The sequence below is a fragment of the Bos indicus x Bos taurus genome, chromosome X (assembly GCF_003369695.1).
Source record: "Bos indicus x Bos taurus breed Angus x Brahman F1 hybrid chromosome X, Bos_hybrid_MaternalHap_v2.0, whole genome shotgun sequence".
Taxonomy (NCBI): Eukaryota; Metazoa; Chordata; class Mammalia; order Artiodactyla; family Bovidae; genus Bos; species Bos indicus x Bos taurus.
In genome coordinates this window covers 17,126,542-17,198,630 of record NC_040105.1, presented here as the reverse complement: position 1 = coordinate 17,198,630, position 72,089 = coordinate 17,126,542, and the positions used below count along the sequence as shown (strand labels likewise).

General features: G+C 41.7%; 1 pseudogene across 1 annotated transcript; it reads left to right on the top strand.

The window, feature by feature from the left end:
- Nucleotides 1-44,567: 44,567 nt before the first annotated feature.
- Nucleotides 44,568-57,226, top strand: LOC113886739 (annotated as a pseudogene). Its single transcript, XR_003509539.1, has 2 exons — nucleotides 44,568-44,883; nucleotides 55,529-57,226. The product of XR_003509539.1 is annotated as an ARL14 effector protein-like pseudogene (transcript).
- The last annotated feature ends 14,863 nt before the right edge of the window (nucleotides 57,227-72,089 follow it).

The window sequence follows — 72,089 nt, the reverse complement described above, 5'->3', positions numbered from 1 at the left end:
GTCTGAGCATTTGGAGGCTGCTATTTGCAGCCAGTTGACAATTCCCAAGGTGTGGTACGTAGCCCTCCAGGATGGTCCCCAGTGATCCTCTGATATTTTGTAATCCTTTTCCCTGAAGTGATGGCTGAATTTAGTGACTTGGTTCTAATGAACAGAATAAGGCCCAAGTGATGGTGACTGGAGACTTGGTCATAAAGGGCAATGTGGCCTTTCTTTTGCATCATGATCATCTGTTCTAGAGCAGGCCGGCTGCCCTGTGTGAGCAGCCCTATGAGGAAGCCAACATGAGAAAGAATTGGCAACTCTGGCCAACAACCTCGTGAGTATTTTTGGAAGGGGGTCTTCTTGCCTCATCAAGCTTTGAATGACTGTAGTCCTAGCTGACACCTCGATTGCAACCTTGTGAGAGACCTTGAGCCAGAACCACCCAGCCATGCTGCTTCCTGACTTTTCCCTCAGAGAAACTGTGAGATAAGAAATGATCATTGTTTTAAGATGCTAACGTCTGGGGTAATTTGCTATGCAGCAATGGCTAGCTAGCACAGAAGGGTTTTATGCTTCTTCTAGATTTATGCCTTTATTTATTCGGCAGGTATTTATTGAGAAACTTCCACATGCCAGGCATTGTGTTTATTGGATTCTCCAGACAAGAGTCTTGGAGCGGGTTGCCATTCCCTTCACAAACGCAATGTGTATGCAGAGGTTAATCATCTACTGAACATAAGAAACATATTTAAGGGACCCCTGGTTTCTGGGCACTATATACATAGCATACAGAAAAAAATTTTACCCTTGGAAAACTGTGGTGGTTATCTTTGGAAATACCATCTACCATCTAGGGTTACTACTGTATATTTGCTATTGATATATTAATGGCCCAACAAATATTTATAGACTGAATACTTCTCTGTGAATTGTGCTCACATGTTGAAACTAGAGATGACACTACAAACCTCTGTCCCTACTATGTCCCCTGAAAATTTGTGTATTGAAATCTAACTCCCAAGGTGATGGTAGTAGAAGGTGGGACCTTTGGGAGGTGATTAGGTCATTAGGGTAAAGCTCTAAGGAATGAGTCTCTTATAGAAGAGACCCAAGAGAGCTCCTTTACTTCTGTGAGGACCATTAGGCCAGTATAATCTTTCTAGCATGCCATATATGTATATACATATCAAATGCCATTCATTTCAGCAATGAAAAATTATCTCTAACATATTTATTAACATCCTCTGGCTGTAGATTTAGATAATGACATTTGTAGTGCTTCAACTTCTCTGGAATGTGGGTTCAAATGCTAACTAACCACCTCTAAGGATTAATCTAAGGATTGATTAATCTAAGGATTAGCTTTAAGGAGTAAAGTTCATTCATACATGTTTACACGTTTACACCACACTGTTTATACCTTACAGACAATATGTGGACATGGATTGTCTAAACCCTAACGTTCTGAGTACAAGCTGCCCCAGTCCTTGTCTTCCAGTGCTCCAGGGGCAGGCTCTGTCCCTGGATGCTGGGTGGGTGGATCAGTCCAATTCTGATTGGGAAGCTCCCTTGTTGGCATATGAAACTGAAAAAAAATGAAAGTCACACAGTTGTGTCCCGACTCTTTGCAATTCCATGGACTGCAGCCTGTCCTCGTCTATCCATGAAATTCTCCAGGCAAGAGTATTGGAGTGGGTTGCCATTTGTTTCTCCCAGGGATCTTCCCAAGCCGGGGATCCAACCCAGGTCTCCTGCATTGCAGGCAGATTCTTTACCAACTCAGCCACTATGTTCTCCAGTATCAGCTCTATCAAGGGTGAAGTTAACATTTTTCTCTCTACCTGCCAACTTCCTTTGTTTTATCTTTGTAAGTTATTCCATTTCAGGTTGGCCAGAGTTATCTATTGGGTACTTTCAAACACCCCAGCTGCAAACTGGCATGCTCCTGGCCCTTCTGAGAGGTCTTCCAAGAATCCTCTTGACAGACCTTTGAACTCTTGCCTGTTGACCTTCTCCCACTTACACCATGCTTCAAAGCAGCCTTTGACTCCACATCTCTGTATCCCCAGCATCTAACACACAACCTGGTACACGGTAGGTGCTCAGTGAATGTTTGTTTAATGATGAGTCATTGATAGCAGGACATGCTTTTTGAGGGGCTTTTTAGGAGTGTTGGTCAATAGCTCATTAAAAACCTGCTTGAAATGACTGAGATAAGCAACCTTAGATGACTGGAGCAAACACAAAGAATTTCCTAGAAACAATGTCTCTTTTTTCTTTTAACATATGCTCCTGTTTTTGTCTTTTCCATTACTCATTGAAAATAGCAACTACCCTTTGCTGTCCACTTGAAACTATCACAACATTGTTAACTGGCTATCAGTCAGTTCAGTTCAGTTGCTCAGTCATGTACGACTCTTTACGACGCCATGAATCACAGCACGCCAGGCCTCCGTGTCCATCACCAACTCCCGGAGTTCACTCAAACTCATGTCCATCGAGTCGGTGATGCCATCCAACCATCTCACCCTCTGTTGTCCCCTTCTCCTCCCACCTTCAATCTTTCCCAGCATCAGGGGCTTTTCCAATGAGTCAGTTCATTGCATCACATGGCCAAAGTTTTGGAGCTTCAGCATCAGTCCTTCCAATAAATATTCAGGACTGATCTCCTTAGGATGGACTGGTTGGAACTCCTCGCTGTCTTAGGGACTCTCAAGAGTCTTCTCCAACACCACAGTTCAAAAGCATCCATTCTTTGGCACTCAGCTTTCTTTGTGGAGAAAAGAACATGACTACTGGTAAAACCATAGCTTTGACTAGACAGACCTTTGTCGGCAAAGTAATGTCTCTGCTCTTTAGGTTGCTCTCACCTAGACAGCTTTTGGTCTAGGCTTTTCTTCCAAGGAGCAAGCATCTTTTAATTTCATGGTGGCAGTCACCATCTGCAGTGAATTTGGAGCCCCCCAAAATAAAGTCTCTCAACAGTTTCCATTGTTTCCCCCATCTATTTGCCATGAAGTGATGGGACTGGATGCCATCATCTTAGTTTTCTGAATGTTGAGTTTTAAGCCAACTTTTTCACTCTCCTCTTTCACTTTCACCAAGAGGCTCTTCAGTTCTTCTTTGCTTTCTGATGTAAGGTTGGTGTCACGTGCATATCTCAGTCAAATGCTCCAAGTGAGTTTTTATACTTTTGTTTTCATTTGGGTTCCCTCAGAAGCAGAAATTGAAACACTGTTGTTGGGGGAGTAGGGGTGGGAATCACACCAGCCCTGGACTGATTTCCTTTGGAGATTTTTCGGGATGGGGAACACATGTATACCTGTGGCGGATTCATTTTGATATTTGGCAAAACTAATACAATTATGTAAAGTTTAAAAATAAAATAAAATTAGAAAAAAAAGAGAAATGATTATACTTCCAGCTTATTTAAGGCCCAGTTATTCTGGATTTTGATAACTCAAAACCAAACTTCAGTTCAGTTCAGTTCAGTCGCTCAGTCGTGTCCAACTCTTTGCGACCCCATGAACCACAGCACGCCAGGCCTCCCTGTCCATCACCAACACCCGGAGTCCACCCAAACCAAACTTAATCCCAACCAATCCAGAATCCTACCAAGAGTGGCAAGATCCTGGGGATGAGTTCAACTCAATGGCTACAGCAAACACTTAGAGGTGAGCCTGGGAAGCTAAGGTCTTTCCAAACCAAAGAGGCAGGGATGAAGTCAACGAAGATTCAGGGCCTGCAATGAGCCCAAATGGAGCCAACAGAATGTAGGAGAGAAATCTAGAAGTCCCTTTTATACCTAGACTGTGGTGCTTAAACGTAGAGAACACAGAAAAGAGATTAGAAGTTAGGATGGCTAAGACTTTGTGATCAATTAGGCTCAGGGGTAAGGAGAGGGAAGAGTGAAGGAAAGATGGTCCCAGGTCTGTGGGTTGGGAAATTGGATAGATGGTGCTGCCATTTTGAGCAAGGGCACTCAGGGGAGAGAGAGATTTAGAAAGACGATCAGATTTGGAGAGGTGAGTTTTGGACCCATTGGGGTTAAGGTGCTCATGGGAAATCCAAGTGGAGATATTTATAAGCTGTTGGATGTGGACTCAACATCCAACTTTACAAAGGAGAGCAGGGCTAGAAATATTCATCTGGACCACTCAGTCTACAGTTGGGCTTCATGTCAAGGATATGTTGAGGTCAATGAGGAAATGGTGTGGGATGAGAAGAAACAGTTGGCTTCTTACCAGCATCTAAACATAGGGAAAAAAGGCCAAGCAGCCTATGAAGAAGAATGAGAGGAAGTGGCAAGAGAAGAGGGCAGAAAAGGAGTGGGGTGGTGTATTCCAGTATCCAAGTGAAGGAGGAGTTTCAAGAGGGGTCATCAGCAATGTGAAACAACAGAGAGAAATGTCTAATAAATGCTGTCAGTGCCGAGCCTGAATTTCCTCAGCTCTTACCAGTGTATACAGCCAGATTTCCAACTGCCAGAACCTGCATCTCTTTGATTCTGGACTTCCTCTGGTTTCCAGAACCTGATCCGTCCATCGACATGGAGGGCTGGAAATACCAGGGAATTAAGGCATACCACTTCCCCTCAAATAGCCATCAGCTGATGGTTGCTGGAAGCTGGTGTACAACTATTTCAGCTACCTTGCCCCTTGAGCAATGTAACTCTGAGATTCAGATTCTACACCACTTCCCAGAGTTCCCTGGAACAGGATTCAGTTCTGGTTGCACACCACACTGACTTGTTTAATAACACACTCTGTGTTGACTTTCTTCCCTTGCCTTCTCACTTCTTCAGTCCTTTACTTCACTCCCAGTATTTCCTGGGATCTCCTTGCAAACAAACCACATGCACTCGAATTCTTGCCTCAGGTTCTACTTTTAGGGGAACTCAGATTATCTAGAAAGATAAGGCCTGGGAAACATCCATGGGAATGGGTTTCTGATAGCTAGCTCAGTTGGTGACTTGAGTGAGAAAGTTGGGAATGGAAGGAGAGAGGCTTCATTTCAGGGAGATAAATGAGTAAGAGAGGAATGATGGAGAAGATACTTCAGAAGCAAAGTTATCAGGACTTACCCGGTGGTCCAGTGGTTAAGACTCTGCCTTCCAATGCAGGGAGGCTTTGGTTCAATTCCTGTCTGGGTAACTAAGGTCCTAAATACTGCAGAGTGTGGCCAAAAATTAAAAAAAAAAAAGCCAAGTTACCAACTGAGGAGACAGAATGGTGACCTCACATTTCGGGTCAATAGGATTTAATTCCTCTCCCACGATGCCCTGTCTTGGAGAAATGTGGTATTGCCTCTGGTGGAAGTTAATGGGTCTGCTCCCTCACCTGATGTGGGCAGGTTACCTAGGCTAGACCATGGGACGCCCTCTCCCAAGTGTTTGAATCCTGAGTGATATAAGAATATGAAGACTGGTGAAAGGTCATTTATCACAGCACTCTGCTGCTAAACAGAATATTCCAAACATTTTTGTTTCAAAAAACCTTGCAACAAATTAACCTTTGCTCCAGGTTGCCAGTGGCAGTTTCTGTGCCAAGAATCCTGATTAATAAAAAATGGCTAGAACAAAGGATTTCACAGAATGAGAGTGCTTTGTTTCTACTCAGAAACTTTGCTTTTCTGAAAAATCTCTTTAATAATCTAAAGCTTGTTTTGTTGCACTTTTTGCATCTTTCCCTCCCCCACCCCAGTTTTATTGAGCTATAATTGACCTGTAACCTTGTATGTGTTTAGGGCAGCAGTCCCCAACCTTTTTGGCACCAGGGACTGGTTCCATGGAAAAAAAATTTTCCATGGACCAGAGTGGGGCTGGGGGGATGGTTTCAGGATGATTCAAATACATACATTTATTGTGCACTTTATTTCTATTATTATTACATCAGTTCCACCTCATACCTTCAGGCATTAGATGCTGCAGATTGGGGACCCCGGATTAAGGTGTACAATGTGATTTTGTACATGTAGATATTGTAAAATGATTACCACAGTAAGGTTAGTTAACACACCTATCCCCTTACATAGTTAACTTTTGTGTGCGTATGTTTGTTTGTGGTGAGAAACATTTAAGCTTTACTCTTGTAGCAACTTTCTAGTATAGAATATAGTATTGTTAACTACAGTCAGCATGCTGTATGTCTCCCTATTTCTCCTCCTGCCACCCCTCTCCTAAAAGCTCCTGGCAACCACCATTCTGCTCTCTGTTTCTCTGCAGTCAGCTTTTTTGTTAGATTCTAATGTAAGATGACACAGTATTTGTCTTTATCTGACTTATTTCACTTAGCGTAGTGCTGTCAAGGTTGTCACAAATGGCAGGATTTCCTACTCTTTTATGGCTATGTATTGCATATACCTGGAGACGGCAATGGCAACCCACTCCAGTACTCTTGCCTGGAAAATCCCATGGATGGAGGAGCCTAGTGGGCTGCAGTCCATGGGGTCGCTAAGAGTCGGACACGACTAAGCGACTTCACTTTCACTTTTCACTTTCATGCATTGGAGAAGGAAATGGCAACCCACTCCAGTGTTCTTGCCTGGAGAATCCCAGGGACAGAGGAGCCTAGTGGGCTGCCATCTACGGGGTCACACAGAGTTGGACACGACTGAAGTGACTTAGCAGCATTGTGTATACCACATCTTCTGTCTCCACTTATCTGTGGATGGACACTTAGGTTATTTCCATCTCTGTTTGTTGTGAATTACAATGCTGCAGTGAACATGGGGGTGAACATATATCTTCAAGAGAGTGATTTAATTTCCTTTGGATGTATAAATCCAGAAGTGGGATTGCTGGATCATTCAGGTTAGTCACTCAGTTGTATCCAACTCTTTGTGACCCCATGGACTGCAGCATGCCAGGCTTCCCTGTCCATCACCAACTCCCGGAGTTTACTCAAACTCATGTCCATCGAGTCAGTGATGCCATCCAACCATCTCATCCTCTGTCGTCCCCTTCTCCTCCTGCCTTCGATCTTTCCCAGAATCAGGGTCTTTTCCAATGAATTAGTTCTTTGCATCAGGTGGCCAAAGTATTGGAGTTTCAGCTTCAGCATCAGTCCTTCCAATGATATTCAGGACTGATTTCCTTTAGGATTGACTGGTTTGATCTCATAGGGTAGTTCTATTTTTAATTTTTTTGAGGAACCTGCATATTGTTTCCCATAGTGACTGAACCAATTTATATCTCTACCAACAGTGCACAAAGGTTACGTTCTCTCTACATCCTTCCCAACACTGTTTTCTCATGTCTTTTTGATAATAACAATCCTGTGTGAGATGATACCACATTGTGGTTTTGATTTGCATTTCCATGATGTTTAGTACATACTTTTCGTGTACCTGAGAGGCCATTTGTATATACTCTTTGGAATAAAGTCTATTCAGGACCTTGGCCCATTTTAAAATTAGATTATTTTGGTTTTATGCTATTGAATTGTATGAGGTCCTTACATATTTTGGATATTAACCTTTTATGAGATATATGGCTTGCAAATGTTCTCTCCATCCCACAGTTTGCCTTTTCCTTTTGTTGATTGTTTCCTCTGCTATAGAGAAGCTTTGTACTTCGATGTATTTTTTTTTTTTAATTTGATGTTTCTTTTTGCTTTTGTTGCTTATGCTTTTAGTGTTATATCCAAAAAGTTATTACCAAGACACATGTCAAGGAGATTTCCCCTGTTTTCTTCTAGGAGTTTTATGGTTTTGAAGAGGAAAAGTTAAACTTTTACATAACCTCCTTCTGCTTCTGCTTCTATAACTTGGCTTACCCCTTGCAAAGTCTAGATCATGTAGGTCACGTAGTCTCAGAAAGTGGGGACTTGAAATACTAGGAACTAGAGTTTATCCTACTCACCCTTGTCCTGCTTTTTGCAATTGCTCAGCCCCTGGAAACCCGCTTAATCATGCCTGTCCAGGCCAGGCATCCCCCTCCCCATCGTGACTGCTATTCCTGAGAGTGAAACCCCTTAGTTCAAACCAGCCTATTAACAGCTAGTGTTGCCCACTACAGTCTGTCTATAAAAACTCTGTAACCTCTTTGTTCGGGGTGTTAACTCCTCTGGGCCCGCCGGCATAACAAACCTGAGTTCTCCAACTCTCTGAGTGTGGTGCTTGGTTTCTCGAGTACTGGTTTCTGCAACAGTTGCAAGTCTTTTTTTTTTTTTTCAAGTCTTATATTTAAGTTTTTAATCCATTTTAAGTTAATTTTTGTAAGCGGTATAAAATATGGGTACAGTTTCATTTTTTGGCATGTCAATGTCCAGTTTTCACATTTATTGAAGAACTACTCAGATTTTTTTTTTCTCATAACCCGTGTTTAATTTGGAAAGTTGAGAAAGTATTCTGAAGAAGGGGAACAAACACCTTATAATCCCATTGCTCAAAGGCAAATACTATTGATTTAGTTGAGATGGTACCATGTATGCAATTTAGTATATAGTTTATGGAATATGGCATATTTCTTTTTTAAAAGTTAACATACATCATTTCTTTATTTCAATAACAACTTCTCAAATACAATTTTAATGAGTCAGAATGTTGTCTTATGGATATAACATACATTTCTAAAATTTTTCCACCATCATTTAACATTGTATCTCTCTCTCAAAACTGTTATCATAAAAAATAATTTCGGGAGCAACTTCTTTCATAAATCTTGGCCTGGCAGTTCTGATTCTGTCTTCAGGCTTGATTCCCAGAAGTGGAGTTATTGTTTCAAAAGGAATGAACATTTTAAAAGCTCCAGAGAGCTTGTGCCAGAATCATGTCCAGAAAATAAGGTACAAATTTATATTTCCCCCAGTGCTCTTCATGGGATTTTTTTTTAATGGTTAATGTGACAGAAGCCAGCTATTTCATTTCTTTTTCCTTTGATTTGGATTGATTCAGTTTCCTTCCTTCTGAATTATCTATCTTTGTGCTAATATTTTTCTCAAGGATTTATATGAACTCTTTATTATAACTATTAACCTGTTTCATTTCTGAAAACATGTTCCTGTTTCATTGTTTACCTTTTCAGCTGATTATGATGACTTTAGCCATTCAACCATTTACATTTTATACAGTTAAGTCCAGGAAACATTTTCCTTATGAAAATATCTTTGAGTTTTTCACTGTTTTAAGCTTGTAAAGTCTTCCCTCATCCCAATTTTTAATAAACATTCATTTCGGAAAGTGTGTCTTGAATTTTCTGTTAAGTAATATTTCCCACATGCTGTCTTTTGCCCACTTTAAAATAAATTAGTTTATTTTTTATTGAAGGATAACTGCTTTACAGAATTTTGCTGTTTTCTGTCAAACCTCAACATGAATCAGCCATAGGTATACATATATCCCCTCCGTTTTGAACCTCCCTCCCATCTCTCTCTGCATCCCAACCCTCTAGGTTGATACAGAGCCCCTGTTTGAGTTTCCTGAGCCATACAGCAAATCCCCTTGTTGTTGTTGTTGTTGTTGTTGTTGTTGTTGTTTTCTTAAACAGGGATTAGAGTACCCCTCAAGGCCTAGACAGTAAAGAGTCCGTTTACAAAGTGAGACAGCCAGATTCTCTCCTGGGGATGCATCTCCCAGAGAAGGGAATGGCTACCCACTGCAGTATTCTTGCCTGGAGAATTCCACAGACAGAGGTGCCTGGAGGGCTACAGTCCATGGGGTCGCAAATACTCTGAGCACGACTGAGTGGGTTCGGGACTCTATTTCACTCGACAGTAGAGTGAACCTTCTCTGTGTGAAACGCAGCACCCATATATCATTATCTTTAGCCGTCAAGAAAAGCCTTATTCAAAAGAAATCAGACCCAGAGTGTCAAGGAGGAGAAAACATGGAGTCAGGGGCCTGGGAACAAGGGACGGGAAGCTGGCTTCATGGGAACTGGGGCAGGGAGACGCGTGAATCTCAGGGGCGGGGACTCGGTGTTCATTTGCATAACCAGAACGCACTGCACGCAAGAGTTTCCATTTACTATTTCAATTTATTGTAAATTTCTTTTAAACGTAGTATTTTGAAGAACGACCTTTCACCCACTTTCGTGAAAAGATCTGCAAACACTTGACCCAGACTTACTCTTGTCGTGCCTCACCCTCACTGAAGTAGGAGTGAGCATTCCCTCATCCGTATGTGCACAGGCACCGTGGAGATACGCAAAGCCAACACTCCCGATTTTTGGAGGTCTTGTGAGAGAAACAAGGCGTACATTGTTGTATACAAAAACAAACCTTGAGAAGTGAAAGTTCTGAGGCAGAGTTTATTCCTGGGGTTTCTATACTTAGCGGTTTTCTGTGTTTATCATTTGAAATCATGAGGTTAGGTTTTCGTCTGCTCAGGTGATTCTCACAGCTGTGTCCGGATCGCGAGGTTAGGTTTTCCCTGCTCAGATGACGCTCTCAGCTATGTCTGACTATTTTGTAATCTCATGGACTGTGGCACTTCAGGTTTCCCCGTCTATCATCCATTCTCAGAACTTACTCATCCTCATGCCCTTCAAATCAATGGTGCTATCTAATTCTCTCACTTTCTGTCGTCTCCTTCCTCCTCCCACCTTTAGTCCTTCCCAGCATCAGGGTCTTTTCCAGTTAGTCTGTTCTTTGCACCAGGTGGCCAAAGTATTGGAGTGTCAATGTCAGCATCACTTCCTCCAATGAATATTCACGACTGATTTCCTTTAGGGTGCACTGGTTGGATCCATTTGCCGTCCAAGGGACTCTCAAGAGTCTTCTCCAGGACCACAGTCCAAACCCTGTGACTTTGGACTGTGATTTTTTCAATGCTTCGGCCTTCAGCTTTCTTTATAGTCCAACTCTCACATCCGTACATGACTACTGGAAAAACCATAGCTATGACTGGACGGACCTTTGGTGGCAAAGGAATATCTCTGCTTTTTAATGTGCTGTCTTAGTTGGTCCTAGCTTTTCTGCCAAGTAGAAAGCCTCTTTTAATTTCATGGCTGAGGTCACCGTCCTCTGTGATCACTGTACTTAGTTTTAATATAAGTTTAATATTACATCTGTTACAAGTGAGTCAGCAAGGAAATTACCTCGAGTGAACAAACTTCTAAACAAACATAAATGACATATGAGCCTTTAGATAAACTCTGCTAAGAATAATGATGCTTTAGGAATGTTTGTCTAAAATAGTCTCTCCAGATTGGGGTAACCTGAACTTCTAAGGGTTGTTTGTGCTAAACTAAGTGTTGGAAGTCTATTACATAGCTAAGTCATTTTCCAAATAACATTAGATTTTGAAACATTCACTACTGAACACTAATTTCCTCCTACAGAGAAACTAAAGAGATTTGGGATTAAAAATGAATGATATTTGGTGCCATCCTATAATGTTCTAAGAAAACAAAGGTTTTAGACATTATCACTGGTATTTATGCTCACCAATCCATAAAATGTTAATAGAAAAGTCAGTTTTTGGTTGCTAAGGGAAGTAGAATGGCACCACACTCCAGTATTCTTGCCTGGAAAATCCCACGGACGGAAGAACCTGGTAGGCTGCAGTCCATGGGGTCACTAAGAGTCAGACATGACTGAGCGACTTTACTTTCACTTTTCACTTTCACGCATTGGAGAAGGAAATGGCAACCCACTCCAGTGTTCTTGCCTGGAGAATCCAAGGGATAGGGGAGCCTGGTGGGCTGCCGTCTATGGTGTCCAACAGAGTCGGACACGACTGAAGCGACTTAGCCGCAGCAGCAGCAAGGGAAGTAGGGAGTGTGTTTTCGGTAAAGAAGGTATGAGGAACGGAATTGCATTTTGTGAAGGGAAAAGGAAGTAAGCCTGACTTGTAGGTGGCATTTTTAGGATGGAAGAACACAGTAATGGGTACAGAAAGCAATGAGGTTTGTGAAAAGGGAACCATGAGCAAAGAGTTTTGTATATGGTTAGGACTAAGTTTAAAATAAAGTTAATTAAGTTTACCTTTTAAGTAAAGTAAGCTGGTGCGAAAACTTGAATTTAGCTTTTCTCTCTGTTAAGGGGACACCTTTTCTTCAGATACTGAACTGCCTTTGATAAAAGATTTAAGTCTCTTTGTCTCTTAAATGGTCAGGTCTGAAATCTTTTAGTGTTAATTTGGCTAAGAAAATACCATTGTTTCACAATGACCTATAAGCCTATCTGACTGAGTGTTCTAAACCTTTTTGATATTTGTTGACAAAACTTCCTAAATCATTCTAATGAAGAAGATTTCTAGCTAACTTTGGGATGCTTCACAGGGCTCCTGAAACATCCCAAAGAGAGACATTACACTAATTAGGTTCATTTTGTATACAGAATTAGATGGGAAGTATTGTCAAGTGAGTAAAAAGTCTCGGATTATATTGTATGGTAAATGTTCAGTTCAGTTCAGTCGCTCAGACATGTCCGACTCTTTGTGACCCCATGGACTGCAGCATGCCAGGCCTCCCTGTCCATCACCAACTCCCAGAGTTTACTCAAACTCATGTCCATTGAGTCGGTGATGACATCCAACCATCTCATCCTCCGCCGTCCCCTTCTCCCGCCTTCAAACTTTCCCAGTATCAGGGTCTTTTCCAATGAGTCAGTTTTTGCATCAGGTGGCCAAAGTATTGGAGCTTCAGCTTCTGCATCAGTCCTTCCAATGAATATTCAGAACTGATTTCCTTAGGACGGACTGGTTGGATCTCCTGGCTGTCCAAGGGACACTCAAGAGTCTTCTCCAACACCACAGTTCAAAAGCATCCATTCTTTGGGCTTTTTAACATGCTGTCTAGGTTGGTCATGATAAATGTTATTAATATACATATCCTAGAAACTGTAAGGAGTTCTTAAAATTTTGTTATGTTTGGGTTAAATGTTATCAGTCATAATTCTAGTTACTATCTCAAAATATTGTCATAGCACTAACCAAGTTTCACCTCTTCAAGAAGATTTATAAAAAGGACTTTTGGATAAATACCAGTTTCTGAACTGGGTAAGGATTCTAATAGAAAACCTCATGACTTCACAAAGATTAACAAAAGACTGAATGAACTGGTGAATATGCTTATAACTTTTATGGTTTCTATCTGAAAAATTACTGATTTGAATCTGTGTTTTCCAGGTGTAAGGAAAAAAAAAAAAACAACCTTCCTCTCACACTAATTTGGACAGTAGTTTGGTAAAAATATATTTTAGAAACAAATTGAAACTTTTATCTTTTCTCTCTATCTGAACCCTCCAGAGATTGGGAGCTCTTAGTTTCCAGTAACTGTATCAGATAAAAGTTCAGTCTGAGACTCTATAAAAGTCTCAGCAAAGCAAAAAAGTCTATGATCAATTATGGTTACATAAGTCATCAGGCCAAGTTTATTGAGACCAGACCTATATTACAAACCAGTCTTAGTTTGGTTATATTTGGTAAAAATGACAGTGATTTTAGGGAGAAAAAGATGTTTCAATGAATGTTAAATTTCAGCTTGTTAATGGAGGCCTGTATCTACTAAGACTCATTTCCTGTATATTTCTTTGATGTTAGGGTATATTAATGTAAAATTTAGTTGAATTATTAAAGGACACTCTAGGGTTGTTTCTGAAGCTTATCTCAGTAATCTGTCTTTTGGATGAAGATCAGATGCCTCACACATGACCTGCAATCAAGACTGGAAGAAGATATAATTTAAGGAACTGTCTCCAACCTGGAAGGACCTTTCTATCAGGTACTCTTCACTAGCTCATGCCCAATGAAACTAACCGGAAATTGACTTTTGGTTTAACTCCCACTTCCAAAGGTCCCTAAGGTGGGCTGGTCTACAGAGGGGCCTGCTGACCTCAAACTCACCTTAAAATAAAGCTCAGAGGAAACTATAATACATGAGGATGAGGAGAAGACAACATCAGAAGTAGACTGCTTGCCCAAGATGCTGATCTGACTTTTACAATCATTTATAATGTTTTCTTGATCCTTGGACCTAAGACTATCAATCACATGTTTTCTATCATGGACACGCTTCTATGCCAGTTTAAAACTCAATCCAATTGTTGGGTTGTGGCCAAATACCTGTGCCTAGTACTTCTGGGTTACCTTGGTGGATTTCTGTTCTCTAGGGCTCTGATTGGATACCCCCTAGGAAATTTATTTTAGATGAGTGTTCAGTCTTGTTCTATCTATTCATGATATTACTGGATGAGATCTTCTCACATGGCCAATTAATGATACCTGCTCTGATGCTGTCCATAGATTTAAGTTTTCTCTTAGGGTCTTTCAAACTCAAGCAGAGTGACAAGCTAAGTCTCAATAGAAAAAATTAACCTCTCATCTATCAAAAGGAAAACTCTCACAATTATAGGGTGGATCTACGTGGTTAACACCAAGCTACGGCCATTTACGTTTAAAGGCTCCTCTAGGTTGGGAATGGTTAAATCATACTAAAAATGACCAACCTGGTTAATTATGAGACAAGGCTGGGTGCTTTATGAACTATGCCTATTATTACTCTTAGAGAGAGTGATTGGTTGTGGAACTCAGTGGATTTGTGGCACTAATTTATGGCCTGACATCTACAGGGATGGATACAAAGGTGTAGCCTGGGATTCCCATGAATTTAAGGTCATACATGTTAACAAATTAGAGGTAACCCCAACAAATCTACCATTGGTATGATCCCAGTGGGTCAAAGACCTGTATTCTACTGGCATGACCATTGTGTGTTGTGTGTGTGCCCCTTCAATGGGGTTGGAGGATGTAATTGACCATATCGAAGCCTTAACAACTTTCATAAGCTTTAAATGTTAGTAACCGGGCTATTAGCCTATTGAATTCTGAGATCTCTATAAGAAAGGCGGTGCTACACAACTGCAAGGCCCTTGACACCTTACAGAATTTGGGGAAGATACCTGTGGTATAATTCAAAGTGAATGCTATATTTTCATACTTGATAAATACTTTAATGTAACACATTTGATGAACCATATGAAAAATCAGATTTCTGCGTTAAGTGACCCATTCCTTAGTCTTGATGCTCTTTAAAGAAAAAAAAAAAACTGGTTTGGTGTGGGAGGCTCATGGCTAAAATATTTACTTTTAATTCCACTAATGTTATTCACTATACCATTTGCATTTTGCTTGTTTCACAAGATTATTATTTCTTATATTACCAAGTGTATGACTGAGCCTCCAACGAAAATGATGACTAGACATGAAGCAGTTGATCAAATGTATAGCTCGATAAATGATCAATGATTGTAATAGTGTACCTCTAGGTATGAAAAGATGCAACGATAGGGAATACTATCCTGGACCATAACTAGAAGACAGGTGTCCAGAGATCTTTGACTATTAAGACCTAGTTCAGTTGAGTGTCTTATCAACAAAAACCTTTAGAACTGGAAATGAGCCTTCCCAGCAACATGGGACAAAATGGTCATGAAATGCCCCCGCAAAGTATGGTTGGATTTATGACCACAAGGGGGCTGTGTCAACTACAAATTGGCACTTACCAAGAGCACTGCCAATGACTGAACAACAAAGGCATTTGCCATCTGCATCTACAGAGACTGAACCCCATGCTGCTATACCTGTTGACCTTCAACAATCCCTGAGGGAGTTCAGGGTGGAGTGAGGCACTCTGTGCTCCAGGGAATCTGGTGAGACAGGTCTTCAGATAGTTGGATGTTTTTAGGAACAGATTTTATGATCTCAATCCTTGCATCTCCTCATATCTAGAGAAGCACTAAATCCCTTCATGGTGACCTCAGATCCTTATGACTCACAAAAATCTTTTGTAAAATGAGCACTTCATAGCATAGAACTCCCTTCATCAAAACCTTATATATTGACTTTTCCCCACTGCCCCTTTGGAGCAGTCTCTGAGAGCTATCTGAGATGCTGCCTCCTGGGCTGCAGTCCTCATTTTGCCCCAAATAAAATTTCACTCACAACTCTCAAGTTGTACATCTATTTTTCATTGAAAATAGCTATTTTAAGTCCTAATACATGATGTTGTCAAAGTGCTGCACTCAATATGTCAGCAAATTTGGAAAACTCTGCAGTGGCCACAGGACTGGAAAAAGTCAGTTTTCATTCCAATCCCAAAGAAAGGCAATGTCAAAGCATGTTCAAACTACTGCCCGTTGCACTCATCTCAAACGCTAGCAAAGTAAGGCTCAAAATCCTCCAAGCCAGGTTTCAACAGTATATGATGTACAGAGTACAACAACTTTCAGATGTTCAAGCTGGATTTCGAAAAGGCAGAGGAACCAGAGATCAAGTTGCCAACATCTGTTGGATCAGAGAAAAAGCAAGAGAGTTCCAGAAAAACATTTACTTATGCTTTATTGACTACACCAAAGCTTTTGACTGTGTGGATCACAACAAACTGTGGAAAATTATTAAAGAGATGGGAATACCAGACCACCTGACCTGCCTCGTGAGAAATCTGTATGTAGGTTAAGAAGCAACAGTTAGAACTGGACATGGAAAAACAGACTGGTTCCAAATTGGGAAAGAAGTACATCAAGGCTGTATATTGTCACCCTGCTTACTGAACTTCTATGCAGAGTACATCATGCGAAATGCTGGGCTGGATGAAGTGCAAGCTGGAATCAAGATTGCCAGGAGAAACGTCAATAACCTCAGATATGCAGATGACACCACCCTTATGGCAGAAAGTGAAGAAGAACTAAAGAGCCTCTTGATGACAGTGAAAGAGGAGAGTGAAAAAGTTGGCTTAAAGCTCAACATTCAGAAAACGAAGATCATGACATCCAGTCCCATCATGGCAAATAGATGAGGAAACAATGGAAACAGTTGAGAGATTTTATTTTTCTGGGCTGCAAAATTTCTATTGGTGACTGCTGCCATGAAATTAAAAAATGCTTGCTCCTTGGAAGAAAAGCTATGACCAAACTAGATAGCATATTAAAAAGCAGAGACATTACTTTGCCAACAACGGTCCATCTAGTCAAATCTATGGTTTGTCTAGTAGTCATGTATGGATGTGAGAGTTGGACTATAAAGAAAGCTGAGTGCGAAAGAATTGATGCTTTTGAACTGTGGTGTTGGAGAAGATTCTTGAGAGTCCCTTGGACTGCAAGGAGATCCAACCAGTCCATCCTATAGGAAATCAGTCCTGAATATTCATTGGAAGGACTGATGCTGAAGCTGAAACTCCAATACCTTGGCCACCTGATGCAAAGAACTGACTCATTGGAAAAGACCCAGATGCTGGGAAAGATTGAAGGTGGGAGGAGAAGGGGACAACAGAGGATGAGATGGTTGGATGGCATCACCAACCTGATGGACATGAGTTTGAGTAAGTTCCAGTAATTAGTGATGGACAGGAAGGCCTGGCATGCTGCAGTCCATGGGGTCACAAAGAGTCACTGAACTGAACTGAATGAGTAGGACGAATATTCCAGCTATTTTGGGGAAGGGTGGGGATTTCTAGGAATTGGGCCACTGCTCACTTTTTGTCTTTCTTTGGGCCTTGGAACTCTCATGGTGCCTGTGGGTTTGTCATTGACCATGCTGATGTGTTACAACAAGCTTATACTGAGACTCAAGGTCGACTGGAAGTCAACTTATCCACCATCTTGAACCTAGTTGGTTTTAATCAGTTTGTTTCATGTTCAGGCTCTGTCATTCTTTTAAAGATTGTGCCCTGCCCCCTACCCTCCAGTTTCAAAATCAGTTCTCAAACCTTTTTCTCAATCTTCAGTTCTTAACTGGGGATTGGAGATAAAGGTGATGGGGAGACTGTAAAGAGAAGCTTTCAGCATCTTCTGGACTTATTGGAAAACTAGGAATTCTTTCTCCTCCCAGGAAACACTTTCTTAAAGTCCTCCCTTTCCCTCCTCCCCCACCCTTTCTCCCACAACTTCCCCTACAGCAATTCAGGCTACAATTGTCAGAGTACAGTAAGGCTGAAGCCAGAGAAGGGTCATGCAAAGCCTGTGCTAGATGCTTACAATTAGAATATCTACATGGGAGGTAGAGTCAGGGAATGTGAATTTATAAAAAAAAAAAAAAAAACTCTAGGCAATTCTTATCTGCAAGCTATAGTTTAAGACATTGTTCAGTTCAGTTCAGTTCAGTTCAGTTCATCACTCAGTCGTGTCCGACTCTTTGCGATCCCATGAATCGTAGCACACCAGGCCTCCCTGTCCATCAGCAACACCCGGAGTTCACCCAGACTCACGTCCATCGAGTCACTGATGCCATCCAGCCATCTCATTCTCTGTTGTCCCCTTCTCCTCCTGCCCCCAATCCCTCCCAGCATCAGAGTCTTTTCCAATGAGTCAACTCTTTGCACGAGGTGGCCAAAGTACTGGAGTTTCAGCTGTAGCATCATTCCTTCCAAAGAAATCCCAGGGCTGATCTCCTTCAGAATGGACTGGTTGGATCTCCTTGCAGTCCAAGGGACTCTCAAGAGTCTTCTCCAACACAACAGTTCAAAAGCATCAATTCTTCAGTGCTCAGCCTTCTTCACAGTCCAACTTTCACATCCGTACATGACCACAGGAAAAACCATAGTCTTGACTAGATGGACCTTTGTTGGCAAAGTAATGTCTCTGCTTTTGAATATGCTATCTAGGTTGGTCATAACTTTCCTTCCAAGGAGTAAGCGTCTTTTAATTTCATGGCTGCAGTCACCATCTGCAGTGATTTTGGAGCCCCCCAAAATAAAGTCTGACACTGTTTCCACTGTTTCCCCATCTATTTCCCACGAAGTGATGGGACCGGATGCCATGATCTTCGTCTTCTGAATGTTGAGCTTTAAGCCAACTTTTTCACTCTCCACTTTCACTTTCATCAAGAGGCTTTTTAGTTCCTCTTCACTTTCTGCCGTAAAGGTGGTGTCATCTGCATATCTGAGCTTATTGATATTTCTCCCAGCAATCTTGATTCCAGCTTGTGTTTCTTCCAGTCCAGAGTTTCTCATGATGTACTCTGCATATAAGTTAAATAAGCAGGGTGACAATATACAGCCTTGACATACTCCTTTTCCTATTTGGAACCAGTCTGTTGTTCCATGTTCAGTTCTAACTGTTGCTTCCTGACCTGCATACAGATTTCTCAAGAGGCAGTTCAGGTGGTCTGGTATTCCCATCTCTTTCAGAATTTTTCAGAGTTTATTGTGATCCACATAGTCAAAGGCTTTGGCATAGTCAATAAAGCAGAAATAGATGTCTTCCTGGAACTCTCTTGCTTTTTCCACGATCCAGCGGATGTTGGCAATTTGATCTCTGGTTCTTCTTCCTTTTCTAAAACCAGCTTGAACATCAGGAATTTCACGGTTCACGTATTGCTGAAGCCTGGCTTGGAGAATTTTGAGCATTACTTTACTAGCATGTGAGATGAGTGCAATTGTGCAGTAGTTTGAGCATTGTTTGACATTGCCTTTCTTTGGGATTGGAATGAAAACTGACCTTTTCCAGTCCTGTGGCCACTGCTGAGTTTTCCAAATTTGCTGGCATATTGAGTGCAGCACTTTCACAGCATCATCTTTCAGGATTTGAAATAGCTCAACTGGACTATCACCTCCACTAGCTTTGTTCGTCGTGATGCTTTCTAAGGCCCACTTGACTTCACATTCCAGGATGTCTGGCTCTAGGTCAGTGATCACACCATCATGATTATCACACCATAAAAAGTTTGCAGCAAAGTAGAAAGTCAATTAAATATTTAGTTTAAATAAAATAATTGTTGGAAATATGATTACTAAATTGAATGCAAAATCCAAAGCCAAATCTTAAAAAAGAATAGTTATATAATAAATTGACTTCCCTTGTGGCTTAGAGGGTAAGGAGTCTGGCTGCAATGAAGGAGACCTGGGTTTGATCCCTGGTTTGGGATGATCCCCTGGAGAAGGAAATGGCAACCCACTCCAGTATGTTTGCCTGGAAAATCGCATGGATGCAGAAGTTTTATGACCCTAGATTACATTAGTAAAGATGAGAATTTGTGGATGTAAAAGCAAAACAAAACAAATAAAAATAAAGCCTATTAATTCTTAAAGAGGTGATATAAAAAAAATTACTCATTTGCTCTTCATTTTGACAACCAAAGAAGCATGGTTTAAGGGTTACATCTAATGAACTTAAAGGCAATCACTACTAGAATTAAGAACCACCTTTCAAATTATCACCAAAGAAAACAATGCAAGTGAGAAGAAAATGTAGAAAATATAGCAAATGAGCCAGAAAGAGAGTATGAAAAAGATTCCAGAAATAGGAGGAAATGCATTCAATTCTTATGCTAATTGTAAATGGTTTACACTCCGTAATAAAGTCTTGCTCAGACTAGGCTAAAAACAAAATATGATTATGTGCTGCTTATAAAACACAACCTGAAATGTAGTAACACATGGTTAAAATTAAAGGGGTTAATGAAGACATCAATCAAAAGTGGGCAAAAGAAAGTAAACAAGTGGGACCCGATTAAACTTAAAAGCTGTGACCAACCTGCACAGCATATTAAAAAGCAGAGACATTACTTTGCCACCAAGGGCCGTCTAGTCAAAGATATGGTTTTTCCAGTGGTCATGTATGGATGTGACAGTTGGACTATAAAGAAAGATGAGCACAGAAGAATTGATGCTTTTGAACTTCGATGTTGGAGAAGACTCTGGAATGTACCTTGGACAGCAAGGAGATCCAACCAATCAATCCTAAAGGAAATCAGTCCTGAATATTCATTGGAAGGACTGATGCTGAAGCTGAAACTCCAATATTTTGGCCACCTGATGCAAAGAACCGACTCACTGGAAAAGACCCTGATGCTGGGAAAGAATGAAGGCAGGAGAAGGGGACAACAGAGGATGAGATGGTTGGATGGCATCACCAACTCGATGGATGAGTTTGAGTAAACTCTGGGAGTTGCTGATGGGCAAGGAGGCCTAGTGTGCTGCAGTCCATGGGGTCGCAGAGTCAGACATGACTGAGCAACTGAACATAACTGATGCAGAGAATAGGATGTTGACTCAGGTAAGCATTCTGGAGATTATTTAACCTTTAACAGTCATCCATCACACAAGGAAAAGACATTTGAGGAGGTGAACTTTCTAGTACACCATTCAGATTACTAGGAATGATGCAACTCAACATTTTGACAACACTATATTTTAATAAAAATAAATAAATTCTTCACTTCTGCATCTAGTAATGGTATAATAATGGTAACGGTAATTAACAGATCATAGTCACTACAGCTAAAGTTATAAGACACAAGCTTTAAAATATGATTACTCTTTTCATGTAGTTTAAGAATGAGATAAGAAATTTAGGCAAAGAATTGTAAAAAATATTAACTAAAAAACTGAATAAGAAGGAAGCACTTCGGAAAGGGTGAAGTGAATGCCTAAAGCATCCGGAGGACTAAAAAAAAAAAAAAATGTCAAGTTTTTCTGAACTCTGGAGGTTAACCAAAGTTTTAGAACAATCATGAAAAATGTTTATTCAAGAAAAGTGGCTCAATCTCCATAAGATCAGCAAGCTTTGTGGTATTTTAACTTGTCCATCCCCTTCTTCACTGTTCTTTGGTAACCTTGAAAACCAACAGCCTTGCACCTACAAAACTAAGATCCAAGATTTCAAGTGCCAAAGCTAAGTCCTGGTGCAGCCAAATAAATAAATATAAAAAAAGTTTTTAAAAACATGCAGGCTCCAGAGCTCTGCGTTTGAATCTCAGTTCTTCCACCTCTCGGCTGTGGCTCTGGACAACTCACTGACCCTCTGTATGCCGCCACACTCTCATCTGTGAAATAGGATTGTGCGGGAGTGTAAATGAGTTTGCAAAGGACTTACAAAAGTGACTAGCACTTAGTAAGTCCTCAGTACACCTCAGTGACAGTTACACAGGACCTTACTCTTTGAATTCTAGTTTCACTTCAGGTAACCTAACAAAAGACAAGCACAAGGAGGGACTCTGCATGTGCTCCACATGTGGTACATGTCCTGCTGGGTCAATTTGGGGGTTCATGCTGGGAGCATCTCCAAGAGGTTGACAGACTTTCCAAACATCTCACTGAAGGTCACCAAATGTAAAAAACCACCGATAAGGATGCTAACAACTTCATTTAGACTTTCTACATCCCATAATATTGTGAAAAGAAGTGTGTAAATTCCATTTTCATTACCCAGTGGTTTGTGGTGAAGATTGAAGTGGACTCAAGTAGCAAAAGCACTAAGAGGCTCTGAGAATTCTGACATTCCCTCTCTCTTCACTTTCTGGAAGTGCATTTGGATTTCTTTTCTCAAGTGACCTGGGTGGTGAATAGATTGTCCCAAGAATATGAGGCATTTCTGTTCATGGTGTTCCCTGCTGCTCTTTTTCTAGGAAATCCACTTGTGTTCTAAGAAGATGACTGCATTCACCTCTGCCCTCAAGCAAGTCATTGAAAAGCTGAGCTAAGGCCAAAGCTTCTCCAGAACAGTTTATAGAGATTCAGATGTATAAGAGACTCAGAAAGTACCAAAGAGTCTTAGAAACAATCGATGGACATGCTGCCCATCTAATGTAATTCACTCCATGTGCAGGCATATTTACAGCACAACAATACCTCACCTGACTTAGGAAATGAGAAAACTTACAACCCATAATTTCTGAAAAATTGGAGCTAGTTCCTTTGGGTGCCCAAATATTTCATTTTAACCCTTTTACTTAAAAAAAAAAAAAAACAAAGAAAGAAATGATTCTGAAGTGTGATCTACACTGGCTGGTTTCAAAAGAATATGGAAAATTATTTCATCAAGGGGGACATCATCTCCAGCCACTAACAACTAAGACTCAGCCTGAGCACATCTCCTTCCCTTCGGGGCAGGCTCCACTTAAATCCTCCTGTGTCCCAGATGGAGATGCCACCAAGTACACAATCCCTTAGAGATCCAGCCTCCACAGCACCATCTCTCAGACCCCGCTCCAGTTAGCCCTGGAGTCCTGTTGATTTTATCATGTGACTGTTTCTCCATTTCTATCTGTTCTCCAATGGCCCCCATTTCCGGAGCTCACCATCCCCTCTACCTGGACTACTAGCAAAGCCACCTCTCCCTTCTGCATTAACTGATGGTCCGTGTGATATATCTGCTCCTGTCACATTGTTTGAAAGTCTTTCCATGGCTTAAAGTTGCCTTAAGGATAAAGCCCAAGCTTGAGAAGAGAGCATATGACTCCCTCGGTGACACAGACTCCGAGTCTCAAACGTTTCCTCTGCTTCTGCTGCTAAGTCACTGCAGTCGTGTCCAATTCTGTGAGACCCCATAGACGGCAGCCCACCAGGCTCCTCTGTCCCTGGGATTCTCCAGGCAAGAATACTGGAATGGGTTGCCAGGTCCTTCTCCAATGCATGGATGCATGCTAAGTCACTTTAGTCGTGTCCAACTCTGTGCGACCCTATGGACAGCAGCCTACTAGGCTCCTCTGTCCGTGGGATTCTCTAGGCAAGAATACTGGAGTGGGTTGCCATTTCCTTCTTCAACTTTTCCTCTAATCTTCTCTATGTCTGTTGATGCTCTGACTGAAATACAGCGCTACTTAAATTTTTCCATACAGGAGCCTCCAGGCCTTGCTCCTCCTGTTTCCTGGATCTGGAATACCATTCCTCCTCCTCTTGGCCTCCTCTCCCTTTAGGATACATCTGAGGCTCATGTCCCTTCTTTCAGAAAGTCTTCCTCCTTCCCTGCCCATGCTTGCTGGTTGAGCTGGACACTCATCCTTAGAGGTGCTATGGTGCCCTGTGCCTATGAAGAGGTCAAAGACCATGCTTAGTTTAATCACATGGTGATACAGTTCCAGGGAATAGCAAGAATAGATTAGAAGGCCTTCTTAAATGAACAGTGCAAAGTAGTAGAGGAAAACCAGAGAATGGGATAGACTAGACATCTCTTCAATAAAATTGGAGATATCAAGGGAATATTTCAGGCAAGAATGGGCACTAAAAAGGAAAAAAACGGTAAAGAACTAACAGGAGCAGAAGAGATTAACAAGAGCTGGCAAGAATACACAGAAGAATTGTACAAAAAGGGTCTTAACCATCCAGATAACCAAAATGGTGTGGTCCCTCACCTAAGAGCCAGATATCTTGGAGTGTGAAATCACGTAGGCCTTAGGAAGCATTCCTATGAATAAAGCTAATGGAGGTGATGGAATTCCAGCTGAGCTAGTGAAAATCCTAAAAGGTGGTGCTGTTAAAGTGCTGCACTCAATATGTCAGCAAATTTGGAAAGCTCAGCAGTGGCCACAGGACTGGAAAAGGTCAGTTTTCATTCCAATTGCAAAGAAGGGCAATGCCAAAGAATGTTCAAACTCCTGTATAATTCTGCTTATTTCACATGCTAGTAAGGTTATGCTCAAGATCCTTCAAGCTAGGCTTCAGCAGTATTTGAACTGAGAATTCCAGATGTGCAAGGTGGATTCAGAAAAGGCAGAGAAACCAGATATCAAATTACCAACATTCGTTGGATCATAAAGTAAGGAATTCTAGAAAAACATCTACCTCATTGACTATGCTAAAGCCTTTAACTGTGTGGATCACAAGAACCTGGAAAATTCTTGAAGAGATGGGAATACCAAGACCACCTTACCTGTCTCCTGAGGAACCAGGTCAAGAAGCAACAATGAGAACTGTACATGGAACAATGTACATGTTTGAAGGGCTGTGGCTGCTGAGGAGCTGCCTTCTGAACCCTCACAAGTACTTGTTGTAGCTCTTCTGAAAACAAAAACAAACAAACAAAAAAAAGGAAGCGCCTAAACATACTGATTTCACAAAGAGGGAAAGTATGAACCAAAAGATGTTTTACAAGCTAGGGGTGGGGATGGAATGGGAGGGCTTTTGGGTGGTGTTGGGCTGCACCCCGCAGGCCTATAATCCCTAAATGTACCCAGCTTCAAGACCAAAGAAACAGCCCGGAGTGCATGATGGAGACATCATGGTTTAATGGATGGGGGAGCCTACCTAATTGAAGCAAGGTCCTGGGGGAACACCCCACCGTGTGCGGTGATGGGAGGCAGGTCATGGTGGCAGGCTTCACTCCTCAGGAGAGGGGGAGGGTGCCCATTAAAGCCAAAATTGACATCAGGTGGGCTCATTAGTTACCAGGGAAACCAGGAGGGGGGTCCTCTCCTCATAACCCTTTTGATAAGAATAATCACCAGCTGGGGTCTGGGGAAAGTACTAGGAAGGTGAGTCGTGTGAGTAGGGTGCAGGTGCAGCAGGCACTGCTCGGGCAGGGGAGGGATAGACATTAGGACCACAGGCATCTTGGGGGGCCCAAACATACCTTCCTCTCCAACACACCCCATATGACCTAGACAATCTTGGCCAGCCCCTCCTCTGTCATATTGCTGGGGTCAGGTTTGTACAGGGGACACTTCCACCAGATACCACAAATACAATGCAGACTGGCCACCCCGGCTGGTCACAAACCCAGAGTCACCCCCCTGGGAGGAGTGGGCCCTGGCTCTAAGAGAAACATTTCACTGGCTTAGTCTCAGCTGTCATAGCACAGGTCTGCACCCCCATGTTATGCTGAGTGCCATTACAGGTGAACCCGTTAGGTCTTCCAAATATGAGCCAGTTAATGCCATTATTTCCAGTAGTCATGTACAGATGTAAGAGTTGGAGTATAAAGAAAGCTGAGTGCCAAAAAAGTGCTGCTTTTGAACTGTGGCATTGGAGAAGAAACTGGAGAGTGCCTTGGACAGCAAGGAGATCCAACCAGTCCATCCTAAAGGAAATCAGTCCTGAATATTCATTGGAAGGACTGATGCTGAAGCTGAAACTCCAATGCTTTGGCACCTGATGCAAAAAACTGACTCATTGGAAAAGACTCTGATGCTGGGAAATATCGAAGACAGGAGAAGGGGATGACAGAGGATGAGATGGTTGGATGGCATCACCAACTCAATGGACATGAGTTTGAGTAGGCTCCGGGAGTTGGTGATGGACAGGGAGGCCTGGTGTGCTGCAGTCCATGGGGTCGCAAAGAGTCGGACACGACTGAGCAACTGAACTGAATCCCATTAGTTGGAACTGTGTACCCAGAAGCCAGCCTATTCCATTCCACATAACAGAGCCCAGGGGGCTCATGGGCTGTCAGCTGTACAGTGACATTTACCTACAGGGGTCCTTCTGATGTATTGGCACATGGAACCAGGAATGGTGAGTCTCCCCCTCCCCTCCACTTTCAGTAGTCCCTACATCATCATATCAGCCACTTCAATTTTCCACAGAAGTCCCAAGGAGGACAACAGCAACATCTCACTGCACACCCAGCAATTAGACATATCTCACAGTAAAGCCAGTGTTGCTGCTCCGTCTACAAACAGATTTACTCCCTGAGACAAGGGAGAAAATGTAAGACATCTAACAGGCACAACACAGGGGAGATGATGACCAGAAAGCATAATACAAGCAGTAAGCACATTCTAAGATAAACCACACCTGCCTGTGAATTTTGTCCTCATCTGCAATACAGTTCAGAAAACTCAATGGTTCAAGGATACAAGAACATGTCTAAAATCACATATACAATGTCACCTAGTTCTACTTTGGATGTATAAACCACAACTACTCCATTTTGACTTTCAAAATGATTCCCTTCCTCAATGGCCAAAGCAGATGTACAATGCATATCTGAACGATGACAGAATGGTCAGTAAAATTTACGTGAAACCCTGTGTAAACCAGAATGACTCCCCCCCCCCCCCCCGCAACATGTGCAGATTTTTCGATCAGTTCCCCTTTTGATGTCACATCTTCCAAATCAGAAAGCAGTGATGATCAAAATACCCATCCCTTGATGCTGGGGTGCTGGCTCCTACCCCAGGTTACCCCAGGTTCAGATTATGTCCCTCAGTGCGAGGTCTCCTCTGTATTTTGCTAGTTATTCATATTGCAGGAAAATTAATCAGATGTCGTGAACAGGCTCAGAGGTATGTTGATGAGGAAACACTTTATTTTTCTCACTGAGAGCCAACATGTTATCACTTATACTCAATTGTCACAGAAGCATGTACATGTGCTTTTAGCAGAAGACTTAAAGCAATGTTGCACTTCATGAGCAGTTACGCTCTGTGACAATTTCACTAGATCATTTTCTTTCCAGAACATCAGAGCAAAAGTATGGTTAACACAATAACCTTCAAAAACACAGACCTCAATTAACAGAACTAGAATTTAACATCCACTAAAATACAATATTTGGAGATGGCAATGGCAACCCACTCCAGGATTCTTGCCTGGAAAATCCCATGGACAGAGGAGCCTGGTAGGCTGCAGTCCATGGAGTCGCAAAAAGTCGGACACAACTGAGCAAGTTCACTTTCACTTTTCACTTTCCTGCATTGGAGAAGGAAATGGCAACCCACTCCAGTGTTCTCGCCTGGAGAATCCCAGGGATGGCAGAGCCTGGTGGGCTGCCATCTATGGGGTCGCACAGAGTTGGACACGACTGAAGCGACTTAGCAGCAGCAGCAGCAAAATATAACATTGCTCTAAAATTACCCTCATCTCCACCAAACAGCCGAATCAAGACTAATTTGCAAAATATGGTCAACTGACCATATATGCGCCTCCAAAATGGACAGAGGAGCCTGGTGGGCTACAGTCCATGGGGTCAGAAAGAGAGAGACACGACTAAGCAACTAACACACAGGCATTAGGCCTGCATAATTCCCATGTTACTTTTGGGTAGGGCTTCTCTGGTGGCTCAGATGGTAAAGAATTTGCCCATAACACAGGAGATCTCTGCTCAGGAAGATTCCCTGGAAAAGGGAATGGCAACTCACTCCAGTATTCTTGCCTGGGGAATTAAATGGAAAGAGGAGCCTGGTGGGCCACAGTCATGGGGTCACAAAGAGTCAGACACAACTGAGTGACTAAGCACACAGGACACAAAGTGGCTGTGGTGGAACTCTTCAGAAGTCTCAGACCAAATTCCCCAAAAGCCTCTCAAAGCCAGGAAAGCCATGCCAAAACCTGCTCTCACACTCCACCTCAGTGAACTTCTCTCTTCTAGAGGTCCCCAAAATATCACAATTCTTGCACATGACAGGAGACAGTCTTTCCCATTCATCTGCTAAGGCTGCTCAGAACCCAAGAGTGTCCAGTATCTGGAGGGACCAGGCAGAGAGAAAGAAAAAGCGTCAATTCTACCCACAGGTGTAGTTTACCAAAGTGCTATAAATCAAAACCAACTTGAGGGGAAGGGCTTCCTTAATCTGAAAAACACAGATCAAAACCAGCAATATTCTAGACAAAACTAGTAAAAGTTATAACCATATTCACTAGTTCACTCAGTAACCAACCCTTTTGTCAATTTTTTATGAAGCCGTCAGGTCTTCCATTAAGATTCTTTAAGTTCTTAGCCAGTTTAGAAATATTAATACAATTGAAATTTATCAGAGGCCTGTCACTATCAAAAGGTCCTTCCTATGAATCTTCTTGAAGGTGAAGCACTTTGCAAAAGCATCAGATAAAACAATAACTGTCTATAAAAGACAAAAGATGTAAAAAGACAAGCCTAAGCACCTGATTACAGTGTAAGCAATAAAGAAACTTGGATACAATAACTAGAATTATGACCAATGACATTGTATAGGAGACAGGGATCAAGACCATCCCCAAGAAAAAGAAATGCACAAAAAGCAAAATGGCTGTCTGAGGAGGCTTTACAAATAGCTATGAAAAGAAGAGAAGTGAAAAGCAAAGGAGAAAAGGAAAGATTTACCCATTTGAATGCAGAGTTGCAAAGAATAGCAAGGAGAGGTAAGATAAGCTTTCCTCTGTGATCAATGCAAAGAAAAAGAGGAAAACAATAGAATGGGAAAGGCTAGAGATCTCTTCAAGAAAATGAGAGATACCAAGGGAACATTTCATGTAAAGATGGGCTCAATAAAGGACAGAATGCTTCCTAACAGAAGCAGACAATATTAAGAAGAGGTGGCAAGAATACACAGAAAAACTATACAAAAAAGATCTTCAGGACCCAGACAACCACAATGGTATGATCACTCACCTACAGCCAGACACCCTGGAATGCAAAATCAAGGTGGGCCTTAGGAAGCATCACTACAAATGAAGATAGTGGAGGTGATGGAATTCCAGTTGAGCTATTTCAAATCCTAAAAGATGATGCTGTGAAAGGGCTGCACTCAATATACCAGCAAATGTGGAAAACTCAGCAGTGGTCCCAGGACTGGAAAAGGTTAGTTTTCATTCCAATTCCAAAAGAAAGGCAATGCCAAAGAATGCTCGAACTACCACACAATTGCAGTCATCTCACACACTAGTAAAGTAATGCTCAAAATTCTCCAAACCAGGCTTCAGGAATACATGAACCATGAACTTCCAGATGTTCAATCTGGCTTTAGAAAAAGGAGAGGAACCAGAAATCAAACTGCCAACATCCACGGGATCATCGAAAAAGCAAGAGAGTTCCACAAAAACATCTATTTGGGCTTTATTGACTATACCAAAGCCTTTGACTGTGTGGATCCGAATAAACTGTGGAAAATTCTGAAAGAGATGGGAATACCAGACCACCTGACCTGCCTCTTGAGAAACCCGTATGCAGGTCAGGAAGCAACAGTTAGAACTGGGCATGGAACAACAGACTGCTTCCAAATAGGAAAAGGAGTATGCCCTATTAGAACATTATAGGTATATTTTCACCCTGTATATTTTCACCCTGCTTATTTAACTTATATGCAGAGTACATCATGAGAAATGCTGGGGTGGATGAAGCATAACCCGGAATCAAGATTGCCAGGAGAAATATCAATAACCTCAGATATGCAGATGACAGCACCCTTATGGCAGAAAGTGAAGAAGAACAAAAGAGCCTCTTGATGAAAGTGAAAGAGGAGAGTGAAAAAGTTGGCTTAAAGCTCAACATTCAGAAAACCAAGATCATGGCATCTGGTCCCATCACTTCATGACAAACAGATGGGGAAACAGTGGAAACAGTGGCTGACTTTACTTTTGGGGGGCTCCAAAATCACAGCAGACAGTGACTGCAGCCATGAAATTAAAAGATGCTTGTTCCTTAGAAGAAAAGTTATGACCAACTTAGACAGCATATTAAAAAGCAGAGACATTACTTTGCCAAAAAGGGCCGTCTAGTCAAGGGGAATTCCAGAAAAACATCTACTTCTGCTTCACTGACTATGCCAAAGCCTTTGACTATGTGGATCACAACAAACTGTGGATAATTTAAGAGATGGGAATATCAGACTACCTGACCTGCCTCCTGTGAAACCTGTATGCTGGTCAAAAAGCAACAGTTAGAACTGGGCATGGAACAACAGACTTGTTCCAAATTGAGAAAGGAGTACATCAAGGCTGTCTATCGTCACCCTGCTTCTTTAACTTATATGCAGTGCACATGATGTGAAATGTCGGGCTGGATGAAGCACAAGCTGGAATCAAGACTGCCAGGAGAAATATCAATAACCTCAGATATGCAGATGACACCACCCTTATGGCAGAAAGTGAAGAAGAATGAAAGAGCCTCTTGATGAACGTGAAAGAGGAGAGTGACAAAGCTGGCTTAAAAGTCAACATTCAAATAACTAAGATCATGGCATCTGGTCCCATCACCTCATGGCAAATAGATAGGGAAACAATGGAAATAGTGAGAGACATTATTTTCTTGGGCTCCAAAATCACTGTAGATGATGATGTAGCCATGAGATTAAAGGTATTCGCTCCTTGGAAGAAAAGCTATGACCAATCTAGAAGCCATATTAAAAAGCAGACACATTACTTTGCTAACAAAGGTCCATCTAGTCAAAGCTATGGTTTTTCCAGTAGTCATGTATGGATGTGAGAGTTGGACCAGAAAGAAAGCCGAGTACTGAGAATTGATGCTTTTGAACTGTGGTGTTGGAGAAGACTCTTGAGAGTCCCTTGGACTGCAAGGAGGTCCAACCAGTCCATCCTAAAGGAGATCAGTCTTGGGTGTTCATTGGAAGGACTGATGCTAAAGCTGAAACTCCAATACTTTGGCCACCTCATGTGAAGAGTTGACTCATTGGAAAAGACCCTGATTCTGGGAGGGATTGGGGGCAAGAGGAGAAGGGGATGACAGAGGATGAGATGGCTGGATGGCATCACCAACTCGATGGACATGAGTTTCTGGGAACTCCGGGAGTTGGTGATGGACAGGGAGACCTGGCGTGCTGTGATTTATGGGGTCGCAAAGAGTCGGACACGACTGAGCGACTGAACTGAACTGAACTGATAGACAAATGATCACTTGAATATGATGCTAGAATAAAAATACTTTTAGATCTGTTAAAGTGAAAGTTGCTCAGTCATGTCCGTCTTTTTGTGACCCCAAGGACTATGTTTAAGGAATTGTTTGAGGTAGCTAAATCCTATTCTTCCAAAGTAGCTAACCAAGAGATAATTCTAAAATTGAAAAGTTACAATTACAATAGAAGTAACAACATTGTATACAGGGATATAGAAAGAATTCCCAGAAGTAGGTAAAAGATTTGAAAGTAGTTGCCTTTGAGAAGCAGAAAGAGGAGATTGAGAGGAAGGGGCAGGTGACTGTAGTCTCTCAATTTAACTAGTCATGCTATCACATTTTTGAGAACAACATATTTATAATAAAAATTAAATAAAAACACAAATGCTACATTATCTGCTTTGATAGGATTTTGGATTAACTAGTTGTGTGCAGCTGTCAAAACTCAATGAATGCATACTTTAAGATTTACATATTTCATTGTATATATATTTTACATCAAAAGAAAAACTGATAAACAAAGCCTAAAATTCTAATGACATGCATAAGGACATCTGTAATTTACTTCAAAATCCTTCCCCCAAAAAAGATGGATCAATGAATGGATAGAAGGATGGATAAATACATAATAAAACAAGTACAGTAAAATGTTGACAGTAGATCCTAGGAGGTAGGTATATAGAGGTTTACTGTAAAATTCTTTCCATTTTGCTGTGTGTTTGAAAAGTTTTATAATAAACGTTTGGAACAAATAAAAACAAATTGAGCGCTAAAATTAAGAGAGAATGTTCTGTCTGGTGTACCAGCTAGGTAAGCTTTAATTTTAAAATGCCACTTGCTTTCCAGAAGCATTCTGTAGCCATTTGACCCACAGATGACTGGTCAAATCAAAGAGGGCAGTGACACGTGAAGATGAGGGCAGACTGATATTTCTTGTTGGCACTTTTACCAGTTTCTCTACAGGGTACGTATGTTGTGCAACAATGAATTTTTAATCCCTCTTAACAAGATTTGTCCTCTGGTTATAAATATCCCTGTTGTCACATGCTCACCTATTTCTTAGCTCCAACTGAATTGTAAACTCGTCCAAGCTATAGATTATAACCTCCAGGATCACACACCCAGTGGTTCAACGATATCAGTTTTACTCTAATATACCACAGAGAAAAAGTAGCTCCCTGGAATAACAGATTAAGGAACAAATAAGCCAGAATGTCTGGGGAATAGAGTCATACAATTTTCATTACAATGACTCTTAGGGCTTGGATCTAGTCTCGTTGTGGAGAAACTAAGTGTAAGAGAGATTAAGTGACATATCCAGAGTGATATAGCTATTTAGTGTGATTATCTTTGGGTATTTGCTTCTTTATGTCCATTTAAACTATTAAATAAGTCTATGGGATATGACACACATATACTTGAATAAACAGCCACCCTTTCCCCAAAGAGCACTTGATTTAAAAAAAAAAAAAAAGAACAAAACTATGGGACAGGACTTAAGAGATGGTTACTGAGCCAAACTTGGGTTTGCTTGCCTGACTTGCAGCAAAATCAATCTACTGACATGGGGTTGGGTGAAGGAAAGGACAGTGTTTATTGCAGGGCCAAGCAAGGAGAATGGGTAGCTCATGCTCAAAAGACCTGAACCCCGTGATGGCTTTCAGGGAAGGGTTTTTAAAGGCAACATTATTAGGTTTGAAGGTTGTAGGGTGCATGATCAGCTTGTGGACATTCTTCGAATTGGTTGTGGTGAGGTCACTGGGTGGTATATTGGAAGTTAACATCATCAACCTTCTGGTTCCTACCAATCTGGGATCTACATGTTTGTGATCAGCATGCAGTTACTTTCTTACACTTGGTAGGGTTTTAGTATCCTCAAAAACAATTCAAGGTATGGCTCAGGATATTATCTATAACCCTTAAGGAGGAACTAAAGGTCTTTGATTTTATTTTATGGTTAAACTACTGTAATTTTGTCTTGCTTGATGGCTATTGCTGTTGTTTCCGTATTTTCCCACTTCTCTGATTAAATATACTCTTTGGAACGTGGGGAAGGTCTAAGAGGCTAAATCCTTTTTACAAACAAGAGGTAGGAGACATGGAGGGTATGTTGCCAAGAAGGCCCCACAGAGTCTGGCTCAGTTTCAAGACCACAAGTTCCTATCCAGTCTGTTTGTAGGGTGAAGTGGGAGCAGGAGGATGTTAAGTGAGTGAAAAGTGTCTGTGGTAAAATTAGTGATACACACTACTTTGTGGATGAAGCCCGAGCATATTACACTGAGAAGCCAAACACAAAAAGGTCACATATTGTATGATTCCATTTATATGAAATATCCAAAACAGGCAAATCCATAGAGACAGAAAGCAGACTCATGGTTGCCAGGGGCTGGGCAGAAGGCAAATGAGGAGTAACTGCTTACTGGATATGGGTTTTATTTTGAGGTAAATAAAATGCTTTGGACCTAAATATAAATGAATATATTATGAATGTACCAAATGCTACTGAATTGTTCCCTTCAGAATGGTTAACTTTATATTACGTACATTTCACCTCAATAAGGAAAATACACGTCGAATGAGAGCAAAAGCAAACATAGCAACATGTTAACAACTGGTGGATCTAGGTACCGGCCATCAGGAATTCATTGTACTTACACTAGCAACATTTCTGTTAGGTTTAAAATTTTTCAAAAGAAAAAGTTAATAAAATATCTCTAGAAAACAAAGAAATCATTTACTGATATTGCAAAATTGAGGTCACCAGTTGCAATCTAAAATTCATACAGTTTCATATCTATCATTTGATCACTGGCATGTCAAAAATAGGAACAACTCTTACTTCATTGGCTGGTAAGGTTTCTAACAATGAAAATTACTTTCCAGGGGAGTCACAAGCCAACACTCTTTAACTTCAGAACCTATTAACATGCAGATTTCTGAACATCAGCACCTAAAAATACATGCATTGGGTCCTTTTGAACAGGTGGTAGTAAGATGTAGTTTAGCTGAAGGGTCTGAGCTTTGGAAATTACATGTGTATATTCTGGCTTTGTCACCCGCAGATGAGTCTTACCAATCCACTGATGGATAAAAGCAAAAGGGTGCAAGGTGATGGAGAGTTTCACAGGAGTAACACTAGGGGCACAAGTGACCATTTTGACCCTTGCACAGAGTGTCCTGAAACTCAAGCAGTGATATAGTAAAGATGATACCCCATCCTGTAACCTCATAACAACCAGAAAATGGCATGTCTGCCTCTAATGCACAGTGGGTCCAACGGAGTTAATGCCTCCCTGGTTTCTTACAGGTCCAACACCTAATTCTAAATTCCCCATTCAACCATGTCTGAGGCCTGAGACAACAGATCAAGCCTGTCTACACAGGGTGAGAGGCTACTTGCTTCTCTGACCAAGATGTAGACACACAAAAAAGTATATAAGGATGCAAAAGGTTATATCATAATGTGATCATGCTTAACACTACTGAAGCTGTACATTTAAAAATAGTTAAGATGGTGGACTGAATGTTATGTGTTTTCTACCACAATACTTTAAATATATATAAGACCCAAGTTTCAGTTTTCACACAGCAGACATGAGAATGGCTTCCTTTGTGTCCAAAATGAAGGTACACTGCCAATCTGTAAAGCCTGATGCAACTTAACACACTTCAAATGAAACACAATCTGTTCCTATGGAAGAAAAAAAAAATAACCTAGAAAAACACTCAAGCCTCTGCACACATCTATGTTCAGTAAGAAAAATGGATGTAAGAACAGGTTGTGGCAGAAGGACATTAAAAATAGAAAAGAACTATTGAGTTGAAGGTGTTACCTCAAGAGATAAGTACCAATAAATACTGTAGAGTAGCTGTCTCCATATATCAGATGATGACATAAACAGATCCATTCCCATTTAGGGTTTACTCATTGCTTCTGAGATGCCATTTATTCTTTATCTTGACACTGCTTTGGGATTTACCAAATCACTAAATGGAATGGGGAGTTCAGTTCATAACTATAACCTTTGTAGGATGACAAATACAAGGATGTTCCACTTCAATAACTGAGTTCTTTTCCATTGTTTCTTGCAAAATTTTAAATTTTCCCAGAATTTTGATCATGCCTATAAAAACAAATCTATGTTCAACCAACAGGGCCTCTTCATTCACACTTTTAACACCCAAGGGGTAATAGTTTCAAAAGACTAAAATGCTATTCTTCTCTAAGTGTTATCTATATCGCAGTGAGTGTTGTCTAAAGATTTGGTAGAAGCCTTCACTGGAGGGATTTCAAGTATGGAAACAGATGAAGGAGGAAATATCTGGAGTGGTGGATCCTGCCAGGTAAGTAGAGGCCAGCTCTGACTTTCATTCTATTTCTCTTTTTTCCTTCGTTTCACCTTATGCCCAAAAGTTTGTATAAGTAGACCTTTTCTTGTGATAAAAACAATGTTTAATTTTGGACCTAATAACACTTCAGAATAAATGCAGGGAGTTCCCTGGCGGTTCAGTAGTTAGAACTCCAAGCTCTCACTGCCAAGGGCCTGTGTTTGATCCTGCTCAGGGAACTAAAATCCCACAAGTGACACAGTGCAGACAAAAAGCAAAGAAGAATCCAAGTTTTTACAGAAGTCAGAATTTGGGAGAGCATGTTTTCCAAATATGCTTACATAGGCATTACTTTTTCATTCATCAGTTCAGGGCTAACCTTGTTGTGGATGTTTGAAAAGATGGCCACAAATGCTCTGACACTCCTCCCATAAATCGGCAGGGTCTAATTCCCCCCTTCTGCCTTGAACCTGGGCTAGCCTTATTTGGAAGAAATAGAATTTAGGAGAAGTGATGCTATGTGACTTCCAAGGCCTGGCAGCTTCTGCTTAGTTCTCTCTGAATACCTGCTCTCTGGATAGCTCTCTCTTGGGACCCAGCCACCATGCTCTGAGAATCCCAGGACAAATGCAGAGGACAGGTGTAGGTACTCCGGTGGACAACCCAAACTGCATTCCTACCTGACAGCCAGGATCAGCTGCCAGGCTTGTGTAAGCCATCATGGATGTCCAGTGCAGCTGAGATTCTGATGACTGTAGGCACAGCGGACACTTGACTGCAACTGTGTGAGATACCCCAGTGAGAACTGCTCAGCTGCAACTTCCCTGAATGTCTGACCCATATAGTGGTGAGCAAGGCTAAATTTTAGTATATATAAAATTACCCTGAATTTGGGGGTAATTTGTTATACAGCAGTAGATAGCTAAGCAAAGGAAAATAACAGAATATGAAACTATATAGCAACAGAAATTGTCAAGCAAGAAAATAAAATTAAGATAATTTAGCCATGAAATGGCCCATTTGTTTTTGTTTTTGTTTTTTTTTCCCATTTAAACATGAGCATTTATAAGTTAAGAGATGTGTGTTTTCATGTTGCTCAGAGCAGAAAGACATAGATTCAGAAATGTAATTTTAACAATTAAAACTATAGATGTTTTCATGTAATCAAAATATATTGTCAGATACTGTACTAGACATCAGCACAAATTCTGTCCTCAAGGAACAAACAGTCTAGTGGGATACATGGCATGTTAAAAAACATTTCAATGAGTTTCATGTGCATAAAATCCTAACAATATTTCCAGGCACATCCTAAGTGTCATGTACCTGCAAACAAAGTAAATAAACATACATTCGCTTATTTATTCGACAAATACTTATTTATCATCTTCTCCATGGCAGGCCCCACGTGAGGTGCTCAACATTCAGAAAACTCAACATTCAGAAAACTAAGATCATGGCAGCTGATCACATCACTTCATGGCAAATGGATGGGGAAAGAGTGACAGACTTCTTTTTTGGGGGGCCTCCAAAATCACTGCAGATGGTGACTGCAGCCATGAAATTAAAGATGCTTGATTCTTGGAAGAAAGTTATGACCAATCTAGACAGCGTATTAAAAAGCAGAGACATTACTTTCCCAACAAAGGTCCGTCTAGTCAAAGCTACGGTTTTTCCACTAGTCAAGTATGGATGTGAGAGTTGGACTGTAAAGAAAGCTGAGCCCCGAAGAATTGATGCTTTTGAACTGTGGTGTTGGAGAGGACTCTTGAGAGTCCCTTGGACTGCAAGGAGATCCAACCAGTTCATCCTAAAGAAAATCAGTCCTGAATATGCAGTCCTGAATAAGGACTGATGCTGAAGCTGAAACTCCAATACTTTGGCCACCTGATGCAAAGAACTGACTCATTGGAAAAGACCCTGATGCTGGGAATGATTGAAGGTGGGAGGAGAAGCGGGCAACAGAGGATGAGATGGTTGGACTGCATCACTGGCTCGATGGACAGGAGTTTGAGTAAATTCTGGGAGTTGGTGATGGACAGGGAGGCCTGGCATGCTGCAGCGCATAGGGTCACAAAGAGTCGAACTTGACTGAGCTACTGTACTTAACCGAACATGGTGGGACCCGTGTGAAGTGCTAGAGAAAGAGTGCTGAATAAAGAGTTTACATTCAGAGGAGAGGACAGATACTGAACATTCAACAAGCACGGGTTTCCTGGAAGCATTCCTGGGATGCTTGGGAAGCCAGAGAAGGCTGCTGATCCCAGGAAAGCTAAACAAAGGCTAAGCTAGACCAGGCCAAGGCTAGAGAGATTTGGCAGCATGTCTGACAGCCAAATAACAAGAAGAGAAAAGTAGTTTACCCCAGACCCAAATGGAAATCTAATACGTAAAGTCAAATTTGGGAGAGGCCTGAAGGCCAGTGAGGCAATCAAGATCTGTTCCACAAATTCCACACTGGATCAGAAGGAAAGTCCAAGTGCAGAGACAAGCACTGGACTGCATGCATTGGACCACACATGAGAGCTCAAGAAGACAATGTTGTTGGAATAGAAGACTGGGAGCAGTGCTCAAGCCTCTGGTACTTTGGCACTAGAAATAGAGTAGAACACCCATTGCACAAACAGGTCTGGACCAAGATATGTTGCAGCTGAGGCAAACTAAGAATTAGATATGTGCTTCTGATGCTGTCCTTCCAATATTAATGCAGCCTTTTCTTACTGAGGGAGGAGAACTGGCACCAGGTTGATTTTTGTCATTTCTACTGTCTACTTCGCTAAAGTAGGACTGATTTGTAAGTTGATGGTTACAGAAATGTCACATGTGTAGATCTGAGTTAAATAGTACCATATTTCTGATTTCCATTGGAAATGGTATAACCTTTACAGATTGGTGCTCAGAGCAATTATGCACTTAGTCTGTCTTTTAACTTGGCTCTGAGTCTGAAGGATCCCAGAATACGAGTGTCTGCTAATTGCCCTGGTGTGAATGGCCAAGGGCTGGTGTGTGTGTATGTGTATGTGCATATAAATAAAAGTGTATCTGTGTGTGATTGTTTGTATGTATGTGTGTGTGTGTATGGGCATGCATGTGTCCCTCCTCCTGAACAAGGTGGATTCTACCAGGGTTAGAAATATGTCAGTAGTATTGAATCATCTAAATTTTATCACTTGCGAGTTTAGAACTCACCACTTTTTATATAGACTTTTCCCTTTTTCTTCAAACCCCAGAGCTTGGATTCAGGAGTCTGCAAACATGGAGTCCACCCAAAGATGGGCACAATAAAGGATAAACATGGTAGAGACCGAGTAGATGCTGAAGAGATCAAGAAGAGATGGAAAGAATACACGGAAGAACTGTATAAAAAAGATCTTAATGAACCGGATCACTACAATGGTGTGGTTAGTCACCCAAACCCAGACATTCTGGAGTGTGAAGCCAAGTGGGCCTTAAGAAGCACTGCTGTTAAAGCTAGTGGATGCGATGGAATTCCAAAAGAACTATTCAAATCTCTAAAGGAGGATGCCATCAAAATGTTGCATTCATTATGTCAACAAATCTGGAAGACCCAGCAGTGGCCACCGGACTGGAAAAGGTCAATCCTCACCCCAATTCCCAAGAAAGGTGGTACTAAAGAATGTTCTAACCACCAGACAATTGCACTCATTTCCCATGCTAGTAAGGTCATGCTTAAAATGTTAAATACTAGGCTTCAGAATTCGGTGAATCAAGAACTTCCAGATGTCCACACTGGGTTTAGAAAAAGAAGAGGAACTAGAGATCAAATTGCCAACAGTTGCTGGAGTATAGAAAATGCAAGGGAATTTCAGGAAAACAGCTATCTCTGTTTCATCGACTACATGAAAGCCTTTGACTGTATAGATCATGACAAACTGTGGAAAGCTCTTAGAGAGATGGGAATACCAGACCATCTTACCTGTCTCTTGAGAAACCTGTATGCAGGTCAAGAAGCAACAGTTAAAACCCTGTATGGAACAACTGATTGGTTTAAGATTGAGAAAGGAGTATGACAGGGCTGTCTGCTGTCACTCTGTCTAACCTATATGCACAGCACATCAGGAGAAATGCCAGGCTGGATGAGTTGCAAGTCTGAATCAAGATAGGCAGGAGAAACATCAACAGCCTCAGATATGCAGATGATATCACTCTAATGGCAGAAAGCAAAGAGGAACTAAAGAGCCTCTTGATGAGGGTGAGGGAGGATAGTGAAAGAGCGGGCTTAAAACTAAATATTCAAAACACTAAGGTCATGCCTTCCAGAGGATTACTGCATGGCCAATAGAGGGGGAAAAGGTGGAAGTAGTGACAGATTTCCTCTTCTTGGGCTCCAAAATCACTACAGATAGTGACTGCAGCCATGAATTCAGAAGACAGTTGCTTCTTGGCAGGAAAGCAATGACAAACCTAGACAGTGTGTTGAAAAGCAGAGACATTACTCTCCCAACAGTGGTCCATATAGTCAAGGCTATGGTCTTCCCAGTCATCATGTATGGTTGTGAGATCGGAACACCAAACAATTAATGCCTTCAAACTGTGGTGCTGGAGAAGACTCCTGAATGTCCCTTGGACCACAAGGGGTCGAACCAGTCAATATTTTTTTTTTTTTATTTTGCAATATTGTATTGGTTTTGCCATACATCAACATGAATCCGCCACGGGTGTACACGTGTTTCCCATCCTGAACCCCCTCCCACCTCCCTCCCCATACCATCCCTCTGGGTCATCCCAGTGCACCAGCCCCAAGCATCCTGTATCACACATTGAACCTGGACTGGCAATTCATTTCACATATGATATTATACATGTTTCAATGCCATTCTCCCAAATCATCCCACCCTCGCACTCTCCCGCAGAGTCCAAAAGACTGTTCTATACATCTGTGTCTCTTTTGCTGTCTTGCATACAGGGTTATCATTACCATCTTTCTAAATTCCATATATATGTGTTGGTATACTATATCCTAACCAGTCAATCTTAAGGGAGATTAAGCCTGAATATTCACTGGAAGGATTGATGCTGAAGCTGAAGCTCCAGTATTTTGGTCATCTGATGCAAACAGAAAACTCATTGGAAAAGTCCCTGATGCTGGGAAAGATCGAGGGCAGGAGAAGAGGGTGTCAGAGGATGAGATGGCTGAACGGCATCACTGATGCAATGAACATGAACTTGGGCAAACTCCGGAAGATGGTGAGGCACAGGGAGGCCTGGCGTGCTGCAGTCCATGGGGTCACAAAGAGTGGGATATGACTGGGCAACTGAACTACAAACATGGTAAAGCCATGCCTGTGATCCTTAAAGGCTGTAAGACCCCGGGCATGTTCTCAACCCCATTAAGTGGTAGTTTCCTGAGCTTTAAAATGGGGATAATAATATTTTGCTCCTAAGATTGTTGTGAAGAAAAAACAGCATACTGAAAATATTGAATGTGATTCCTGGATCATCATAAGCACTAAGTAGAAGCTCTTATGGTTAGAATTGTGGGTACTAAACAAGGGCTACAAACATCTAGATACCACCCAAACTAGGGTTTATACTCATTTCCCAACATTACAGCGTGCCTTATAAATAGTTAAAATACTAAACAAACTGTAGATATAACTAAAGCAACCCACTTAAAATGGTTCATCACTTGCTACTTTACAATGTTCTCTAAAACTAGTCAATTATCTTCTGGACAAACAGATGGCCTTTCCTCATCTTAATATACGTAGAATGATTTTGTGAACACAAGCTGATCTGTCTTAAAAATCTAAGCATTCTTTTATCTCTACATAAATTAGTAATTCAAAACAAAATTTTTAAAGAACAAACTTCCATTTTGCTAAAAACGAGAGTCCATTAACGGATGCCTTTAAACTTAGCAAGCTCTCCAGCCATCTTATCGGTGGGTTTTTGTTGTCTCCCTCAAATGCACACTGATGGCCAGGCCTCAGCAGCATCAGATGCAATGAGATGCAGCTAGCCAACAGTCCAGGACCACCTTCTTCCTGGGCTAGATTTTAACACTTCTATGCTGCTGCTGCTAAGTCACTTCAGTCGTGTCTGACTCTGTGCGACCCCATAGACAGTAGCCCACCAGGCTCCCCCGTCCCTGGGATTCTCCAGGCAAGAACACTGGGGTGGGTTGCCACTTCCTTCTCCAGTGCAGGAAAGTGAAAAATGAAAGTGAACTCGCTCAGTCATGTCCGACTCTTAGCGACGCCATGGATTGCAGCCCAGCAGGCTCCTCCGCCCATGGGATTTTCCAGGCAAGAGTACTGGAGTGGGGTGCCATTGCCTTCTCCATAACACTGCTATAGTGGACATTTAACCCATTAATTAATGATGAAAAAGGAAGGGATAAGAGTGCTATATTCTGACATCAATAGTTTCAAAGAGCCTAATGAGACTGTTTGGAAGGCATACTAGGATGCCTTCCAAAATTGATTAGCTCTACCATTGATGGGAGTAACTGAAGAAAACATTCAGCACAGTTTGATTCAACAGTTCTTTTCTGAACTGCCCATGAGTCCTGAAACTGAAGTTCATCTGGAGTTTATTTATACCATGTTTACAGAGATCCTGAACCATGAAAAAGAGCAGCTCCTTATCACCGACTGCTCCATCTGTTCATCTATTCATCCATCACTCTATCCATCCATTCATCCATTACCCAGCTGCCCCACAAATACTTACTGAATGCTTTTCCTCTCATGGAGCTTACCAAGAATGATGAGATATAATATGGAGCTATTATTCTAGAAATAACAATAAATAAAATAAATGAGGGGTGAAGGAATACAGTGCAGTATATGTGTGCAAATTTAAATAGGAGAGAAGGGATGGTCTCAGTAAGTAGGCAATATTTGGGCAACAACCTGAAGGAGGTGAGGAAATAAACCATGCATATGTCTGAAAGAAGAATGTTCCATATAGAGAAACAGCATGTGCAAAGCTGAGTGTGTACTTTGTGAGATGGAGAAATACCAAGGAGGCCTAACATAGCACAATTCCACTGGTCGATGAGACCAGAAAGCCCTGGTATTTTCCCACACTGTGTTATCCTGGGTTCCCTGGAAAACAGAGCCTGAAGAAAGGTTTAAATGCTAAAGCTTTCGTGGGAGGTATAATCCATGGCAGCTAAAGTGAGGAGAAAAGAGGGAGATTCAAATACAAGGTGAGGGGCTTCCCTGGTGGTCCAGTGGCTAAGACTCCACACTCCCAAAGCAGGGGGCCTGGGTTCAGCCCCTGGTCTGGGAACTAGATCCTGCATGCCGCAAAGAAGAGTTCACACGCCACAACTAAAGATCCCACGAGCCACAAAGAAGATTCCGAGCAGCCAAATAAATGAATCAATATTCAAATATAAGATGATGTCCTGTGATACTGGTCACTGCTTCCCAACAAACTTTCCATCAAACACTATGAGAGAAACTGCTGATTCTCTCAGGTGTCTCCACCTGGTACCAAGATGAAAAGAAAGAACTGTGCCCCATTACAGCCCATCAGAGAGGGAACGCATAGGGAACTTAGCTGCTGACTCTCTGCTGTCTCCTGTCTCTACACTGATCAGAGTTTGTCCCATCGACATTAACTTCCTTGCACTTCTACAAAGAAAATCATAAGACCTGTGCACTTTATTCTGTGTAAAAATAAAGATAAATTTCTCTTGAATACTAACAAACGACAAATAGTCTGTTGCTTCAGCCTAGGTCCCAAAGAGAAGATGATGTGTGGCAGGACTAGTGAAATAAACCTTTGTTGATATACGCCACTGAAATTTTAGAGTCAATTTTTGTTGCAGCATAACCTAGCATATCCTGATTGACACAAGGATTCACTGCCCCATTAGCACATTAATGACATGAGGTTTTCAGTAAAGACATCTACTTAATGTTATTTAATCCAGTATTCTCAAACTGTTTTCATTAGTGAATATTCTTTCCACAGAGCACCTTAATATAATGGAAGTAGTTTGACAAAACACCATCTGTATAATCTTCTGCAAGGACAGTGGGCAACACACCCTACTGTGCAATAATTAAAATATTCCCAGATCTTAGCAGTTTGGGTATGAATGATGTCACATTTTTATGCCCAAACTGGACTTCCCGGGTGACGTGGTGGAAAAGAATCCATCTGCCAATGCAGGTACACTGGTTCAATCCCTCCCTGTCCATATGCCCTGGAGCAACTAAGTCGGTGAACCACAACTACTCAGCCCAAGTGCCCTAGAACCAGTGCTCCGCAAGAGAAGCCACTGCAATGAGAAGCCCCAGTTCTCCCCAACTAGAGAAAGCCCCTGAGCAGCAACAAAAATCCAGCACAACAAAATATTAACTAAATAAAATTTACAAAACACACATTTATGCCCAAATTAAGGATTCCTAGCCCAAGACTACTGTTCTGCTGCATCCCACAGGCCAGCAAGGCCTCACTTGCCCAGTTTCACGAGCAAAGAAAGGGCCCTAAGTCAGCGACAGAGACGAAGACATCATGGTTTACCTGATGGAGGACCCTGCCTGTCTCCAGCAAGGTCCTGGAACAACATCCCATCGTGTGCAACGCTGGAGCAAGCAGGCAGGACGGACACGTTGGCAGGTTTCACTGCTGGTGGCTGGGGGAAACCAGGATTACCAATTGTATGGGAATTGACCTCAGGTGATCCCTGCCAGGCAGATGCCCTGGAGAAGGAAATGGCTACGCTCGTCTGGAGAATGCCTAGCAGGCTACAGTCAAAGACTGGGACATGGCTGAACATGCATGCGTGCAGTAACGCAGGCACCCACGCACACAGGGGCCCATGCACGCACGCGCTCAGGCACCCGCTTACGCACGCAGGAGGCCAAGCACGCAGCCATGCACCCACACACGCAAGCACATAGGTACCCACGCACCCATGCACGCGATCAGGCACTCGCACATGCTCGCGGACGACCTTGCAAGTACGCATGCGCACAACACACGCGCACACAAGCGCCCACGCATCATCACATAAGAACCCATGCTCGTGGCACCCAAGTCTACCGTTGCGTGGCAACGGCTGATCGCGGAAAGCAGTTGAGGGGCCGACTCCTCATCAGCCGTTTGCTAAGCTATAGGTAGCTGGGCCGTGGGGCAAGGAGGTGGGAAGGTTTGTCCTGTGAGTAGGGTGTAGGTGGAGTAGGCACTAGTCAGACCAGGGAGAGACAGAGAGCAAGAACACAGCCATTTTGAGTGGCTTGCTCTTCCAACTTCCATTAGAAATTCCTCGATGCCCCTGGGACTTCACAGGGCAAGTATCTTACAGGTAGTTAGGAAAACGCTTGTCCATGTTCTTCTGAGCTGTGTTTGTTTCACGTACCTATTGGTACTTCGTGGTTGCAAGGTAGGCACCTATTTCTCTTTCTCTTCTATGACTTGCCATTCTCCAGCACTCACTTTAAGGTCCTATAGCCCCAGTGCTATGTTATGGTCTCAGAAAGAGTCGGTCTGGGGAACATAACCCTTCTTGCCCTTTTTTACTTTATCTTGAGAAATTTTCTTTTCATGTTGTATCTCCTCTGCAAAATAATCACCTAACCCCTTCTTGGGCCCAACATGTCAGAACCTCTGATGAACAGAGCACCTTCAGCCATTAGGCACTGACCCCTCCCTCTAGGGGGCCCCAGAACTCTCATCAGATCAGGCACAGGGCAGACACCAGGTTAAGAATTTGTCTTCCGTCACCCCTCTATCCAGAGATCTTTCCTCTTTTGCCTCTCAGATGAAAGGGACCTTAAATCAACTCGGGTAAGGCCAGGACGGGCTTCCCTTATGGCTCAGTGGTAAAGAACCTGCCTGCCAATGCAGGAGATGTGAGAGACACAGGTTCAATCCCTGGCTTCGAAAGATCTCCTGGAGAAGGAAATGGTAACCCACTCCAGTATTCTTGCCTGGGAAATTCCATAGGCAGAGGAGCATGGCCGGCTACAGTCCATGGGGTCTCAGAGTCGGACACTTCTCCTCCTCCCTTCCTCCCTCATCACTTCTCACCAGAAGTCTGTCTTTCCCACAAGGGCTTAGTGGGACTAAGGGTAAATCCAGCATGGCTTCTGTGGTGGGAGGGGTGATGAGGAGAGGGAGGGGGGAATAAATCTGATCCTGAAAATAGATTGAAATTTAAAATGCAACTGGAAATAAGACCTGGAGCAAAGTCACTAAATGATTGATGAGTAAACTTAGTAACTAAGTCAACCTACTTTCTTTGCATACAACTTTCCCCCTGAGAATAATCAGCAGAATTCTAAGAAAAGTATTTGCCAAAGTTATCTTATATTTAGTTATCCATAATTCTGTGCAGTGCACAGAGGAAGAAAAAGAAAACCTGGTAAGATGGCCAGGTTCAAGTCTTGCCTGATAACAGAGGTGAATTTTGTGGCTGTTTTGATTATAATTTTTGAGCTAGAAATCAATAGTTCTTCCCTGTAGAACTTACCAGAAAGAACTTGGCTGACAGCATGTATAGTGATGAAAGTTTTTTGTAGGCATACTTTTTAGGCAAAAAGAAAGTAGTGCTTTCACTGGTAAAGCATTGCCTTTGTGACAGTTAATGAAGTCTTTCTCTCCAAGGCAGAAGCGGGATAAACAGGCCATGGTGGATTGGGCTCTACCCCTCAAATATAAAGGGGTGGCTGATGAGTTGCTTACACAGGTGAGCAGGAGTAGTGAGAATTCCTACTGTGAGCTGGTCCACCTGCTTCCAGTGAGGACTCTCTCCTCAGAGGGGATTGCCCTTAGGCAGAGTGTCATGTGGAGTCAGTCACTTCTTAGCGGAGACCTCAGATTCCTCATTCTTGAAGATTTCTACAAAAGAAAGCTATTTCCACACCCTCGTGAGTGCTCCAGGAGATGCAAACGGAGTGAGCCAGGGACCCTTTGTTTTGATACCTCCTACCAACCATAGCTTCACACAACTCTCATTAGTTACCCTGCCTTTGAACTCCTGTCTGGAGGCAGGCACACTGAACCCGTTCCAGATACCTGACCCAGTTGATCATTTCCTCTTATTGTTAGTAAATCATCAGGTTGGCATTTGTGATAAAAAGCAGGAAAGTGGGGGAAGAACTAGAGATAGTAGACACTTACTCTTTGATTGCCTGGAATGACTGCTTTCCTTAAATATGCATTGTTTATTTGAAAATATTCAATGAAATCTCCTAGGTAATATTTGATCACAGGTAAAGCGTCTGCCTGCAATGCGGGAGACCTGGGTTCGATTCCTGGGTTGGGAAGATCCCCTGGAGAAGGAAATGGCAATCCACTCCAGCACTCTTGCCTGGAAAATCCCATGGACTGAGGAGCTTGGTGCAGGCTACTATCCATGGGGTCGCAAAGAGTCGGGCACAACTGAGCGACTTCACTTTCACTTTCACTTTCAGTACCCTTGCAAATTTTTTATTGATAAATAGTGTACATACAGAAAAGTGCATGTAACCTAAATGTAAAGCTCACTGAACTTTCAGAACTTGAAACATGCTGTGGCCAATAACCAGATCAATAGAGAGGACTTGGGATTTCCCTAGCAGTCCAGTGGTTAGGACTCCGTGTTTCTACTGCAGGGGGCATGGTTTCAATCTCTGGTCTGGGAACTAGATCCCACAAGCCACATAGCGCAAGTAAGTAAATAAATCTTTACCCACAACCCCAGAAGCCCCCTCCCCCAAATACTCATTCCAGACACAGCTTCTCCCCCTTGGGGTAACCAATAGCCTGACCCCTAATAGCAGAGATTCCTTTTGCCTGCCTCTGTACTCTATACAGTAGAAACTTATAGCCTGCTCTCTTTTTTCTTGACTTCTCTGAGTCCGCATTCTGTTTGTGAGAGCCTTCCTTATTACTCTGTGTAGTGATACATTGTTTCTTCTCATTGCTGCACAGCAATATAAATACACTAGAATGTGTTTATCTGCTTTCCTGTTGATGGACCTTTGGGTAGTTTCCAGTTCAGTGCTGTTACAAACACCCAAATTCATGTCCTTTTATCAACACACGTATGCACTGCTTTGGGATATGTACCCAGGAATTACTGGGTCATAGGGTAAGCAGGTGTTCAGCTTTAGTAGGTATCAACTGTTAGCAAACAGTTTCTTTGTGGTTGTACCAGTTTGCACTTCCACTAGCAGTGATGAGACTACTGGTTGCTCTACAGCCTCTCCTAAAATGTACTCAGATCACTTCCCTACCTACTAAGGGATGTGGTATCGCTGCTGCTGCTGCTGCTGCTGCTGCTGCTGCTAAGTCGCTTCAAGACACAGAAGCCCACTTGGCTCCCCCGTCCCTGGGATTCTCCAGGCAAGAACACTGGAGTGGGTTGCCATTTCTTTCTCCAATGCATGAAAGTGAAAAGTGAAACGAAAGTCGCTCAGTCGTGTCCTACTCTTAGCAACCCCATGGACTGCAGCCTACCAGGCTCCTCCGTCCATGGGATTTTCCAGGCAAGAATACTGGAGTGGGGTGCCATTGCCTTCTCCGTGGTATTTCTAGTGGCTCAAAATCCAGATTCTTGAACTAGACTTTCTGGGTTCAAATTCCTGCTTCATCCTTTAATAGGTGTGTGACCTTAGACACCTTACTTAATTTTTCTGTGCCTCAGTTTTTTTCTTCTGTAAAATGAGGACAATAACTAGATCATCTACCTCATAGAGTTAAGGATTAAATGAGTTAATGCATGTAGAACACTAAGGATAGTGGCTGGCACATAGACAATACTCCATAAATCTTAGATATTACTTTCACTCAAATGCATCGAAAAAAAAATCAGTTGCCACCAGTGCAGTAAGAGAGTTGCGTATCTTACTGTAAAAGAAATAGAAAGTTTCCCACATATCCTGGGAGGCAGTCAGATAAGTGCCACAAGGGGTCTCTGTATGCAGGAGCAAGATAGCATGCATGTCTCCATCTCGGGCTATGCCAGTCACAGGTAATCCTTGGGAACTTGTAGGTGCAAATTAAACTAGAATGTCAGTGCTCCAAAATATTCATAGGAGAGTAGGAACCATGTATACAATCACTATAAATGACAATCTGGGCTTTGTTTATTTGGCCCATGAAGCCACTGACATCTCTCCTCTTTAAGTTAGCAAATAACAGTTTTAGTGAATTCTTTACAAACTCTATAAACTTTTACAGTCTAGCCCTTGGAAAACTCCACTTTAGGAATTAACATAGATGTGGATTTCATTAAATAACTATACATTCAGTAAATATTCCACGGAGGAAAGAGAAATGGTAAAGAATGATGATAGGAGAGTAGGTAGGAAGTTCAAAGACATGCAAAGCTGACACTCCAGTCTCCATGAGTGAGTCATTGGCTGGAATTGGCTTTTAATGTTAAATATCAGCAAATCAGCAAATACATTTTCCGTGTCCATCTTCTAGCTTTTGTTGTTGTTGTTGAGTCGCTCCGTCGTCTCTCTTTGCAACCCTGTGGACTGCAGCCCACCAGGCTCCTCTGTCCATGGGATTCTCCAGCCAAGAATACTGGGGTGGGTTGCCATGCCCTCCAGGGGATCTTCCCCACCCAGGGATGGAACCCACATCTCCTGCATTAGCAGGTGGATTCTTTACCACTGAGCCACCAGGGAAGCCCATCTTCTATTACAGCTTGCACTGTGTTTAGCTGCTCAGTTGTGTCCAGCTCTTTGCGACCCAATGGACTGCAGCCTACCAGGCTCCTCTGTCCATGGGATTTTCCGGGCAAGAGTACTGGAGTGGGTTGCCATTGCCTTCTCCACCAGTGTAGCTTAGTGGGTCACAACTCTGGCTGCCTATTAGACTCACCTGGGGGGACTTCCCTGGTGGTCCAATGGTTGGGACTCTAAGCTTCCACTGTAGACGGGGGTGGGTGAGTGACCAGTGTTTGTCCCCTGATCTGGGAACTAGTATCCCACACACTACTCAGTGTGGTCAAAGAAAATAAAATTACCTGGAGAACTTTAAAAAATTCACATTTCCCCCACCAAAAAAAAATGTTCAGCTTCTCACCCAGAAATGTTGATTATGTTTGTTTGTCAGCAGGGCCCAGAACTTTTTTCTTTCTCAAGGTCTCCAAGTGGTTCTAATGGGCAGCCAGAGACGGGAAATATTTCCTTCTCAGTGTCACTGCAACAATCCTGGCAGTGCTTTCTGAATGGTTGTCTCTTGCAGTGGGGTCACAGGGAGGATCCTGCGTAGTTTCTGTGGAGTCTGTCTGGTTTAGTCAAGAAAAGTTCAAAACACTGGCTCAACTGGTTTTTATCTGGTACATTTTCTCTCCTACCTATAACCTCAGAATATTCCAATCTATTTTAAGCCCTCCTGTGGTTTCTAAAGCACAATACTTTCCGAACTGAAGACTTACCATTTCAAATCTCATGGGCTATGATTCAATCCAGAGCAGAGCTAAACAGAACTTAAGTATCCCAATTAGGAATTGGATTGAAAAAAGACCCGGGAAAGTGCCCTTCATAAAAGAGTGAAATTGTGCTTTATGTGGTGGTGTTGCTATCACCTGTGGTTTCAACTGCAGGAAAAATAGGAAAAAGCCATGGAACAATCATTGTATTGGGTCGGCCAAAAAGTTCATTCTGGTTTTTCCATGAAATGTCACCCAAAATGAAACCCAAATGAACTTTTTGGCCAATGCAATATTTGAACATGGGTACATGTGAATTTGAGTTTCTGGCTCAGCCACTTGTTAGCTATGAGTCCTTGCCTTCTCTGAGCAGATGTTTCATGAAAGATGGAAGCATTAGCAGATCTCAGAAGGAAATTTTGTAGATTTAAAGGAGCTAATGTTAGCGGTGCTTGGCAAAGAGTGAGTCTCAAGTAAATGGCTGTTACCCTCATGTGTTATTCCTCTAAAGCTATGATGCTTCTGCATAGCAAACACCCCACCCCTAAATCTTACTGGTTGTCTAAGATACCACTGATGTTCTTACTCATGTGTCTGTGGGTCACTTATGGCAGCTCTGCTTAAGGCTATGAATCAGACTGAGGTCTGTTCATATGTGTCTCATTTTGCAGTCAGCAGCTTCCTGGGGTATGCACTTCTCATGGCAGATGACAGAAATACAAGAAGACCTTGGCAGAAATTTGCAATGCCCTTTAATATCTCAGTGCAGAACTCATTAATGATCACTTGTGCCTATTTTCCCTTAGCCCGAGCAAGTCATATGGCGAATTTCAAGGACAATGGGATGGAGAAGTGTAATCTACCTAGTGAAACTATGGCACAATACAGAGAATAGAAGGAAAAATTATGAACAAATAATACATTCTTCCACACTTCCCTTCTGCAGAGCGTCAACAGAGTAGAAAAGAAGGGTGGGTAAGGAGGGAAGAAATAAATAGTTGGATCCCGTAGGAACTCTACCTTGTGCCTCATTTGTAAGCACTTGTCTGGCCTCCTTTGTAGAACTGCTCCAGCATTCCTTGCAGGCACAGAAAAGCAATTCTGTGGGCGTGGCAGCCTTCTGGATCCTCCCCCACTCCAGGTATTTGTGATGAGGGACACATTTCTCAGAGACAGTCTAGAATTCACCAGAAGCCTTCTTAAATTCTGCTTGCAAGAACACATCTAATTTTATTTAGGAAGACAAACAGAAGCAAGAGCTGGTGAAATTCAGCAAAAACAGACTATACTATATGCCAGTTGTCAAAATAACCAGATCTTTGTCTAAATTCAACCCCTTCTCTTTACCCTTTCAACAACTTTTTAATGTATGGGCGCTGTCTCTTATGATTTGCTCCAAATGACATCATCTCTTCTCCAGTATATAATAAAGTGTCCGCCTCTTTGCGACCCTGTGGACTGAAGCCCACCAGACTCCTCCGTCCATGGGATTCTCCAGTCAGGAGTAATGGAGTGGGTTGCCATTTCCTTCTCCAGGGGATCTTCCTGACCCAGGGGCCAAACCTGGATCTCCAGCACTGCAGGCAGACCCTTTAACCTCTGAGTCACCAGGGAAGCGCAATATTTCTTTGAGCCCCTTTTTTGGGTGGGGGGTGGGGGAGGCAAGAATACTGGAGTGGGTTGCCATTCCCTTCTCCAGGAGATCTTCCCGACCCAGGGATTGAACCCGGGTCTCCCGCATTGTAGGCAGACGCTTTACCGTCTGAACCACCAGGGAAGTCTTGAGTGTGCTATAGCTGAACATAAAATAGACACATCTGTTCAGCTGCCTGGTGATTTTACTTGTAGTATCCAGCAAATTGAGCTATTACAGTGCTCCTGCAGTAAAAGGTCTCATTGTAACCTGATTCTATTTTCTTTTATTGAGAATCAGTTTTGTGTTTCGTTCACAGCTATTCATAACTAAACTTTGAGTTTCTCCACCAGTCTTGATGCCTGTTTCTAAAACAAATACTGTGCCTTAAAATTGGCCTACACAGATATTTTGCTTAATTGAAGAGTGAAAGATTTTTACCCCAATTTATTCATTTTTGTTTCTATATTTTTTAATGTATCTGACATGTGTGATATTATGAGTATATACACCATAACTCTCCCCACAATCCTCAGGCATGTCACATCTTCAGACTTCTACTAATGTGCTTGGCATATTTCCAGGCCAAGGTGAAATCTGAATTTGCATACTCAAGACTTCCCAGAAACTCTCAGCTGCTCTGATGTCCTCACTTCTTTACCCGCACCTCTGTATCACTCTGGGTATCATTGGGTCCATGAAGTTATCTGCATTTGATTAACTGAGTGGAAGCAGAGATAGGCCTCTGAAGGAGGATCTCAAATACATGAAGTTCACCTCTATTCTTTGTATTTCAGATGCATGATATTTGTAAGTCACTTATTTCTAGTTGCACATCTGATAGAAGCTTTGCTTCCTCCATATACACAAACACGTTGTCACATATTATATCGTGATGATAGAAATAATTGCAAAGGTAAAGTAAATGATGGCAGTGGTTACATTGTAAACAACTTAGAACAGGTCTTTGTTATGAGAGAATATGTAAGGAAAGGGTTTATTGAAGTATGAGAGAGAGTCGTATCAAAATCAGGGCGACCATTCCTAGTAAGAAGACCAGGTATGTATGCCCAAAGGCATAAGTGGTTTCAACGTATTCATACTGAGGATAATTTTGGGGCGTAGGAATGAAAAAGCAGGATAGATGGTGAATCATACAAGTATCTTTGTAGAAAATGTCTCAGATCATCCTTTCGTTTGGTAAAATTAAATAATAGAAATCATTACACACATAAAGATGGAATTTGTCATGTGATATGAATGAGTAAAGTACTTAAAATTATCACAAAATGTTCTTTTCACCAGGCCATCAAGCTCTTTCCCTTGTTTTTTCACATTTTCTTTTGTGTCCTTCAGTAACTGGGTTTTGGACTGTACTTGATTTATATCCTGTTAGTATCATGTACAGAGAAGGCAATGGCACCCCACTCCAGTACTCTTGCCTGGAGAATCCCAGGGACGGAGGAGCCTGGTAGGCTGCAGTCCATGGGGTCACGAAGGGTCAGACACGACTGAGCAACTTCACTTTCACTTTTCACTTGCATGCATTGGAGAAGGAAATGGCAATCCACTCCAGTGTTTTAGCCTGGAGAATCCCGGGGATGGCAAAGCCTGGTGGGCTGCCGTCTATGGGGTCGCACAGAGTCGGACACGACTGAAGCGACTTAGCAGCAGTAGCATTCATTTTTGTAAAGGCCACTGCTTGAAGGACTCTGGACTTGTGTGTGCAATTGTGACTGCAATAAATAGGGCACAATTCCTAGCATATATGATAGGCTCCAGATCAATATTTGTTGAATGAATGGAAAAAAATAGTGGCTTTAGACTGAATTATGGTGGCAAATTTGCACATGCACACACACACACACACACACTCTTTTTTTTTTTACCATTATGGGGATGAACTGGAATACTTTAAGATGTAAAGCTTAGTTCTGGAGAAGGGAATGGTAACCCACTCCAATATTCTTGCCTGGAAAATGGAACGAGGAGCCTGGAGGGCTATAGTCCATGGGCTTGCAAAGAGTTGGACACAACTGAGTGACTGAGCGCCTCACTAAACTGGGGGTAGGGGTGCAGAAAAAAGATAAAAACCTTAGTTCTAAATAGGGATGCCTCTAATGATATTTGATTATTACGAACCCCACCCCCACCCCCATCCCCCATAGGGTTCTCTGAATCTGAACTGGAGCACCTTTCCCTGTCCTTGCAGTGAGCTGCAGACACTTGATCTCTCCAGTGGAAATTGACAACCTTTGCCGGCAGAAACCTGGTCTTATATCATCTTTGAAGTTCTCACTGCACCTAATTTAGGACATACCCATAGAGAAGGTACTATTAGTATCCCCATTTTCAGATGAGGAAACTGAGGTTAAGCAACTGAAGTCATTTTAAGTTAAAGTCAGATAGTTAGTGGTGAAGACAGTGCTAGTATCTGATCCCTGGCAGTGTGATGCCTGAGGCTCCTCTGCCTAGGGTAATGTATCAGAAAGGTAGCTGCTACCCTTTTTTTCCCCCCAAAAAAGTAAGGTAGTCAACTATGAAATTACAACTCAAAGAATAAGAGTAACAAAACAACTAAATGTTCTAGACCTGCCAAGACATTGGAGTAACTTAGAAATTATTAAACTGTATTATTTCTGTCCTGGGTATTTACTCAACAAGATCCTGGCAAATAAATCCAATTCAAGAGACAGATTCAGGGGAATCATTTGCTTTTCCCTCTCTGTAGACACTAGATCGTTCAAGTGAAAAGGAAGACCTAAAAGGAACCTGTTGTGTGAAATTAGAAGTATGGATCAAACAGAGTGTGGCCAGTCCTCTGGAATTGCCTGAAACTCTCCAGTGAGAAGCAAAGGGAATTTTTCTCTAGTATGGTGATCCTCTCACAGCTGATGCCCCATCCTCTCTCTTCCTTTCAGCCAGTTTGCTTCTTGAAGCTAGGCAGAACATCCTTAAAGAAATGGGCGTCCTCTGCCTCTCTACTTTCAATTATCAGTAGTTTGGGAAGCTTTGTGGAGTCTGTAGGACATGGGCCAATTAGGAGAGAAACAGAGGGATGGGGGCAGTGGTGAGGGAAGAGACATACAGACGGAGACAATGAGACATGGAGAGACACGAAATGACACTGAAAGTCCTTGAGAATGTACTGACTTTAGAAAGCCTTTTGAAAACCAATCACGAATTCAATATGATGAATTATCTTAAAGTAGCTTGTAGAGTGTTGCCTGAGAAGAACTGGAGGTCACTTCCAATGAAATAAATAAACCACAGCTAATGTGCTGATGTTTTAAAGAGAAAAGGCAATTGCTAAAAATGCCCATCCAATTTCCATGACTTACTACACTCAGAAACAAGGACTACGTTTATTGATCTGAAGTGGTTCAAACAGTATTTTCTTTGTTCAAACCAATTTAGCTGGAGGAAAAGTCAAGAGTTTGCCTTGTGTGGGGGCGGTGGGGGGGGGGGACTGTGGAGAGAAAGAGATTCTTTACATAAAAACCTGTTGTTTTTCTATCCTAGGGCCACTCACCTAAGAAGAATAACTGGGTTTCTATTCAAGCAAAGCAATTTTTGCCCCTAATCACTATTGGTTTAGCTCCAGGCCCTTGAGACTCAAAGCAGGTTTGGAATTAGCAATATCAGTACAATCTGGGCATACATTAGAAAGGTAGACTCTCTGGCCCCACCCCAGTCCTAACTGAATCATAATCTAGTTAATCATAATCATAATCATGAAACGATTCATATGCACATTAATGTTTGAGAAGTACTAGTCTAGACAAACATGGTTATTTAAACATTTGATAGACAAAAGAGATGGTTAAATAAAGGAGGAAATACTATCTGATAAAAGCACTTTTGTCCAAAGATTTGTTGGTGTTGATAAACTTGCTCCTATCCACTTAAGCCAGGTTTGAAGTAAAAACTTAATAGGCCCATTCTGAAATGACTTTTACCAGCTCCAGCGTCCTCATGGTTGACTGAGCTCCAACAATTGGTTGCTGACTTTGTTTGTGTCCCCAGGTGAGCAGAAATGAGTGAACAAGCAGAAAAGAGCAGTTCCGTGCGAGAGAGACCTGCACGTCAAAGTTCTCCTGAGAAACCAAGTGAGAAGGAACTGAAGCAAAAGAAACGGTTGGATCGGCAGTTAAAACGGTTGTCATTTCAAAATCCCGGGCCTCAGGTAGCCAACTTTAATCCTGAAATAAGGCAGCAGATAAAGAAAGGGCAAATGGCAAAGAAGAATGAGTTTGTTTCTGTAAAACGCGAAGGCAACAAGTATGACAAAAAGGGCAGGCTCACCTTCAATGAGGCTGACCTGTGTGACTGCCTTGATGAAGACTGCCTGGGTTGCTTCTACCCGTGCCCCAAGTGTAAGTCCACCAAGTGCGGGCCCATTTGCCGCTGCAACCGCCGCTGGGCCTATGACACCATAGTCAATGAGAATGGGGAGGTCATCAGCAAGATGCCATTCGACCTCTCCGAATAGGACCAGCCCTCCAGGCTGATCAATTTTCTCTGCTTTGCAGTTAAACCAGCCTCTTTCTCCTGGATGAATTTTAGGACTGGGGGAAGAAAGTTTTAAAAATATAGTTTAGACTAGTGTTCTCTGAAGCCATAGAACCCTGTGTAATGCACTGTCCTTTAACTTTCCTGCTGTGATGACTCAGATTCCTCCCCTGGTATCCAGCAACTCCATTGCTACTCTGCTCTCAGATTAAAAATCCCTTTCCTCTTTGCTGGTACCTTAGGAGATGGAGTTTTAGGATTTTTAGAATTCTGTAGCTGAGAGCTTGTCTTGACATAGAACATATGTTTATAATAGCTAGCTACCGTTAGGATCTTACACTTCATCAATTCTAAATCAGAATTGCTATTTGGATTGACTTGGCACTACATACTCATAGTCTCATTTTTTAGTGTTACTGTTTTAACAATACTAAAATGAAATTTGGTTTAAAAAAAAAAAAAAAAACCTTTAATAGGCCACGTGGCCCAACATATGAGCACAAAAGCAGAGATTCAATTTAAGTGATATCCAAAATGCCAACTGGAAGCAGACTTCAAAGGACAAATTTTAATCTAATTGTTACATAGAAATGATTTAAAAGCATTTTTTTTTTTTTTTGGTGGCTAAGATTACCAGCCACACAGAACTGGCCAAGGTGGTACAAAATTCCTAAGGCCTAAGTTGCATTTGGTCTTGGAGGTACAGGATTTAAGGCAATTCAGCTAGAGTTTCTGCTGACCTCAGTGAAGATACCATCTCAGAAGACTGACGTGGAACATCTGGGACAGGTTTGGCAGCTATTGTGCAAAACTGTTTTTAGGGAAAATCTCTATGAAAATGTTCACACCCACAGCGTCATCGGGAAAGTTTCTCTTCATTCATCTTTGATACCGAGTTTTATTCAAATGGTCTGTAAGGAGAAAATTGCTTTTTCCACTTTTCCATGTTTACTTCTCATGAACATTTAATTGCTTCTTTTGAAGCTTTGGATTCAGCACAAAGAGACTTTCCATTGAGCACATTTGTGCAGGCACTGGCTGAGGCTGCAGACTGTGGGCTATAAATAGACGGAAGGCCCCTATCTCCATCCCACCAAATGGCTATGTATGTTTACCCACTAGAAAAAATTCACCTGAGACCACTTTTGCCTCTGACTAACTCACCCAATATCTCTGTGTGGCAAATTCATGAATAAAAAGCATTTAATTTTCTTTACTTTGATTTTTGTGTGTGTCAGAAAGTGTGTGTGTTTTGGACCCAAGAGAAAAAAAAAAAAACTTTTCCACCCTTCCCTGAACCAAATACATGTTTTGTTGTTTGGCAAACACCAATCACTTTCCATCAGAAATTCCTGATAATAGTGATATTAGGTTGGCGCAAAAGTTTTGCCTCATCCGCCATATTCACCTGACTTCTTGGCAACCGCCCACCACTTCATCAAGCATCTTGACAACGTTTTGTGGGGGAAGGGCTTCCACAACCAGCAGGAGGCAGAAAATGCTTTCCAAGAATTTAATCAAATCCTGAAGCACAGATTTTTTAAAAATTATTCATTGATTTTTAAAATTTATTTTTTAATTGAAGAATAATTGCTTTACAGAATTTGTTGTTTTCTTTCAAACCTCAACATGAATCAGCCATAAGTATACATATGTCCCCTCCCTCTTGACCCTCCCTCTCATCTCCTTCCCAATCCCACCCCTCTAGGTTGGTACAGAGACCCTGTTTGAGATCCCTGAGATATACAGCAAACTCCCTTTGCCTATCTGTTTTACATATGGTAATGTAAGTTTCCATGTTACTCTCACCATATATCTCACCATCTCCTGCCTTCTCCCCGTGTCCATGAGTCTGTTTCTCCATTGCTGCCCTGCAAAGAAATTCTGTGGTACCATCTTTCTAGATTCCGTATATATGCGTTAATATATGGTATTTATGTTTCTCTTTCTGACTGACTTCACTCTGTATAATAGGCTCTAGGTTCATCCACCTCATTGGAACTGACTCAGATGTGTTCCTTTTTATGGCTGAGTAATATTCCATTGTGTATATGTACCACAACTTCTTTATCCATTCATCTGTCGATGGACATCTAGGTTGCTTCCATGTCCTAGCTGTTGTAAATAGTGCTGCAGTGAACGCTGAGGTACATGTGTCTTTTTCAATTTTGGTTTCCTCAGGGTATATACCTAGCAGTGCGATTATTGGGTTATATGGTGGTTTTATTGCTAGTTTTTTAAGGAATCTCCATACTGGCTTCCATAATGACTGTATCAACTTACATTCCCACCAACAGTGCAAGTGTTTATCCACACCCTCTCCTGTGTGTAGACATTTTGATGATGGCCATTCTGACCGGTGTGAGGTGATACTTCATTGTAGTTTGGATTTGCATTTCTCTCATAATGAGTAATATTGAGCATCTATTCATGTCTTTCTTAGCCATCTGTGTGTCTCCTTTGAAGAAATGTCTGTTTAGATCCTTTTCCCACTTTTTAATTGGGTTGTTTTTCAGGTATTGAGTTGTATGAGCTGCTTGTATATTTTGGAAATTAATCCTTTGTTAGTTGTTTTATTTGCTATTATTTTCTCCTGTTCTGAGGGTTGTCTTTTCACCTTTCTTATAGTTTCATTTGCTGTGCAAAAGCTTTTAAGTTTAATCAGGTCCCACTTGTTTACATTTGTTTTTATTTCCATTCCTCTAGGAGGTGGGTCATAGAGGATCTTGCTTTGATTTATGATATCGACTGTTCGGCCTGTGTTTTCCTCTAAGAGTTTTATAGTTCCTGGTCTTACATTCAGATCTTTAATACATTTTGAGTTTCTCTTTGTGTGTGGTGTTAAGAAGTTTTCTAATTTCATTCTTTTACATGTAGCTGTCCAGTTTTCCTATCACCACTTACTGAAGAGGTTGGCTTTGCCCCATTGTATATTCTTACCTCCTGTCTTGTTCCATTGGTCTATATTTCTGTTTTTGTGAAGCACAGATTTTTATGCTACAGGAACAAACAAACTTATTTCTCATTGGCAAAAATCCATTGATTGTAATGGTTTCTATTTTGATTCATAAAGATGTGTTTGAGTCTAGTTATAATGATTTAAAATTTGTGGTCTGAAACCACAATTACATTTGCAGCAACCTCATACTTTGCTTGTTTTTACAGGTCATCTTAGACCAAGAGTTTAAATAAAATGGGCTATCAGAATTAGTAGTTTTTCTTTTTAATGCTCAAACTGGTCTATCTAGCTTTGCTGAATTGGTAAAGATGGGGTTGAGAAATACAAACTGAACTTGCATTCTAGTCAAAGAACAATCCTGTGCTTCAAAGATAGGAACCCATGGACTTCCGTGGCAGTCCAGTGGTTAAGACTCTGTGCTTCCAGCACAGGGGATGTGGGTTCAATCCTTGGTCTGGGAACTAAGGTTCCGCATGCTGTGCAGCCAAAAAAAAAAAAAAATTTTTTTTTAATTTAAAAAAAGATGGGAACCAAAACTTGCTTAAAGCAATTCGTCTGAACCTACCTGGAATCTTTGCAGTGCAAAAGTAGTTATCACTGTCCATTTACCTGCTGAAGTGCCCTTTGCATTTGAAAAGCAAAGAGGTAATAGTGTTACCATGTTCGCAAAACTACAAGCGAAAGGTTGATAAACAATTTATAACCACTTTCACAGCAAAGAACACATTTGTCTGAGCATTTGGAGGCTGCTATTTGCAGTCAGTTAACAATTCCCAAGGTGTGGTAGGTAACCCTCTAGGATGGTCCCCAGTGATCCTCTGATATTTTGTAATGCTTTTCCCTGAAGTGGTGGCTGAACTTAGTGACTTGGTTCTAATGAATAGAATAAGGCCCAATGATGGTGACTGGAGACTTGGTCATAAAGGGCAATGTGGCCTTTCTTTTGCATCATCATGATCATCTGCTCTAGAGCAGGCCAGCTGCCCTGTGTGAGCAGCCCTATGAGGAAGCCAACATGAGAAAGAATTGGCAACTCTGGCCAACAACCTCGTGAGTATTTTTGGAAGGCGGTCTCCTTGCCTCATCAAGCTTTGAATGACTGTAGTCCTAGCTGACACCTCGATTGCAACCTTGTGAGAGACCTTGAGCCAGAAACACCCAGCCACGCTGCTTCCTGACGTTTTCGCTCACAGGAACTGTGAGATAAATGATCATTGTTTTAAGATGCTGATGTCTGGAGTGATTTGCTATGCAGCAATGGATAGCTAACACAGAGGGGTATTGTGCTTCTTCTAGATTTATGCCTTTATTTATTCAGTAGGTATTTATTGAGAAACTACCACATGCCAGGCATTGGGTTTATGGGATTCTCCAGACAAGAGTCTTGGAGTGGGTTGCCATTCCCTTCTCAAATGCAATGTGTATGTAGAGGTTAATCATCTACTGAACATAAGAAACATATTTAAGGGGCCCCTGGTTTCTGGGCACTATATACATAGCATACAGCAAAAAATTTTACCCTTGGAAAACTGTGGTGGTTATCTTTGGAAATACCATCTACCACCTAGGGTTACTACTGTATATTTGCTATTGATATATTAATGGCCCAACAAATATTTATAGACTGAATACTTCTCTGTGAATTGTGCTCACCTGTTGAAACTAGAGATGACACTATAAACCTCTGTCCCTACTATGTCCCCTCAAAATTTGTGTATTGAAACCTAACTCCCAAGGTGATGGTAGTAGAAGGTGGGACCTTTGAGAGGTGATTAGGTCATTAGGGTAAAACCCTAATGAATGAGTCTCTTAGAGAAGAGACCCATGAGAGCTCCCTTACTTCTGTGAGGACTGTTAGGCCAGTATAATCTTTCTAGCATGATATATATATATATATATATATATATATATATATATATATATACACACACACATATCAAATACAAGTCATTTTGGCAATGAAAAATTATCTCTAACATCTTTATCAACATCCTCTGGGTATAGATTTAGATAATGACATTTGTAGTGCTTCAACTTCTCTGGAATGTGGGTTCAAATGCTAACTAACCACCTCTAAGGATTAATCTAAGGATTAATTAATCTAAGGATGAGCTTTAAGGATAAAGTTCATTCATACATGTTTACACATTTATACCACACTGTTTACACCATACATACAATATGTGGGCATGTATTGTCTAAACCCTAACTTTCTGAGTACAAGCTGCCCCAGTGAGCCACCATTGTCTTCCAGTGCTCCAGGGGCAGGCTCTGTCCCTGGATGCTGGGTGGATGGATCAGTCCAATTCTGATTGGGAAGCTCCCTTGTTGGCATATGAAAGGGAAAAAAATGAAAGTCGCACAGTTGTCTCCCGACTCTTTGCAATTCCATGGACTGCAGCCTGTCCTCGTCTATCCATGAAATTCTCCAGGCAAGAGTATTGGAGTGGGTTGCCATTTCTTTCTCCCAGGGATCTTCCCAAGCCAGGGATCCAACCCAGGTCTCCTGCATTGCAGGCAGATTCTTTACCAACTCAGCCACTATGTTCTCCAGTATCAGCTTTATCAAGGGTGAAGTTAACATTTTTCTCTCTACCTGCCAACTTCCTTTGTTTTATCTTTGTAAGTTATTCACATTTCAGGTTGGCCAGAGTTATCTATTGGGTACTTTCAAACACCCCAGCTGCAAACTGGCATGCTCCTGGCCCTTCTGAGAGGTCTTCCAAGAATCCTCTTGACAGACCTTGGAACTCTTGCCTGTTGACCTTCTCCCACTTACACCATGCTTCAAAGCAGGCATTGACTCCACATCTCTGTATCCCCAGCATCTAACACACAACCTGGTACATGGTAGGTGCTCAGTGAATGTTTGTTTAATGATGAGTCATTGATAGCACGACATGCTTTTTGAGGGGCTTTTTAGGAGTGTTGGTCAATAGCTCATTAAAAACCTGCTTGAAATGACTGAGATAAGCAACCTTAGATGACTCGAACAAACACAAAGAATTTCCTAGAAGCAATGCCTCGTTTTTCTTTTAACATATGTTCCTGTTTTTGTCTTTTCCATTACTCATTGAAAATAGCATCTACCCTTTGCTGTCCACCTGAAACTATCACAACATTGTTAAGTAGCTATACTCCAATACAAAATAAAGTGTAATTTTAAAAAAGTGGAAAAAATAGAACTAAAAAAAAAAAAAAACAAAGTAGCAACTATAGAATTCCCTGGTGGTCCAGTGGTTAAGATTCAAGAACATGTGTTCATATATAGGTGTATATATATATGTATATATGTATGTGTATATATATGGGCTTCCCTGATGGCCCAGACAGTAGACTCTGCCTTGAAAACATATTCATTTCATTTAATGCTAGTTTATCCAGAGGCTAATCTAACAAATTAATTGATTGCCTATGTTTTGAGGTCATCTTATGGCCTACTGTGAGTTCTATTAAATAAAAAAGAAACAACAAAGTCCTACTGTATAGCACAGGGAACTATATTCAATATTTACCCTGTGTTAAACCATAATGGAAAAGAATATAGAAAAGAATGTCTATATGTATATAACTGAGTCACTTTGTTGTAAAGCAGAGATTGGCACAATATTGTAAATCAACTGCACTTCAACAAAAAAATTAAATATAAAATTTAAGTAAATAACAGAGGAAAAGCTCCATGGTAAGTACTGAATAAATGTTTGCTGAATTAATTATTATAAAACCTTTTAAAATGATGGCAATAGAGGCATGTTTTTTCAGTATTATCATATGTAAGCAGCTGATCATGCATAGTTTAGTGCAACCTCTAAAACCATTGGCCCACATTTTTGTCCTACCTGTGAATTTAATTTATTTGTGTTATTCGTCATTGTTAGCTAAAGCATAAATTCCTTTTTTAAGATACTAAGTTTGAGATACCAGAAGCTCCAAAATCTGACACCACTTAGTTGTGTGGCCTTGAATAAAGTGTTCTACTTCTCTGCACCTTGATTTCAGTTTCCCCTACTGTCAAATGTAGATACTGGAGTGTGAAGTCAACCGTTTATTCAGTTATACCCAGGACCTAAACTAGGATGAGGCAAGTGAAGTGCTCACCTTGGGAGAAAAATTTGAGGCAGGTTGGGTGGGGTTGCCAAAAAACCTCAATAATCAAGAAAAGTAATATTTCAATGCAGTATTTTAAAGAAATCAAAGTTAAGACAAAAGATGTATTATGACCAAAATATCAGCATTTTAAAGATGGGGTCACCATTGCTGATTTTTCCTTTGGCCTCTGACTGGTGTGGTTTAGCATGGCACTGTAACTTATCCGGATTTTTATTTTTCTTTCCTTCGTTTTTTTTTTTTTTTTTTTTTTGCCGTGGTGCACAGCTCAGGGGATCTTAGTTCCCTGACCAGGGGCCAAACTTGTGCCCCCTGGAAGTGGAAGGGTAGAGTCCTAACCACTGGATCACCAGGGGAGTCCCTGAGTTTTCAATAAACATTTCATTAAACCATCATTCATCGTATTGGCCTCTTAAATTTTGCACTGGGATTGAGTCCCGGTCCTGTTACATACATTTAATGAATGCCTGCCATTTACTGAGCACTGTTGGGGGACATAGCAGCCCTTGGTTTCAAGGAGCTCACAACTTTATTAGGAAAAACAGGAGAGTCAGCAGAGAGTAAGTAGGACAATGGGAGACGTTTTTGGACGTCTCCAAATGGGAGAGTTAAGCAATGGAAGGAATGATATCAGATGAGCCCATGTGGACTACAGAACATAGCATTTCATCCCGAGGTGGTATGTATCACAGAGCGGTGATGACTGCAGGCTGGAGATGGAGGCCCTGGGGTCAAGCCCTACCTCTTCCAATTCTAACTGGCTGTGTAATCTTGTGCAGTGTATCCTTTTAACTTCCCTGCACTTCTGTTTCTTTCCTCATTAGTAAAAGTCAGAAGAATAATTACATCAACTTAAGAGGGTTGTGAGGGTGACTTGAGCTCAAATAGTGAGTCCTGGGAATAGAGCCAGAACTTAGGAAAAATTGTTAAATGTTACTTTTAACGAGAAAACACTCATTTTGAGCAAGGAGAAGCTCTACTAGATAAAATTAAACCCAGCTCTTTTCTAGGCAAGCTGCTAAGAGTTGCGGTGATTTTTATCTTTCCCTGATTTGTCACTCTGTGTCCCAAACCACTTTCCCTTAGTTCCAGTTGAGCAGGAAAAGCTGTTTCATCTTTGGCAGTTCTTCCAAATTCAGTAGATTGTGACTGGTCATTTAGAAAGTTAATGAACAATTGATGGCTCATGTACAAATGTACAAAACCTCATCATTTTTTCTCGCAACCTTTGATATAAACAAGTGGACACCATAATGTTCCCCCTTAGAATGTACATGAAGTCTCTTATTCACCACGTTTTAGAGGGAGACTAATATGAGCCCTTGGAGGTGGGTAGAAGCAACCTTCCAGTGCCTTACAAAATGTTGTGAATAAGAGCACAGGGCTGAACTGGGAAGAGCACTTTTACTGGACTGAAGGAGTAGAAATTTTGCTTTTTCAGCTCAACAAGATTCCACCACCTTAGTTTGAATCAATTGGATATTTGGAGAGGGTCTAAGAGGGTACCATCTCTGCTCCCCTAATGTATTCCTGTAACTCTGTCAGCTCTTATGTGGAAAAAAAAAAAAAAGTCCCACTATTTAAAAAGTACTCCTCAGTTTTCCAAATTGTCTCAAAATTTAAACATGGACTAAGTGATAGGTGGTATTTATGAATTGTTCATTATTTTCTTAACTGTAATAATAGCACTGTGGTCATATGAGGAAAACAAAGGAAAACACTTTCCTTCCTTCTGTCCTTCCTTTTGAGAAGCATATTAAAGTAAAAAGGACATAATAACTCAGATTTGCTTTACAGAAAACTTGAACCCTCTCAAAAGAAGTGTAGGGGGTACCTGATAAAACAAGAATGGCAAGGCAGTGGTTGGATCTGGATAAGTCCAGAGTAGTTACTTGTAGTCTCTGCTTTTATGCAATTTGGAAATTTTCCCAACAACAAAACACGTTTTGGGAACCTCCCTGGCAGTCCAGTGGTTAAGACTTTGCGCTTCTTTTGCAGAGGTTTCAGGTTTGATCATTGGTTGCGAAACTAAGATCCCACAGGCCATGCAGTGAGTCCAACAAGAAAAAAACACGATTATCTATTTTTAGGCAGTGTTTCTCAACCTTGCCTTGGCACCCGCACCTGGGCAACAGGCTGGCGTTATCCCTTCCCCAATCCTGTAAAGTGGTTTCTCTACCAGTGTGCAGGTGTGGATTGCAGGTGCAGTTGATATAGAGACCCTCTCAGCCCTTGGAGCAGTCATAGGACCTAAGGCAGAGGGTGGGGCTCTTGGAGCAGTCAGAATTTCTGCCCTGGTAGCCTGGGGCCATAAGTAGCCTCAACCTTCTACCCTAGGATGCTGTTCTGATAATCACTGTCTTTGAGCCAAGGGGTGAAAAAACACTGACTCAAGACTGTTCCTGTTAAAAAGTAAATATTCCTTGGGAGGAGTTGACTCAGCAAGCTATTCTCAACTCTTAACACCTCAAGTGCTTCAGCTATCAACTCTCCTGATCCTGACAGCTGAGTGACACCTCCCCTGGATAATGGGTGAGTTTTGGACTATGGCCAAGATTGGGTGGGATACGACCCTGGGAAAACCAGTGAGCTGGGCTCCGGAATGAAGTTGGCCTGAGAGGAAGTGGGGAGGAAAGATGCTGAGAAGTTAGAATCGGGTGGTGGTGGTATTAGGAAGAATTGTGGGCAGGGGTGTCCCAGGGAACCCCAGAAGGAAGTCACATACTGATTCTTCTCAGAACAGAGCTCTTTCTAGGCTGCTTCATAGCAGTGTCATCTAATAGTTCCACATGGAGAAGTAGCTCACCAAGAAACTTCGCAGGTCTTCTACCCCCAGTTTTATGTACACCTGAAATTTTACCAAGCCGTTAAAGCACTGTGCTCAGGGGAATTCTTCAGTTCAGTTTAGTCACTCAGTCATGTCCAACTCTGTAACCCCACGGACTGCAGAACGCCAGGCTTTCCTGTCCATCACCAACTCCTGAAGCTTACTCAAACTCATGTCCATTGAGTTAGAGATGCTATCCAACCATCTCATCCTCTGTTGTCCCCTTCTCCTCCTACCATCAATCTTTCCCAGCATCAGGGTCTTTTCCAATGAGTCAGTTCTTTGCATCAGGTGGCCAAATTATTGGAGCTTCAGCTTCAGCATCAGTCCTTCCAATGAATATTCAGGACTGATTTCCTTAGGATGGACTGCTTGGATCGTGCAGTCCAAGGGACTTTCAAGAGTCTTCTCCAACACCACAGTTCAAAAGTGTCAATTCTTTGGCACTCAGCTTTTTTATGGTCCAATTCTCACATCCATACATGACTACTGGAAAAACCATAGCTTTGACTAGACAGACATTTGTTGGCAAAGTAATGTCTCTGCTTTTCAGGATGCTGTGTAGGTTGGTCATAGCTTTTCTTCCAAGGAGCAAGCATCTTTTAATTTCATGGCGGCAGTCACCATCTGCAGTGATTTTGGAGCCCCCCAAAATAAAGTCTCTCAACAGTTTCCATTGTTTCCCCATCTATTTGCCATGAAGTAATGGGACTCGATGCCATCATCTTAGTTTTCTGAATGTTGAGTTTTAAGCCATCTTTTTCACTGTCCTCTTTCACTTTCATCAAGAGGCTCTTTAGTTCTTCTTCGCTTTCTCCCATAAGGTTGGTGTCACCTGCATATCTCAATCAAATGCTCCAAGTGAGTTTTTATCCTTTTGTTTTCATTTGGGTTCCCTCAGAAGCAGAAACTGAAACACTATTGTTGGGGGAGTAGGGGTGGGAATCACACTAGCCCTGGACTGATTTCCTTTCCTTTGGAGATTTTTTTTTTAATATAAGAAATGAATACACTTCCAGCTTATTTAAGGCCCAATTATTCTGGATTTTGATAACTTACAACCAAAGTTCAGTTCAGTTCAGTTCAGTCACTCAGTCCAACTCTTTGCAACCCCATGAACCACACCACACCAGGCCTCCCTGTCCATCACCAGCTCCTGGAGTCCACCCAAACCAAACTTTATCCCAAAGAATTCAGAATCCTATCAAGACTGGGAAGATCTGCAGGATAAGTTCAACTCAAAGGCTACAGCAAACACTTTGAGGTGAGCCAGGGAAGCTAAGGTCTTTCCAAACCAAAGAGGCAGGAATGAAGTCAACAAAGATTCAGGGGCTGCAATGAGACCAAACGAGCCAACAGAATGTTGGGGAGAGAGCTGGAAGTCCCTTCTATACCTAGACTGTGGTGCTTAAAGGTAGAGAGCGCAGAAAAGAGAAGATTAGAAGTTAGGATGGCTAAGACTTTGTGATCAATTAGGAATCAGGGGTGAGGAGAGGGAAGAGTGAAGGAAAGATGGTCCCAGGTCTGTGGGTTGGGAACTGGATAGACGGTGCTGCTATTTTGAGCGAGGGCACTCAGGGGAGAGAGAGATTTAGAGAGATGATCAGATTTGGAGAGATGAGTTTTGGACCCATCGGGGTTAAGGTGCTCATGGGAGATCAGAGTAGATATATTTTTAAGCTCCAGGATGTGGACTCCACAAAGGAGAGCAGGGCCAGAAATATTCATCTAGACCAGTCAGTCTACAGATGGGCTTCATAGCAAGGATACGTTGAGGTCGATGAGGAAATTGTGTGGGATGAGAAGACAACAGTTGGCTTGTTACCAGCATCTAAGCATAGGAAAAAAGGCCAAGTAACCTATGAAGAAGAAAGGGAGGAAGTGGCAAGAGAAAAGGGAAGAAAAGTAGTGGGGTGGTGTATTCCAGTATCCAAGTGAAGGAGGAGTTTCAAGAGGGGTCATCAGCAACACGTAGAAATATCTAATAAATGCTGTCAGTGTCAAGCCTGCATTTCCTCAGTTCTTATCAGTGTAGGCAGACAGATTTTCAACTTCCAGAACCTGCATCTCTTTGATTCTGGACTTTCTCTGGTTTCCAGAACCTGCTCTGTCCATCGACATGGAGGGCCGGAAGTGCCAGGGAATTAAGGTATACCACTTCCCCTCAAATAGCCATCAGCTGATGGTTGCCAGAAGCTGGTGTACAACTATTTCAGCTACCTTGCCCCTTGAGCAATGTAACTCTGAGATTCAGATTCTACACCACTTCCCAGAGTTCCCTGGAAGAGGATTCAGTTCTGGTTGCACACCACACTGACTTGTTTAATAACACACTCTGTGTTGACTTTCTTCCCTTGCCTTCTCACTTCTTCACTCCTTTACCTGTATTTCCTGGGATCTCCTTGCAAACAAACCACTTACACTCGAATTCTTGCCTCAGGTTCTACTTTTAGGGGAACTCAGATTATCTAGAAAGATAAGGCCTGGGAAACATCCATGGGAATGGGTTTCTGATAGCTAGCTCCATTGGTGACTTGAGTGAGAAAGTTGGGAATGGAAGGAGAGAAGCTTAATTTCAGGGAGATAAATGAATAAGAGAGGAATGATGGAGCAGATACTTCAGAAGCAAAGTTATCAGGACTTACCCGGTGGTCCAGTGGTTAAGACTCTGCCTTCCAATGCAGGGAGGCTTTGGTTCAATTCCTGTTTGGGTAACTGTCGGGAGCCACATTAGGCATTACTGACAAAATGGCCCCAACCCCCTCTCCTCATCCTGCAGGCATGGTCCCGGGATGAAGGTGTTAGGTCTTGTGATTCCGACTTGTTCTTTCCTTTCTTCGGTTGAGTTGGCTGGAAAGAATGTTAAGGTGATTATTGTTCTTGAGAGAAGCATGAGAAAGCACAAAGCCTTCTGCAGTTGTGCCCAGAAAATAATTTATAACATAACCATTGACATTTGTTCAAAGATCTTTATAAAGAATGTTCCAGGATGAGCACATAGGCTGCAGCTTGAGGCCATGGGAAGGATTGTTATCTGAGACCTGTTTATGAGGGAAATATTTATGGGAAAAGAAGTTTGTTGAATTTAGGGTTTAGGAGTAATTAAGAATAGTTAGAAGCTAAAAGTTTAAGGAATGTTGTAGTGTTAGCATATTTTACTATAACTTATAGGCTAGACCATGGGACGCCCTCTCCTAAGTGTTTGAATCCTGAGTGATATAAGAATATGAAGACCAGTGAAAGGTCATTTATCACAGCACTCTGGTGCTACACATTTTTGTCTAAAAAAACCTTGCAACTAATTAACTTTTGCTCCAGGTTACCAGTGGCAGTTTGTGCGCCAAGAATCCTGATTAATAAAACAGGGCTAGAACAAAGATTTCACAGAATGAGAATGATTTGTTTCTACTCATAATTTTTGCTTTTCTGAAAAATCTCTTTAATAATATAAAGCTTGTTTTATTGCACTTTTTGCATCTTTCTCTCCTGCACACCTCAGTTTTACTGAGCTATAATTGACCTGTAGCCTTGTATGTGTTTAGGGCAGCAGTCCCCAACCTTTTTGGCACCAGGGATGGGTTTCATGGAAAACAAATTTTCAATGGACCAGAGTGGGGGTGGGGAGATGGTTTCAGGATGATTCAAACACATACATTTATTGTGTACTTGATTTCTATTATTATTACATCAGTTCCACCTCATACCTTCAGGCATTAGATGCTGGGGATTGGGGACCCCAGTTTAAGGTGTACAATGTGATTTTGTACATGTAGATATTGTAAAATGATTACCACAGTAAGGTTAATTAACACACCTATCACCTCACACTTAACTTTTGTGTGTGTATGTTTGTTTGTGGTGAGAAACATTTAAGCTTTACTCTTGTAGCAACTTTCTAGTATATAATATAGTATTGTTAACTATAGTCAGCATGCTGTATGTCTCCCTATTTCTCCTCCTGCCACCCCTCTCCTAAAAGCTCCTGGCAACCACCATTCTGCTCTCTGTTTCTCTGCAGTCAGATTTTTTGTTAGATTCTACATGTAAGATGACACAGTATTTGTCTTTATCTGACCTATTTCACTTAGCGTAGTGCTGTCAAGGTTGTCACAAATGGCAGGATTTCCTACTCTTTTATGGCTAAGTATTGTGTATACCTGGAGAAGGCAATGGCAACCCCACTCCAGTACTCTTGCCTGGAAAATCCCATGGATGGAGGAGCCTGGTAGGCTGCAGTCCATGGGGTCGCTAAGAGTCAGACACGACCAAGCGATTTCACCTTCACTTTTCACTTTCATGCATTGGAGAAGGAAATGGCAACCCACTCCAGTGTTCTTGCTTGGAGAATCCCAGGAACGGGGGAGCCTGGTGGGCTGCCGTCTATGGGGTTGCACAGAGTCCGACACGACTGAAGTGACTTAGCAGCATTGTGTATACCACATCTTCTGTCTCCACTTATCTGTGGATGGACACTTAGGTTATTTCCATCTCTATTTGTTGTGAATTACAATGCTGCAGTGAACATGGGGGTGAACATATATCTTCAAGAGAGTGATATAATTTCCTTTGTATGTATAAATCCAGAAGTGGGATTCCTGGATCATACAGGTTAGTCACTCAGTTGTATCCAACTCTTTGTGACCCCATGGACTGCAGCATGCCAGGCTTCCCTGTCCATCACCAACTCCCGGAGTTTACTCAAGCTCATGTCCATCGAATAAGTGATGCCATCCAACCATCTCATCCTCCGCTGTCCCCTTCTCCCACCTTCAATCTTTCCCAGTATCAAGGTCTTTTCCAATGAGTCAGTTCTTTGCATGAGGTGGCCAAAGCATTGGAGCTTCACCTTCAGCATCAGTCCTTCCAATGAATATTCAGGACTGATTTCCTTAGGATGGACTGGTTGGATCTCCTGGCTGTCCAAGGGACACTCAAGAGTCTTCTCCAACACCACAGTTCAAAAGCATCCATTCTTTGGGCTTTTTAATATGCTATTTAGGTTGGTCATGGTAAATGTTATTAATATAGATATCCTAGAAACTGTATGGAGTTCTGAAAATTCTGATATGTTTGGCTTAAATGTTAACAGTCATAATTCTAGTTACTATCTCAAAATATTGTCATAGCACTAACCAAGTTTCGCCTCTTCAAGAAGATTTATAAAAAGGACTTTTGGATAAATACCAGTTTCTGAACTGGGTGAGGATTATAATAGAAAACCTCATGACTTCACAAAGGTTAACAAAAGACTGAATGAACTGGTGAATATGCTTATAACTTTGATGGTTTCTGTCTGAAAAATTACTGATTTGAATCTGTGTTTTCCAAGTGTAAGAAAAAAAAAAAAACCTTCCTCTCACACTAATTATGACAGTAATTTGGTAAAATTATAGTTTAGAAACAAATTGAAACATTTATCTTTTCTCTCTATCTGAACCCTCCAGAGATTGGGAGCTCTTAGTTTCCAGTAACTTTATCAGATAAAAGTTCAGTCTGAGACTCTAAAAAGTCTCAGCAAAGCAAAAAAGTCCATGATCAATTTTGGTTACATAAGTCATCAGGCCAAGTTTATTGAGACCAGACCTATATTACAAACCAGTCTTAGTTTGGTTATATTTGGTAAAAATGACAGTGATTTTAGGGAGAAAAAGATGTTTCAATGAATGTTAAATTTCAGCTTGTTAATGGAGGTCTGTATCTACTAAGACTCATTTCCTGTATATTTCTTTGCTGTTAGGGTATATTAATGTAAAATTTAATTGAATTATTAAAGGACACTCTAGAGTTGTTTCTGAAGCTTATCTCAGTAATCTGTCTTTTGGATGAAGATCAGATGCTTCACATGTGACCTGCAATCAAGACTGAAAGAAGACATAATTTAAGGAACTGTCTCCAACCTGGAAGGACCTTTCTATCAGGTACTCTTCACCAGCTCATGCACAGTGAAACTGAAGGGAAACTGACTCTCCGGTTAACTCCCACTTCCAAAGGCCCCTAAGCTGGACTGGTCTACAGAGGGGCCTGCTGACCTCAAGCACACCTTAAAACAAAGCACAAACAGAGGAAACTATAATACATGAGGATGAGAAGAAAGCAACATCACAAGTAGACTGCTTGCCCAAGATGCTGATCTGACTTTTACAATCATTTATCATGTATTCTTGATTTCTTGGACCTAAGAC